Source organism: Mercurialis annua, linkage group LG7, assembly GCF_937616625.2.
Source record: "Mercurialis annua linkage group LG7, ddMerAnnu1.2, whole genome shotgun sequence".
Lineage (NCBI taxonomy): Eukaryota > Viridiplantae > Streptophyta > Magnoliopsida > Malpighiales > Euphorbiaceae > Mercurialis > Mercurialis annua.
The window spans coordinates 33,321,335-33,392,931 of NC_065576.1; the positions used below are offsets into that span (position 1 = coordinate 33,321,335).

Consider the following 71,597-nt stretch of genomic DNA (forward strand, 5'->3'; position numbering starts at 1 on the left):
ATTCCAAATCCTTTAAAATTTATCTTTTTGTGATTTTTGTTCTTTTACGAACTACATGGGTTTTGATTCCGGCCTGACAGATACGTAGGCGTTTCGGCATTCAAACCGAGACTCAAATCCAATTTTTTAAAACATTTATTTTTTTGTTCGAACTATGTGGGTTCTGATTCCAACATGACGGATACGTAGGCATCTATGGATCTAGATACAAGTCCAGTCTATTTTTTTTGTAAAAATATTTAAAATAACATTTTTACATTATTTCCACTAATAATTCATAATAATATGCTATATAATAATTTAAAAAATGTTTTTCTTTTACTTGCTAATTTATTTATGTTTCAGCTATACTAAATACACACACACACACACACACACACACACACACTCAAATATGGATTAGTGTTCAATCCATAACCTTTTTTTATCTTAGAATGAAAATGAGTACCGTTAACTTCTTGGAAAACCGGAAGCTCTGTGAAAATTCTCACTCAAAACTAACTCATATTATATTCGGGTTCGATAAACAGCGAGGGTATATTGGTTTTTGGACCCTTTCTGTAGAAATAGAAGTCGAAAAGTTAACCCGTAATTATTAGAAAAGCAAATGATGGATTAAATAGGATATTATTTCCGAACCTGAATCTCTGAAGAGGTGAAGATAATCATAATTGTTGGACCTTTGTCCTTTCAAACTCCTTTTGTTTTGACTTTGACAATCAACTATGAGTGATCTAATCATGTTTATTAGTGTATAGGAACTCATAGGAACAATCGGAAGTCAATTCGGAGCTCTCTAGCAAAAATCGTGTTTTTGAGTAGAAAGATGTCCAGTAGCATATCTCGCCCGTGATGGATTTCCATCTCGGGGGCGATATATATCACGGGGGCGACGCAAATATCACGGGGGCGATGTTCGAGCTGACAAAACCCTAGTCGACCGTTGGAACGAATCACGGGCGCGACGAACACATCTCGGGCGCGATAAATGAGACCGTTGAAGATCCAACGGATACATTTTTGAAGACCCAATGAAGCATTGACACGTGGCTCTAGCTGTTGAAGGTTTTTGTCTCATTCAAATATCTCGCCCGTGATCCATGCATCACGGGGGCGATATGTGTGCAGAGATCATTTTTTTTGTTTTGTTTGTTAGTGTTTTGTTTGGGGATTGCTTTGGGTATAAATATAAACCCATTTGCAATGTTTCAACTAAAGAATGAAATTCTTGAATTAAAAGATTCACTTTCAAGATTTCAAAAAGGGAAGGCAACTTTGAATTCAATTCTTGTATCTCAAAGATGCCCAACCATAAAATATGGACTTGGCTATAATCAAAATGCCTCTAGTTCCAATGGGACTAAATTTGTGAAGTCCATTTTGCCTCAAACTTCTTCTATTGAAGTTCCTCCTAAATTGGTCAAACCAATTGAGGCAAAGAAGGTGCATGCTCAAGCTCCTAGGCCTAAGCCATTCTTGGCTCAAAAGGCTAAGAGCAACAAGGGTACAAGACCCTTGAGACATGGCTATGCTTCTCAATATAGTCAAAAATGGAACAAGAAGACTAGAAAGAACTCACATGTTCATGCATCTTAAAATGTCAATTCTTGTGTACATGCTTGTGCTTGTTCTTATGAGACCATTAGAACCAAGCCACCTCAAAAGCAATCAAATGTGAACCATAGAACTCAATGTTTTTATTGCATGCAATATGGTCACATTAATGTTCATTGCTATGTGAGAAAAGTTCAATTAAGGCTAATCCCTTTGAACTATTCAAGCATTAACTTTCAAGGACCCAAAGTTGTTTGGGTACCTAAGTGATTTGATTTGTAGGTACAATTGATGTCCACTAAACCAATCTCAAATCATAAGGTGGATGATCAATGAAAGCTTTTGGAAAATGGCAACATAGGTAAAATTTGTATCAATCTATATGCCATGTTTTCCAAAATTGTTGTTTTGAGGGGGAGAATCAATTTTTCAAAACTTAATTCTCCAAAAAGTTTTGATATGCTTTAAAACTTTTTTAATGATTGGACTTGCCTTGGTACAATTCAATTGATGAATTATTACCTATTTTTGATCATTTAAATCAAATTAGTTCAATCAATTGAGTTTTAGGCTTGATATGCATATCAAATTAGTGTCTTGCGCCTCAATTGAATGAGAGACTAAAAATTGTTTTCAAAATCTCCTTCAATTAGCTCCTTTGTCCGTGTTCTAAACATGCTTTGATTCTTTTTGTGCTTGACAAAGGGGGAGAAGTTTCCATGCTAAAATTGCTAAGTTTTTTTTTCAAAATTTCTTGCTTATGCATTATAAATTGCTTATATCTTTTGTGCATAAAGTGAGGGGGAGCCAAAATCAATTTGACTCTTACTTAACTTAGTCATTTTAGCATGTTGATTGTCAAACTCAAAAAGGGGGAGATTGTTGGACCTTTGTCCTTTCAAACTCCTTTTGTTTTGACTTTGACAATCAACTATGAGTGATCTAATCATGTTTATTAGTGTATAGGAACTCATAGGAACAATCGGAAGTCAATTCGGAGCTCTCTAGCAAAAATCGTGTTTTTGAGTAGAAAGCTGTCCAGTAGCATATCTCGCCCGTGATGGATTTCCATCTCGGGGGCGATATATATCACGGGGGCGACGCAAATATCACGGGGGCGATGTTCGAGCTGACAAAACCCTAGTCGACCGTTGGAACGAATCACGGGCGCGACGAACACATCTCGGGCGCGATAAATGAGACCGTTGAAGATCCAACGGATACATTTTTGAAGACCCAATGAAGCATTGACACGTGGCTCTAGCCGTTGAAGGTTTTTGTCTCATTCAAATATCTCGCCCGTGATCCATGCATCACGGGGGCGATATGTGTGCAGAGATCATTTTTTTTGTTTTGTTTGTTAGTGCTTTGTTTGGGGATTGCTTTGGGTATAAATATAAACCCATTTGCAATGTTTCAAGGTTAATGATTTACACACCTTGAAACAACAAACATACATTTTTAAATCACTTAGTTTTGTTGTAGTTTTGGAGTAATCTTGGAAACTCCTAATCATTGTGAGTTAGAGTTTAGCTTTGGAAAAACTCAACCCTTGTAGGTTCTTGATTATCCTTGAAAAATCAATTGTGAGTTTGAGATTATCTCTAAGAAATCTCTTTGTAAAGTTGGTGCTTATCTATAAGGCACAATCCCATTTAGTGGATTCTAAAATCTCAATCTTAGATTGAGTAGTGGAGTAGGATCGTGAGTTGATCCGAACCACTCTAAATCTCTTGTGTCTTTAAATTCTCTTTTTCGCTTTAAAGAATTTAAATTTCCGATTCACAAATCAAAAACCGGTTTTCCTTATAACCCAAAGGGTCTTTCAATTGGTATCAAAGCAAGGTGCTCTTCTTGTTGCTTAATTGCTAGAGCTTTCGATCAAAAATGGCAACCGAAATTTTTTTCATCACTCTCAAACCTTTTCTTGATGGCTCAAATTACAAAGTTTGGAAATATATGATGGAAAATTATCTTGATATGCAAGGGGTTGATCTATGGAGTGTATTTCTAAGGGGATGGACACCTCCATGTGACAAAAATGGAGCTCTTTTGAAGAGACAAGATTGGTCTATAGAGCAAGTCAAGGAGAATGGCATGAATAGAAAAGCCATTACTACTCTCCTCTCCTCAATCTCTAGAGAAGAACAAGGTAGAATTCAACACTTTAATTGTGCCAAGCAAATGTGGGAGACTCTTGAGAGCTACTATAAAGGTACACAACAAGTCAAGGGTAAGAAGCTTGAGTTGCTTCTTGGTGAGTATGAAGGCTTCAAGGGCTTGCCAAATGAAGATGTGGGGATGATGACATCAAGGCTTCTTAAGATTGTTCATAGTCTTGAGCAACTTGGGAAATTCTTCAAGCTAAATGAAATCAATGGTAAAATCCTAAGATCCCTTCCTATTCTTCTATGGCAACCTAAGACTACCGCCATCATTGAAACTCATGATTTATCCACCTTGAGGACGGATGAGTTGATTGGAAAGCTTCTTCTCCATGAGATGTCTTGCATCAAGATTATTCAAGAAGAAATGGCAAGGGAGAAGAACATGGCTTTCAAGGCATCAACAAGTACTCTTTTAGAAGAGAACAAGAAGGAAAGCAATGAGGAAGAACTCTTGAGGCTCACAAAGAGAGTGAATGAGCTCAAGATGAAGGGAAATGGCAATCATGGTAGATCCTCCTCTTCAAGGAAGAGTTCAAAGGGGGGTTCCAAGACTTTTTGGGATGGTGATTCTCAATCGGATGGTGATAGCCACCATGATGCCAACTTGTGCCTCATGTCTTTTGAGGAGGAACCAACACTAGAGCTAAACCCCCAATCTTTTCTATCTTGGGATGGTATGGGTGTTGAATCACATGATGCATGCTTAAATGTTAAAAATGATATTGTTGATGATGTTATTGATGATATTGTTGTTGATGATGCTCATGATGATGATGATGATATGTATAGCATGCTTGATGAACTAGTAATTAAATGTGGTGATTATAAAGCCAAGATGCTATTTTTCAAAAATGAGGCTTCTAAAGCCAAAGATGAAATGATTGTTTTAACAAAAGAATTTCATGAGCTTAAATTGTCAAATAAAGCTCTCAAGTCATCTTTAGAATCTATCCCTAAGCAAGGTTTGAATGTTGATGACTTGCTTAAGGAAAATGATCAACTAAAGAATGAAATTCTTGAATTAAAAGATTCACTTTCAAGATTTCAAAAAGGGAAGGCAAATTTGGATTCAATTCTTGTATCTCAAAGATGCCCAACCATAAAATATGGACTTGGCTATAATCAAAATGCCTCTAGTTCCAATGGGACTAAATTTGTGAAGTCCATTTTGCCTCAAACTTCTTCTATAGAAGTTCCTCCTAAATTGGTCAAACCAATTGAGGCAAAGAAGGTGCATGCTCAAGCTCCTAGGCCTAAGCCATTCTTGGCTCAAAAGGCTAAGAGCAACAAGGGTACAAGACCCTTAAGACATGGCTATGCTTCTCAATATAGTCAAAAATGGAACAAGAAGACTAGAAAGAACTCACATGTTCATGCATCTTAAAATGTCAATTCTTGTGTACATGCTTGTGCTTGTTCTTACGAGACCATTAGAACCAAGCCACCTCAAAAGCAATCAAATGTGAACCATAGAACTCAATGTTTTTATTGCATGCAATATGGTCACATTAATGTTCATTGCTATGTGAGAAAAGTTCAATTAAGGCTAATCCCTTTGAACTATTCAAGCATTAACTTTCAAGGACCCAAAGTTGTTTGGGTACCTAAGTGATTTGCTTTGTAGGTACAATTGATGTCCACTAAACCAATCTCAAATCATAAGGTGGATGATCAATGGAAGCTTTTGGAAAATGGCAACATAGGTAAAATTTGTATCAATCTATATGCCATGTTTTCCAAAATTGTTGTTTTGAGGGGGAGAATCAATTTTTCAAAACTTAATTCTCCAAAAAGTTTTGATATGCTTTAAAACTTTTTTAATGATTGGACTTGCCTTGGTACAATTCAATTGATGAATTATTACCTATTTTTGATCATTTAAATCAAATTAGTTCAATCAATTGAGTTTTAGGCTTGATATGCATATCAAATTAGTGTCTTGCGCCTCAATTGAATGAGAGACTAAAAATTGTTTTCAAAATCTCCTTCAATTAGCTCCTTTGTCCGTGTTCTAAACATGCTTTGATTCTTTTTGTGCTTGACAAAGGGGGAGAAGTTTCCATGAAGTTTCCATGCTCAAATTGCTAAGTTTTTTTTTCAAAATTTCTTGCTTATGCATTATAAATTGCTTATATCTTTTGTGCATAAAGTGAGGGGGAGCCAAAATCAATTTGACTCTTACTTAACTTAGTCATTTTAGCATGTTGATTGTCAAACTCAAAAAGGGGGAGATTGTTGGACCTTTGTCCTTTCAAACTCCTTTTGTTTTGACTTTGACAATCAACTATGAGTGATCTAATCATGTTTATTAGTGTATAGGAACTCATAGGAACAATCGGAAGTCAATTCGGAGCTCTCTAGCAAAAATCGTGTTTTTGAGTAGAAAGCTGTCCAGTAGCATATCTCGCCCGTGATGGATTTCCATCTCGGGGGCGATATATATCACGGGGGCGACGCAAATATCACGGGGGCGATGTTCGAGCTGACAAAACCCTAGTCGACCGTTGGAACGAATCACGGGCGCGACGAACACATCTCGGGCGCGATAAATGAGACCGTTGAAGATCCAACGGATACATTTTTGAAGACCCAATGAAGCATTGACACGTGGCTCTAGCCGTTGAAGGTTTTTGTCTCATTCAAATATCTCGCCCGTGATCCATGCATCACGGGGGCGATATGTGTGCAGAGATCATTTTTTTTGTTTTGTTTGTTAGTGCTTTGTTTGGGGATTGCTTTGGGTATAAATATAAACCCATTTGCAATGTTTCAAGGTTAATGATTTACACACCTTGAAACAACAAACATACATTTTTAAATCACTTAGTTTTGTTGTAGTTTTGGAGTAATCTTGGAAACTCCTAATCATTGTGAGTTAGAGTTTAGCTTTGGAAAAACTCAACCCTTGTAGGTTCTTGATTATCCTTGAAAAATCAATTGTGAGTTTGAGATTATCTCTAAGAAATCTCTTTGTAAAGTTGGTGCTTATCTATAAAGCACAATCCCATTTAGTGGATTCTAAAATCTCAATCTTAGATTGAGTAGTGGAGTAGGATCGTGAGTTGATCCGAACCACTCTAAATCTCTGGTGTCTTTAAATTCTCTTTTCCGCTTTAAAGAATTTAAATTTCCGATTCACAAATCAAAAACCGGTTTTCCTTATAACCCAAAGGGTCTTTCAATTGGTATCAAAGCAAGGTGCTCTTCTTGTTGCTTAATTGCTAGAGCTTTCGATCAAAAATGGCAACCGAAATTTTTTTCATCACTCTCAAACCTTTTCTTGATGGCTCAAATTACAAAGTTTGGAAATATATGATGGAAAATTATCTTGATATGCAAGGGGTTGATCTATGGAGTGTATTTCTAAGGGGATGGACACCTCCATGTGACAAAAATGGAGCTCTTTTGAAGAGACAAGATTGGTCTATAGAGCAAGTCAAGGAGAATGGCATGAATAGAAAAGCCATTACTACTCTCCTCTCCTCAATCTCTAGAGAAGAACAAGGTAGAATTCAACACTTTAATTGTGCCAAGCAAATGTGGGAGACTCTTGAGAGCTACTATAAAGGTACACAACAAGTCAAGGGTAAGAAGCTTGAGTTGCTTCTTGGTGAGTATGAAGGCTTCAAGGGCTTGCCAAATGAAGATGTGGGGATGATGACATCAAGGCTTCTTAAGATTGTTCATAGTCTTGAGCAACTTGGGAAATTCTTCAAGCTAAATGAAATCAATGGTAAAATCCTAAGATCCCTTCCTATTCTTCTATGGCAACCTAAGACTACCGCCATCATTGAAACTCATGATTTATCCACCTTGAGGACGGATGAGTTGATTGGAAAGCTTCTTCTCCATGAGATGTCTTACATCAAGATTATTCAAGAAGAAATGGCAAGGGAGAAGAACATGGCTTTCAAGGCATCAACAAGTACTCTTTTAGAAGAGAACAAGAAGGAAAGCAATGAGGAAGAACTCTTGAGGCTCACAAAGAGAGTGAATGAGCTCAAGATGAAGGGAAATGGCAATCATGGTAGATCCTCCTCTTCAAGGAAGAGTTCAAAGGGGGGTTCCAAGACTTTTTGGGATGGTGATTCTCAATCGGATGGTGATAGCCACCATGATGCCAACTTGTGCCTCATGTCTTTTGAGGAGGAACCAACACTAAAGCTAAACCCCCAATCTTTTCTATCTTGGGATGGTATGGGTGTTGAATCACATGATGCATGCTTAAATGTTAAAAATGATATTGTTGATGATGTTATTGATGATATTGTTGTTGATGATGCTCATGATGATGATGATGATATGTATAGCATGCTTGATGAACTAGTAATTAAATGTGGTGATTATAAAGCCAAGATGCTATTTTTCAAAAATGAGGCTTCTAAAGCCAAAGATGAAATGATTGTTTTAACAAAAGAATTTCATGAGCTTAAATTGTCAAATAAAGCTCTCAAGTCATCTTTAGAATCTATCCCTAAGCAAGGTTTGAATGTTGATGACTTGCTTAAGGAAAATGATCAACTAAAGAATGAAATTCTTGAATTAAAAGATTCACTTTTAAGATTTCAAAAAGGGAAGGCAAATTTGGATTCAATTCTTGTATCTCAAAGATGCCCAACCATAAAATATGGACTTGGCTATAATCAAAATGCCTCTAGTTCCAATGGGACTAAATTTGTGAAGTCCATTTTGCCTCAAACTTCTTCTATAGAAGTTCCTCCTAAATTGGTCAAACCAATTGAGGCAAAGAAGGTGCATGCTCAAGCTCCTAGGCCTAAGCCATTCTTGGCTCAAAAGGCTAAGAGCAACAAGGGTACAAGACCCTTGAGACATGGCTATGCTTCTCAATATAGTCAAAAATGGAACAAGAAGACTAGAAAGAACTCACATGTTCATGCATCTTAAAATGTCAATTCTTGTGTACATGCTTGTGCTTGTTCTTACGAGACCATTAGAACCAAGCCACCTCAAAAGCAATCAAATGTGAACCATAGAACTCAATGTTTTTATTGCATGCAATATGGTCACATTAATGTTCATTGCTATGTGAGAAAAGTTCAATTAAGGCTAATCCCTTTGAACTATTCAAGCATTAACTTTCAAGGACCCAAAGTTGTTTGGGTACCTAAGTGATTTGCTTTGTAGGTACAATTGATGTCCACTAAACCAATCTCAAATCATAAGGTGGATGATCAATGGAAGCTTTTGGAAAATGGCAACATAGGTAAAATTTGTATCAATCTATATGCCATGTTTTCCAAAATTGTTGTTTTGAGGGGGAGAATCAATTTTTCAAAACTTAATTCTCCAAAAAGTTTTGATATGCTTTAAAACTTTTTTAATGATTGGACTTGCCTTGGTACAATTCAATTGATGAATTATTACCTATTTTTGATCATTTAAATCAAATTAGTTCAATCAATTGAGTTTTAGGCTTGATATGCATATCAAATTAGTGTCTTGCGCCTCAATTGAATGAGAGACTAAAAATTGTTTTCAAAATCTCCTTCAATTAGCTCCTTTGTCCGTGTTCTAAACATGCTTTGATTCTTTTTGTGCTTGACAAAGGGGGAGAAGTTTCCATGAAGTTTCCATGTTCAAATTGCTAAGTTTTTTTTTCAAAATTTCTTGCTTATGCATTATAAATTGCTTATATCTTTTGTGCATAAAGTGAGGGGGAGCCAAAATCAATTTGACTCTTACTTAACTTAGTCATTTTAGCATGTTGATTGTCAAACTCAAAAATGGGGAGATTGTTGGACCTTTGTCCTTTCAAACTCCTTTTGTTTTGACTTTGACAATCAACTATGAGTGATCTAATCATGTTTATTAGTGTATAGGAACTCATAGGAACAATCGGAAGTCAATTCGGAGCTCTCTAGCAAAAATCGTGTTTTTGAGTAGAAAGCTGTCCAGTAGCATATCTCGCCCGTGATGGATTTCCATCTCGGGGGCGATATATATCACGGGGGCGACGCAAATATCACGGGGGCGATGTTCGAGCTGACAAAACCCTAGTCGACCGTTGGAACGAATCACGGGCGCGACGAACACATCTCGGGCGCGATAAATGAGACCGTTGAAGATCCAACGGATACATTTTTGAAGACCCAATGAAGCATTGACACGTGGCTCTAGCCGTTGAAGGTTTTTGTCTCATTCAAATATCTCGCCCGTGATCCATGCATCACGGGGGCGATATGTGTGCAAAGATCATTTTTTTGTTTTGTTTGTTAGTGCTTTGTTTGGGGATTGCTTTGGGTATAAATATAAACCCATTTGCAATGTTTCAAGGTTAATGATTTACACACCTTGAAACAACAAACATACATTTTTAAATCACTTAGTTTTGTTGTAGTTTTGGAGTAATCTTGGAAACTCCTAATGATTGTGAGTTAGAGTTTAGCTTTGGAAAAACTCAACCCTTGTAGGTTCTTGATTATCCTTGAAAAATCAATTGTGAGTTTGAGATTATCTCTAAGAAATCTCTTTGTAAAGTTGGTGCTTATCTATAAAGCACAATACCATTTAGTGGATTCTAAAATCTCAATCTTTGATTGAGTAGTGGAGTAGGATCGTGAGTTAATCCGAACCACTCTAAATCTCTTGTGTCTTTAAATTCTCTTTTCCGCTTTAAAGAATTTAAATTTCCGATTCACAAATCAAAAACCGGTTTGCCTTATAACCCAAAGGGTCTTTCAATAATGCTTTAATTATTTTTTCCTTCCCGGTTAACCTCGGATGGCGACTCCATAAATAGTTTTTATAATAAATAAATTAAATTATTCCACTCTCATAAAATGGACGCCTCCAAAACCGTGGGGAGCGAAACCTCGCGGAATCTCCACACCTGTTATCCTGGATACGAGCAGGAGAATCTAAAACTTCTGCATGTGGGCTATTTTCAAGTGGACGTGTTGAAGTTTCCGGAATAAAAGCTTGAACTGATAAATCATGAAGAGAATCACGCAAAATTCCTCCTTTGAATGATCCAATTTATTTTCGATAAATTGATCAACAAGTATCGAAGGCGAGTTTGGAAGTTTAGCTGAATGATTCTTCTCCAAATCAGTTGTAGGAGAAATTCCTCGATTTTCATCATCAGAACATCAAAATTCTTCATCATAATCTGACCCCAAAAAATGTTGATTCCCAAAATACACTGGTTGATCGATTTCAAAGACATGAACTGTAAAATTCAGATCTGCAATTGAAACTGGAAAAGTCTTATTAATCCAGCCATTCACAGTGAATATAAGCACTGAACCAGTATCAATTCGATCCTTCACATAAACTATCGGATGGACTTTCACTGCTTCGCCGAAGCAGTTAGCAATACTGGCAAAAAAATCCGGACACCAAAGTGATAGAGGGATGCCTGAAATTGACGGCCAAGTCATTCGAAGAGTAGGCGTAGTAAATTCAGCTGCTTTGGAAAACGAATAGAAAAAAATCCAACAATTGTTTGGATTTTCCATCTAGAAACAGCATAGCACCCAAAATAGTATCAAAGGTAATGAGAATCAAGCATCCTCCAATTATAGAGATATTATCAAAAATAATATCTTTAGAAACCAGGTAATCCTTTGCATGAAGAATGGATTGAGCTGAGTTTAATTTAGCCACAATAGATCTATCCAACCAATCTGAATTATTCTCCCTTATCAATTGAGGATTTAATGAAAGTTTTAAACTTGTATCCTGAATAGTAAATTCAGAAACAATATCCTTGTGACTATGATTAGAAGAGATCACCTTTGCGAAGGAACTATTATCCCTAAAGGATGGATGAGAAATATTTTTCATTTTCTGCGTAACCTGTTTCGTCGAGGTTTTTAAATCCTTCTGAATTCCATCAGAATAGCGAGAGTGATATGCTCGCTGCCTAAATTGCCCTATATTTATCATATTCAGTTGAGAGAGGATCCAATCAAAATCTGCGTTGACAATAGGTCTGAAAAAACCAAAGTTGCATCCTCGTTCAGTTCATTTCTAAGCAAGGGAAACCTGTCCAAACACCTTGTATTTTGTAAAAGCACCTTCCAAATCAATGTTTTTCCAAATACGTGGGAAGTTTTCAAAGTAAACAACGCGATTGTTGTCCGTATGTTGAGTTCTTGAAAAAGACAATCCTGCAACCATCTATCTCGAATTCTGTTGAGAATCATGCTTGGTGAAGGCTGTCGATAGAGGGTGGAAAGGGTTAGGGCTTATTAGCAGGGGATAATGGTGGTGGAGGGGTTTAGGTTTTTGCATGGATGCGGGTACCAAAATTAAGTTTGCCTGTTTAATCTATCATCTTTTTTATTTTTGCAAAAATATCCACAACTTTATTGAAGTTGATGTGTTAAATAGAAAATAAAGTTAAGAGGTCCAATAGAATACAAAATTAGTTTAGAGGACTCAGAGAATTATAGGGTATAATTTAGGAGTCAAATAATATATTAACCCGTTTAAACATTATAAAAAAGTTAATTAATTTGTATCACCATTGATTAATTATATTATATGCTTTTTAAATATGTATATAACTATTAAAAAAACAAGTTTTTCTTCTATGAAAAAAAATCCAGGAACCTTGTTTATATTAAATAAAGGGTTAATATCATAAAAATTCACCAACTTTACACGTTTTTTCATTTTAATCACGTAGTTTAAATTTTCTCATTTTCATGCACGAACTACCAGTTTTTCTCAAATTCATGCACGATGCTGAAGTGTCACAACTCCATTGGTATAATTTGCTGAGGTGGATGTCATTTTACACCAATAAATGAGTGGCACCTCAGCACCGTGCATGAATTTTGGAAAAAGTGGTAGTTCGTGCATGAAAATGAGAAAATTTAATCTGCGTGATTAAAATGAGAAAACGTGTAAAGTTCATGATTTTTTTTGACATTAACCCTTAAATAAAAGTACAAGGATTTTATTTGTATAAAAATAAAAATGAATAAAAGATCAATTAACCCCATCGACTTGGCACGAAATATCAAATATTCCCAAATTCATCAAATGCGGTAAAAGAAGACAATAGTTTCGAAAATCGGTCAAAAACACCCTTATGACACAAAAAGAGAGTGAGATTAATTTGACCTAATTAACCCTAGCTAATTATAATTAATCTTAATTAACCTTATTTAAAATTATAATTGATCATAATTAATTAAAACTGTAATTAATAAAAAGTTAGGGACTTGTTCTATCCTTTTTCCTCAATTAATCTATTTAAGCCTAATTAAATAACCTAATTCAAACTTAATTCAACTAATTAAACCCTAATTGCAAATCCATTTGCCTCAAAATCAATAAATCAATACCACAAAACACCACTTCCACCGCCATCGGTAATTGGGTTTTAATTCTTCATGCTAGATGTTACAAGCATTTTAACTTGCATTACACTGATCTAACCTAAGTAATCATTCTAAAAAAACGCCCTTCAACCCAACTCACTACCGCTGCCATCATTTTCTCAAAACAAACAAATTCTCAAAATTTACAAAACAAATGGAAAACAAATCTCAAAACTAATAAATAAAGAACAATAAACCAGCAACAATGGCAACATTAGTCTTAGTCTCGTTCCTGCAAAAGTGGTTTGTTCGGTTCGTGGCGACGTTTGGGGCTGCTATGGCTGGTGGGTTCGGTTCATGGCTGCTCGTTGCAATTGTGTGTGGTTGATGCTGCTAGAGAACTTCAGCCGTTTGTGACCAGCAACGAGAGAGAGGATAAGAGATGGGTGTTGCCAGTCGTCCCATGGTGGAGAAGCGGTGTTCTTTGATGCCAAAGATGAGGTGAGGTGGCTGGCGAGGTGAGGTGGGCGGCGGTGATAGATGTAGAAGATGAATAGGTTGGGAAAATTTGATTGAAAGATGAAAAAGGTGTAAAATAACCTTTCAGTTTCTATTTTAAAATTAATATAATTTTTGAAGTTTTAAAATATTAGTATTGTAATTGAAATTGAAAATTCATTAAGTATTATTTGAAGAATGGAATAAAAATTAAGGATTATTTTAAACGTTTTTCCATTTAATTAGGGAGAGTGTATTTCACACACGGAGGTGAGAGTGGGGGAGGGTGCATTTGATCCGGTTTGGCATAATAGTGGACTGAATTGATCCGGTTTTGTGACCTTGGACATATTTGATATTTCGTGCCAAGTTGAGGGGGTTTTTTGATCCTTTGTTCTAATAAAAATATAGAAACTTTATTTTTAAAAAGGATAAAATTACAGAAACTTTAATTTGTAAAAAAAAACTACAGAAACTTAATCGATATATATCAAACCACAAAAGTGAATTTCTATCTTCAATAACGGCAGACGCACTTACTCTAAAGTAAAATAAAAGTGCAGAAATTTGATGTATATGTTTTTTTTAGGAAGGCCAAAGCCAAAGAAATCAACTAGTTCTACACATCATAGGGATGGAAACTCTAGCAATATCTTTCAATAGGTGACATCTGATTCTAGCAGGAGAGACCTCAAAGAGAGAACGCCCTAGAGCGATCAAGAAACCATGATTAGTCATCCAATCTGCGTAACGGTTACCTTTTCTATAAGTATAGCAAATAACCACGTTCCACCTATTAAGAATAGTTCTAATAGCGGTGAAACGATACGTATTTGTGTTGACGTGTTGAACATTCTTCAAAAGGGATTCAACTGCGAGCTTGCTATCCATATCAAGGATAACGTTTCTGTACCCTTTTGTCCAAGCTATCTCGAGACCATAAAGGGCACCCCAAAGTTCAGCTTGGAGCACAGAGCACCTACCAATGTATCTTTTGTATCCAAAAATCCAATCACCATCTTTGTTGCGTGCAAGGCCACCGGAGGATGCATTGTTGTTTGGAGATCGCACTGCTCCATCCGAGTTTATCTTGATCCAATTAAAAGGAGGCGGAGACCAAGCAATGAGACAAGACTTCCTAGGAGCATCAGTTGGCGTCGAAAGGAGAACAGAACGACGGGCCTGAGTCGTATATTTAACCATGGACAGAACCAAGTGAATGATCTCATTAGTGCTTCGATTTTTCCCCTTTGAAAATAAGGTTATTTCGCTGGTTCCATAAACACCAGCAGGTGACTCTGAAAAGAACATTACAATTAAGCTGATGCCGGTCATTATTTGCCTGCGAATTTTCAAAAAACGAGACATTAAAATCGCTATTAAAAAAAGTTGTGAAAGCTTTGGGTTAATCAATTTCTTCCAAACTTCCCTAGCTCGAATGCAATTTCGAAGGATTTGGTCTGTATCCTCTATTTTTGTCATATGCCGTCTTCCTCGCTCGTTGTTTATAAGTAATTTGTTCTTAGCCGCAATCCAAAGAAAAGTTCGGATGCGTTGAGCTTCATGCCACCCCAAATGGCCTTCCACTTGCTGTCCTCCTCGCTCAAATGGTAATTATCCTGCAAATAATAGGCATACCTGACTGAGAAATTTTCGGAGCTGGTCAAACCCTAGTAGCGCCTATCTTCATCATGAGCTACAGTAGGGGGGTTAATGGCAGCCAAATGCAAGAGAACAGTATTCGGTAATAACCCATCCAAAGCTTCCCAATTCCACAAGCCATTAAAACATTATCTCTCACGCTAAAATGAAGAACATGAGCGGGAATTGGAGAAAAATCAAGAAGTTTGAGAGGACCAAGATCACCAATTGTCTTCCCAAAACTTAACAGTAGCGCCATCTCCAACGGCCTAGTGGGTACCGAACAAAACATGATCCCAGATGTGAGCAAGGTTACGCCAGAGTGTGGAACTAGAGCTTCTAGATTTGTAATTATATCCGTTACGAGACCACCTGTATTTATTTCGAAGCAGTTGAACCCAGAGAAGCTCCGGTTCCGTGATAACTAAAAAGGCAATTTTCATAATAAACGCATTATTTTATTTTCTCATGTCTCGAATACCACTTCCATTATTTTCACAGGGAGCGCACATATCCTTCCAATTCACTAAGTTGAGCTTACGAGACTCGTCCGTAGTCCCCCAAACAAAATTGTGAACTGTCCGATTAATCTGTTCGCTATGGCCTTTTGGCAGAGTTGTCGTCTGTTTTGAGTAGCCGGGAATCGACGTCACAACTGATTTTGCCAAAGTAAGGTGGCCAGCAAGAGAAAGCATGCTAGCATTCCAACAAGAGAGTTTGCTTTTAATTTTCTCAACAATATTAGCATATGTGGCCTTAGTAACTCGAGAATTTAATAAGGGCACCCCCAAGGCATTTCCCAAGGTCCGTCGACCTTTGAAAAACCATCAAAGAACTGACGTTAACTGACTGCTGGAATTTGACATTTTTAGAGAAAAAGATCTTAGTCTTGTTCAAGCTAACTTTCAGGCCAGAACTTAAGGAAAAATCGTCAAGAATGGCCTTGACAATTCGACCTTGCTCCTCGCTAGCTCTACTGAATAAAACTAGGTCATCTGAAAAGAATAAATAAGAAAGGTTATGCCCAAATTTGTTCAGTTTAATAGGAAGCCACTCACCATTTTTAACTGAGAGATTAATACGATAAACTAAACGCTCTATGCATAAAACAAAAAGGTAAGGAGAAAGAGAGTCCCCTTGACGGATGCCCCTAAAAGGTTTGAATTCCTGCGAAGGACGCCCATTCCATATAAGACTCATATGTGAAGAAGAAACAGAATGCATTATAACTTTAATAAGATTATTAGTGAAGTATGCGTCAAGAGGAGTATCTGCAATAAATTGCTAGTACAAACGATCATAAGCTTTATCCATATCAACTTTAATAGAAAATTAACCCTCTTTCCCCTTTTTAAACCTCCTGGAGTGGATAACTTCTTGAGCAATAATGATATTATTAGTAATATTACGACCGACAATAAAATTGACTTGCGTGGGACGGACGATGTGCGGAAAAATTGGCTCTAGCTTGCTGGCAATAATTTTAGTAACAATTTTGTAGATTGCCGAAAACAAACTTATGGGTCTAAAGTCCTTGATAGAATCAGGATTGGCACATTTAGAAATCAGGGAGATAATGGTTTTATTAATGAGAGGATCAATAACTCCATCTTTGAAAATATTTAAAATCAGAACGGTATTTAAAAATGTATGTGTTTTATAGTGTAGGGTCCTAAAGTCAAACAAAATGAAAGTGGAAGTATTTAAAAATGTGTTACATCTATAAATTAGGCAAAAGGGCTCAAAAACTACCCACCTTTCATTTTTTTTTCAATAGCACCCTGACCTTGTAATTTTTTCAATAGCACCCTATTTCGTATTTTTGGATTTCAATAGCACCCCGACCTTGTAATTTTGTCAATAGCACCCTATTTCGTATTTTTCGATTTCAATAGCACCCTAAATCATCAAATTAAACTCATTTATCGAGGACTTATTTGAATTTTTTTTAAGTTAAAAGGACTTGTTTAAATGTGTTCAAGTAGAAAAAAGTATAATTTCACCTTTAAATTTAGTTCTTTTGAAAATTTTCATCCTTATAGTAATCAAATCATCTAATTTTCTCAATTAGGGTGCTATTGAAATTGAAAAATACGAAATAGAGTGCTATTGACAAAATTACAAGGTGAGGGTGTTATTGAAAAAAAATTGAAAGCTCGGTAGTTTTTGAGCCCTTTTGCCTATAAATTATGAGGAATTTGCAGAAAAAACTCTAACTTTAAAATTATTTGCACCCAATACTTTAATTTAACAAATTAATATTTTTACTTCTTTATTCTAATGTTTTTAATTGTACTCTAGTTAGATCTTTGTTTAATTGGAAAAATACCTCATTTTGATACCTGCACTCTTTTTTCCTCCTTTTTCTCTTTCTCTTTCTTCTTCCTCTTTGTTTCCTTTTTTCTGCTACCTTTTTCTATATTTTTTTCTTTTTTGTACCATTTTAATGATGTTTCTTAGCAAATTTTATCTAATTTTCTATAATTTATCTAATAATTTCAAAATATAACCCAAACAATAAAAAACACGAAGCAAATAAGAAAGCACAGATGATAAAATCGATCTTATTCGTCTCAAAAAAATTAAAACACCTGAATGTTTTGCAATCACCACCGTCGTAATCTCTTATTCTGGATCTTCTTCTTCCTTTTTCTATCTTTTTATCGGTTAGTTTTCAATTTTTATTGACAATTTTGTGCATATGTTTGAAATTATTGTGAATTGTTTTAAACTTTTTTATTTAAATGTTGGAAATTATATTTTTGAAACTGTTTTAAAATTGTTTGAAACTGATAGGAGTATTTTACTCATATTTAGAGTGTCGTTTCCGCATGCTTTTACTATGTTTTGTCATGTTTTTATGGTATTCCGAAAGTCTTATTGCATGTTTTAGTATTTCAGATACTTGGGAGCATTGCGGAAGTATTTTGGTACAAAAGATGGAAAAGTCGACGAAAGAGAGGCGAAAGCTCATTTGCAATTCTGAAAAGCTGACCCCTCTGCACTATTTGACCAATTTGTATCGGTAGAGGTCTCTAATGATTTTTTGTTCTTCATAAGAGTTAAAGTAAACATCCTAAGCTTTCCAATGGTTCAAGAACCAACTCATTTGGACATTTCTACACCGAGTTATGCAGTTTTGAAGTTTGTGGTCATGAAGTCTGTGAGTTACACGATCCGTGCAAAGCCTTGCTCGATCCGTGCATGAAAGAATGAGAAGCAGAAGTTCCCCAGAAGGTTGTGCATGATTCGTGCACCCATGAGTAAGTTGGGTTGCACGATTCGTGCAAAGGCTTAAAGTTAGAATCGAAAATCTGAAGAAAAGGACAAGGCTTATGCACACTTCCTCTTTTGGCCCAACACTCTTTTATAGGATGTTTTTATTTCCTTTTTTGAGAACACTATAAGTATCACTTTATGTTTCAAATTAGGGTATGGAACATTCATTACTTTTATTCCTTTTGTGTTACCTCTTAAAAATAGTTTAGAATCTCTTTCGAATTGTGTGCTCCATCTTTTCCACCATTGCTGGTGAAGTTGAAGATTTTAAGTTTGATTGAACAAGATCTCTTATTAATTAATGCAAGTTTATTTATTGTGGAATCTTCATTATCTTGTATGAGTTATTGTTCTTCCATTTTACTTAAGGTAACTTTCCCTTACTCCTTAATGTTTAGTGATTTGATTTATTGCTTGTGTTGAGAACTTAGCCATGTGTGGCTAAGCCCCTTGTTAGGGGGTTGGTATGATAACCTAGGGTTGTATGATTGGTTGGTTCATAGTGTTGTATGCTTATGTTTTACTCCTATTGCTTATTGCTTGTTTAGGATTAGCTACCCTAATCATGTTTAGAGTTTGATTAATACACCGAGAGGTGGTTGATTAGATTGACTAATAGGATTAAAAATCTAGGTTTTAGAGCTCCACGAGAGTGGGTTTGAACCTAGGTGGCCCTAGAGTGGATTGACTAATCGCTAGTTAATGATTTGATTTTGCCGTGTAACACGAGAGTGAGCTTGGTATTGATTAGATGATTAGGTAGCGGTTTTTTCATTCTTTGAGGCTCGAGAGAGCGGGAATGATGTTTTAGAACTCGCTCGGTCCTTAGCAACTTCCAATTTGACCAATCATGAAATGCATAACCTAGGTGGGATTACCAATCCCTTGATGTCACGACCCAAATTATTGAGCCGAGACCGGCGCTAGGGAATGGGAGTGGTTGCTCCGAAACCCGTAGCAAGCCTAAAACCGTTATAAATTTTTCGCGATTAAAACATATTACTATATACAATACGTTTTCAGAAATCTTCTTTAAATAATATAATTCAATTATTAAAACATCGGATTTCTTTTCTGAAAACATTCGCGAACAAATTCTTAGAAACCAGGGTCTTACCGAGCGATATCTCATATCCAGCACCGCCCTGTTTCTGACCACAAACATAACCAATTCCTCTTAAGGCAATTGGTACACAATTCAAACGAATAAAACGCCATCTTTATAAACAACTTACTTATATAATTATATCAGAGTTTACTTTTCAAATACCGTTTGAAATTAAATCATACACCTAATACTGACACCTACTGACTACTGCAGCTCTATAAAACTTGTACTTTGTGTAAGCCAAAAGGCTGCCAACACAAAGGAGATGGTCTGTCTGATCCGACTCCGGTCACCTGAAAGGAAACACTGTGAGGGGGTCAGTATTTTGGGAAATACTGAGTGAGCTTGCAAGTTACTAACGGTATTAATATAAAAACATAACATCGCATCTCAAGAAAACAATAGTATAAAACATATAAACATGTATTTGATCCGTACGAAACTAATATCCTAGCATGCGACACATCTTTCGAATAATCATATATCATTCAACCCAATCGTAAATATCAATTGCGAGTCCAACTCGCTGGTGGCCCAGCCACTAGATACGGGGACTTCCAGGCTACACCGTAGCCGAGTTCACTCTGCGTATCGAAATCATAACTCAATCGTAAATATCATATTCATCAACAGCTCCCAGCTGTGTCAAGTCATTTCTCAATGCAAACATACTAGACTGACTCGATACTGGTGATCACACAGCCTATTGACACCCAATAGGTAGCTAGTTTCTTCGGATCGCATACTAGTCTTTTATATATAAACTTGATAAAACATATAACATCTCAATCAATCATATATAATGCGATGCGTATAAACAATATACGTATATATATGAAATTAACTTTTATATTAATAATACGCGAAAGTAAATTTGCCACTCACAGTGACCGCTATTCCTTATATCCAAACGTAAGCTCCTGGAGACTGGTCCGTCAATCCTCGTCGAGCTTCTTGGTTCGTTATACTCGTAGTCCGTTACATCTATCATAGGATTCTATCGTTAAAACATATACTTAGAGAATCCTATTCTTAAAAACTGCACTAGATACCTAACACGACAAAAGCACGAAACATAACCGTCGTGCTCTAAACATATCTTTCTCTGCAGATATCTATTCATATCTTGATTACTTATCATGCTAATGTTCATTGCTATAATTTCTTTGTTAATATTCATTTTAAGACATTAGTCAGAGTTCTACACCCGTATCATGCCATCGGAAGCCAGTTTTCGCTCCCGGAAGTCCCAGGGAGGTCACAATCAAAGTAGGGCACGTCGTGCCAGCTTGGCACATCGTGCCCTTCACTGGTGCACGTCGTGCACCCTTGTGGTGCACGTCGTGCACCCCTGTGGTGCACGTCGCGCACCAGCACGACGTGCTGAAGTGCAGCACGTCGTGCGCACTTTGGAAGCAGCGGTTTTGAGGCTCCTAGACCTTTTTCAAAGCCCCAAATTACTCCAAATTCATTCCAACACATACCTAGATCATTTAAACACATTATTAACACTTTTATCACTTCGAAATAAACCGTAAACGTCTCAATTCCGACGTACGCGATTCGAGCGTAACATTTTCGTTGAGACAGCCTATAACCTCAACTTTTAACATCCAAATCAGCAATATTACCTTGATATGATGCTTAGGATTGATAGACAATCCTTTCCTCTTTCCAACGCAACGAGAATCGCTCAATTCCGAGTCCGAACGAAGAAATTATGCCAATCGCAAGTCCGCTCGCGTCGCGAGGTTATGTCGCACGTCGTGAGACCTTGTCGCACGTCGTGCGACACCATAGAACAGCCCCAAATATCATCCCGACATCCCTAACTCATTCCGACATGTTTCTACATCAATATAACACAATATTCAACTCAATAATCATCAAAAACGTCAAAAATAACGTGACTACAGTTGATACGATTCGATCTCGACATGGCAGCCCTATATTCTTCAATTTCAGCAACTAAAACGTCAAGCTTACCTCGATTTGAAGCTTAACAATGATAGAGAATTGAATTCTGGACGAATCGATATAAAGAACTCGCGATTTGGACGAGAAACGGCGAAACCGCGACGGATCGCATTTGATCGTCGAAACCTTCTGTAGGTTTCTTGTTTCTCTGATCACTTTTCCCCTTTTCCTTATTCATAAGGAAAGAAACATATATATCTTGGTTAACTAGCCACTTTGGTCCTTCATTTCTTTAATTTAAACCATTTCTCTTTTAAACTTTCTAATTTAACTAAATGGTTTAATTATCCTTTTAATTCGATTATTTACGTATTATTTATATCCGATAAATAATACTAACTCAATATTTTATTTTTCCGTCATTAATCTTCAAATTGCTATTCTCTAAGCTTAATTGGCTAATTTACACTTTAGCCCTTGAAACTTTTCAAAAGTTACAATTTAGCCCAAACGCATCCGCGTCCAAATTTTTAAAAGGTCTCCGATTGACCCGAAACTTTTACCACATATATTATAAAACATTTCGCGGACCTTGGCGAAATAATTTCCATTTTTATCTCAAAGTGGCTAAATTACCACTTTGGTCCCTATACTTTATTTTGGGCTTTTCTTAACACTTTTCCTTTTAATTCCAATTTACAACTATCATATGATATTAATAACTTCGTCGTTAACTTTCCGAAACCGACCTACTAACATTATGCATTTTAATCTTTATCAGAAATCTTTCTGATATCGCCACTCCGGCGAATCCAAACTGTACACGTGGTCCAATTAGTTAATTAATTATTTTGGGGTATTACATTCTTCCCCCCTTATAAAAATTCGTCCTCGAATTTTCATATACTTTTCTTGACTTATCTTAAACTCTTAACATCTTGAATTCCCTTCATGATAGGTACACCGTGTTCATTTCACGACGCCTATTGGTGCGTGAAGTTATCATTTCAGTTATGTACTTCCTGTACAATAGCGTCATTCATCATTGACGATCTTCATGTTACCACCTTCTTCTATCGTGATGTCAGGTGTATTTTGATGCCTCGTGATCCCTTATCTTTAATCTCTTCGTTTCGATCTTATATACATGACACTTTCATCTGTTCCTTGTTGAGTGATGTAAACACTCAAATGATCCGTACTTCGCTACTTGCGTAGTCTCTTTCGTACTGCTGTTGTCACCATCTGATTACTATCCGTCGTGGTGTTGGGAACTTAATCCCATCATCCGCTATCCTTGTATATCTTATATACTTATCTTATGCAACTTCATCCTATACTATTGTCGTTTATCAACTGTCGTATATGAGATATTTCTCATGATGCATCCGTATAATGTCTTTGCTTTCCCTGCAAGGACTTACTTGATCTTCTTCTTTTTATGTTCTTGTACCTTACGTACTACTTCCTTTGTCGTATCCTCGTTGACTTACTTCCTTTTCCCTAAATGCAATGCACTAAACATTGAAATTTCTTACCTCTTTTTACTTCTCATCATTCTGTTTCATCTTTCATTCGTTACATTCTTGGATAACTGTCTTTATTATCCCGTCCTCTATTCTACTTTACGATTATTGCTAACATCTTTTAAAGATTGTTAGTCTTACGTGATGTTTCTTTATACCACAGACACTTGCACATTACTGCTTGATATCCCATAAAAAGAGATGTTTAATCTTTGTGTGAACCTTCTTGGTTCAAGCGTAGCTGTTATGCATACGATCTTTGTACTATGGGGACAACAATTGTCGTCATATTGGAGCTCCACTCTTGATCTATTTGGTGTATCTCGTTTACTCACTTCTAATGAAAATCATTAATTCTTTCAACTCTCGTCGTTGTGTGTTGCTTTTGACAGTGTCATTACTGTCGTCATCCCTACTTATCGCATATATGTTTCACCAATCTTCAATTCGTCAATCTACTCTCTTACTTATCCAATTTCTCTCTGCACTTTTTGCGAAGTTCTTTGCTTATACGTATTATGAACGTAAACATTGTTTACGATGTTCATACCATACTGATCCTTATGATCATTTCGATATTCAAATCCTTATTGCCGTATTTGGCACGTACAATCTCTTCATATCAATCTCCTCTTGATATCAATTTCTCCTTTACTTTTTCGTTTTATCTTATCTATGTTCTTCCTTCTTTCGTCGTCTTCTTAACGTTGATCGTATTACGACCTTTAAGGATGCTTTTAGCATTTATCATTATATTTCACTATTCTTTTTCCGTTCTTCCTTTCAACATTGTATCTTAGTTTGACCTTTCTTATGTTCCATATTCATGTTCTTATCACAAGCCTCGTTTGTCTTCTATTGCATTCTTATTATTCTTCTTCATTATACTTTGTATCTCTTATATTTCTTATTTTAACATCTTTAACCTCGACTATCAATAGAGGTTTGCAATCTATTTCCTTCGAATTACTCGATATGTTACGCTCTCGACTACGCACATATACACTTATTGTACTCTTACTGACAGTTTAACTGTCAGTGGATCCAATCCTATGTCTCTATCCTCTTTATTCTTCTTTGTTTCTATATATCCGCGACTACATAGAATTCCATTTCTCTAATCTACTTGTCAACTCTCCACGTGACTTTTCTCTTTTCTTTTCCTCGATCACTCTTATCGAGTTCCTTGCGACATACGCAGGTTATTCGTACTTTATTAATACTTATTACCTTAACTGATCTCTTACTATCCATGACTTACTTTTGAATCCTTATATCTTATTATGCATACCTCATTCCTCCTTCCACATGGTTACTCTCCTGTAGATATCTTACTTCTACCTCTTGTCTTATATTTCGATCTATCTGGCGTTACTTTCTTTAGTATAGCCCAGTTCTGACATTAAGTCTCTTCTTTACATCCTTTCACGCATTTCAATACTTGAAGTTTCAATCACATACAAAACAGGTTATATAATGTATTTTAATCCTTCATATAGTGTTTACGTCTTTACTAAAGGATTACTATTAATTCTCCAAATCGATCGCACTATGCATTTCACCTTTTAATCATTCGAGCTTAAAGCTTGAGACTCTACACTTCACATACGTTCGTTACGTTTATACCTTTCTTGGTTTACTAATCCGCTTCATAGTTACAATCTTGTAATGAAAGTTCCAACTCCTAATTCACTTATTGCAGCACTTATCGTTTATCTCCCTTTCCATTTGCTTTCATGTGGGATTAATGTTGGCAATACTTAGCTGATCAACTCTCATACTTTATACCATTCAATTCCACACTCCGTACTTTATATTCTTGTCACATGTCTTCTTAGCTCGTCGCTTTTATCGACATATAACCATTATCGATATTCTTATGAAATCTACTTCACGTTCTCGGTTTGTCGATCGTAATGGTTAACACTTAGGTTACCGTCTTAGGGACATCGTGTCCCAGTGTCAACTTGATCCACCGGTTTGATAAAGAGTTGTCACGATCTTATTAAACCTGACGACTTTCTAACATTACGTACTATTCATATTATCCTTTCATAAGGGTAATCTTCTAGCTTCAGGGTGTAAACTGTGAGTCTATTTCTATGCTCGACTATCCTCTTTCTTACTTCTATGGTGTGGTAGTATGATGCTCTAATCACTTCGTTTAAAGATAGGAATATCCCAGTTCATCGTTCGATTAGTTACATTTTGCTACTCACATACATCTTACCATTCGCTTCTCGTATATAAACTTCTTTCTTATTATATACTTCTTCCCTTATATCGTAGTTTAATATCTTTGACGTCCTGTCAAAGAGATACTTACTTTCTAGCTTACCACTAATCTGGTACGCGTCACTTTCCAATACATCTGCAATTTTTAGCTATATTCTAGCTCGTTAACTCGAAACTAAGTTCATATCCTAAAGGCATAACTCCTATGTTCTCGCAACTATACGTATTCAATCTTCTCGTGGCCTTGATCGTAGCTTGCTCGCGAGTACTTCACTTCCTTCACAGAGTTATGGTCTAGGTATACTTACATAAAAACAAAACTCTTTGGAAACTTTCTCAAATAAAACATCTCATTTCGAGATTTAAATCAAAATTCCATTGAAACTTTAGCAAAATTGTGCACTAGGGTGATGACGTCTCTCATCCCCAAAGAGTTGCCACAGCTCACCTTTTGGTCTGAGCGTAATGCATATGATGCATGTACTATTAATGCATGTCTTCATTGATTATTCTTTCATTAATAATGTATGTAGTGATGCACTTCTATCAATGTCGTGGCAATCATACATTTCTATATCGGGTCTAGGCACAATTATGCTTTCAAAATTGTTAAACAAATAACTTTTTTTTTTTTTTTTTTTTTTAAAAAAAAAAATTATAAACATCGAGTTTTGTAAGTTCTCTAGACCTTCAAACTCTGTATCCAGAAAGTTCTTCAACTTCTGCCACTTTACATTCCTTCTTCATACTCTTCCCAAAGTTTCGATTGATCGAATTCAATAGCATCTCTTACGTTATAAGATGCTAAACACACATACATACATATCATCAAATCACATTCACAACAATTATACTTTAGTCATAGGAGGCAACACCTCTCCTAGAAACTTCATTTCAAAAAGCATATCTTATATGCATGTCTCATCAAAACAACATATGCGTATATATCTCGTATATACGTGTCACAAAAACACATAAGTATTTCACAAATCAATCAATTATACTTATCGTAAAACAACAATGCAAACTACTTGGATCAGACAGAGCTCAACTCTATAGCTGCAGTAGTTCCTAGGTCACTTAACTGACAAAACTTATATTAGCAGAGGTAACTGGACCAACTGCTCTGATACCACAATTGTCACGACCCAAATTATTGAGCCGAGACCGGCGCTAGGGAATGGGAGTGGTTGCTCCGAAACCCGTAGCAAGCCTAAAACCGTTATAAATTTTTCGCGATTAAAACATATTACTATATACAATACGTTTTCAGAAATCTTCTTTAAATAATATAATTCAATTATTAAAACATCAGATTTCTTTTCTGAAAACATTCGCGAACAAATTCTTAGAAACCAGGGTCTTACCGAGCGATATCTCATATCCAGCACCGCCCTGTTTCTGACCACAAACATAACCAATTCCTCTTAAGGCAATTGGTACACAATTCAAACGAATAAAACGCCATCTTTATAAACAACTTACTTATATAATTATATCAGAGTTTACTTTTCAAATACCGTTTGAAATTAAATCATACACCTAATACTGACACCTACTGACTACTGCAGCTCTATAAAACTTGTACTTTGTGTAAGCCAAAAGGCTGCCAACACAAAGGAGATGGTCTGTCTGATCCGACTCCGGTCACCTGAAAGGAAACACTGTGAGGGGGTCAGTATTTTGGGAAATACTGAGTGAGCTTGCAAGTTACTAACGGTATTAATATAAAAACATAACATCGCATCTCAAGAAAACAATAGTATAAAACATATAAACATGTATTTGATCCGTACGAAACTAATATCCTAGCATGCGACACATCTTTCGAATAATCATATATCATTCAACCCAATCGTAAATATCAATTGCGAGTCCAACTCGCTGGTGGCCCAGCCACTAGATACGGGGACTTCCAGGCTACACCGTAGCCGAGTTCACTCTGCGTATCGAAATCATAACTCAATCGTAAATATCATATTCATCAACAGCTCCCAGCTGTGTCAAGTCATTTCTCAATGCAAACATACTAGACTGACTCGATACTGGTGATCACACAGCCTATTGACACCCAATAGGTAGCTAGTTTCTTCGGATCGCATACTAGTCTTTTATATATAAACTTGATAAAACATATAACATCTCAATCAATCATATATAATGCGATGCGTATAAACAATATACGTATATATATGAAATTAACTTTTATATTAATAATACGCGAAAGTAAATTTGCCACTCACAGTGACCGCTATTCCTTATATCCAAACGTAAGCTCCTGGAGACTGGTCCGTCAATCCTCGTCGAGCTTCTTGGTTCGTTATACTCGTAGTCCGTTACATCTATCATAGGATTCTATCGTTAAAACATATACTTAGAGAATCCTATTCTTAAAAACTGCACTAGATACCTAACACGACAAAAGCACGAAACATAACCGTCGTGCTCTAAACATATCTTTCTCTGCAGATATCTATTCATATCTTGATTACTTATCATGCTAATGTTCATTGCTATAATTTCTTTGTTAATATTCATTTTAAGACATTAGTCAGAGTTCTACACCCGTATCATGCCATCGGAAGCCAGTTTTCGCTCCCGGAAGTCCCAGGGAGGTCACAATCAAAGTAGGGCACGTCGTGCCAGCTTGGCACATCGTGCCCTTCACTGGTGCACGTCGTGCACCCTTGTGGTGCACGTCGTGCACCCCTGTGGTGCACGTCGCGCACCAGCACGACGTGCTGAAGTGCAGCACGTCGTGCGCACTTTGGAAGCAGCGGTTTTGAGGCTCCTAGACCTTTTTCAAAGCCCCAAATTACTCCAAATTCATTCCAACACATACCTAGATCATTTAAACACATTATTAACACTTTTATCACTTCGAAATCAACCGTAAACGTCTCAATTCCGACGTACGCGATTCGAGCGTAACATTTTCGTTGAGACAGCCTATAACCTCAACTTTTAACATCCAAATCAGCAATATTACCTTGATATGATGCTTAGGATTGATAGACAATCCTTTCCTCTTTCCAACGCAACGAGAATCGCTCAATTCCGAGTCCGAACGAAGAAATTATGCCAATCGCAAGTCCGCTCGCGTCGCGAGGTTATGTCGCACGTCGTGAGACCTTGTCGCACGTCGTGCGACACCATAGAACAGCCCCAAATATCATCCCGACATCCCTAACTCATTCCGACATGTTTCTACATCAATATAACACAATATTCAACTCAATAATCATCAAAAACGTCAAAAATAACGTGACTACAGTTGATACGATTCGATCTCGACATGGCAGCCCTATATTCTTCAATTTCAGCAACTAAAACGTCAAGCTTACCTCGATTTGAAGCTTAACGATGATAGAGAATTGAATTCTGGACGAATCGATATAAAGAACTCGCGATTTGGACGAGAAACGGCGAAACCGCGACGGATCGCATTTGATCGTCGAAACCTTCTGTAGGTTTCTTATTTCTCTGATCACTTTTCCCCTTTTCCTTATTCATAAGGAAAGAAACATATATATCTTGGTTAACTAGCCACTTTGGTCCTTCATTTCTTTAATTTAAACCATTTCTCTTTTAAACTTTCTAATTTAACTAAATGGTTTAATTATCCTTTTAATTCGATTATTTACGTATTATTTATATCCGATAAATAATACTAACTCAATATTTTATTTTTCCGTCATTAATCTTCAAATTGCTATTCTCTAAGCTTAATTGGCTAATTTACACTTTAGCCCTTGAAACTTTTCAAAAGTTACAATTTAGCCCAAACGCATCCGCGTCCAAATTTTTAAAAGGTCTCCGATTGACCCGAAACTTTTACCACATATATTATAAAACATTTCGCGGACCTTGGCGAAATAATTTCCATTTTTATCTCAAAGTGGCTAAATTACCACTTTGGTCCCTATACTTTATTTTGGGCTTTTCTTAACACTTTTCCTTTTAATTCCAATTTACAACTATCATATGATATTAATAACTTCGTCGTTAACTTCCCGAAACCGACCTACTAACATTATGCATTTTAATCTTTATCAGAAATCTTTCTGATATCGCCACTCCGGCGAATCCAAACTGTACACGTGGTCCAATTAGTTAATTAATTATTTTGGGGTATTACACTTGACCTTTTCCTATATTGATTTTAAATCGTTGATAATTAGTGCTAATTGAGTTATTGTATTTTAGCGTTTAGTTGATTCTTAGTTGTTAGAATTGTTACCTAAAACCAATCTTTAATTGTTGCTTTCCGAATTGAATTTCACAATCGATTTCACTCACTTTAAACCTCTAGTCCTTGTGGGTTCGACCTCGACTTGTCGAGTACTACGAGTTGGCTTTTTGCTAACAAGTTTTTGGCGCCGTAGCCGGGGATGAGGTTGTGTTTAATTGATTGAAAGTATTTTGAAATTCGGTCGATTTAGCCTTATTTTCTGTTTTTTTATTGTTCATTTTTGCGTTTTTCGTGGGTTACGCTTGGTGTTCTTGTTTGTGGTTGTGCAGGAAATTTGTATGTTTGTTGGTTTATCTTCAAATATTAGTTTTATGGTGAATCTATTTGGGTGAAAGTAATGGCATGGGATCCAAATTGTGAGATTTGTGGGGATTTTAGTCATATCGGAGCTGAGTGTCCTACACTCTATTCAAATTGGAATGAACATGTCAATCATGTGGGTGATCAATGGCAAGCTAATGACCCTTATTCCGACATGTATGATCCGGGGTGGCACAACCCTCCGAACTACGGTTGGAACAATAATTGGGAGAACTTCAATGAAAACTTGAATTTCAACTCAAGTTATCACCCATATCAAAACCAATGGGACTTCAACTCCAATTTTGGCAATGAACCACAACAATCACATAATTTTCAGCAAAATGAAATTTGTTTATGAGGATAGCATGCTTGAAAAGATCTTGGAGTCCCTAGATAGATTTGAAGCGGAGGCGAGACGAAGAGAGGAAAATCATTCTGCCACTATTCATCGTCTTGCGGTGCAATTTGCTGAATTAAAAAGCTTGGTTCAAGGTAGAACCCAAGGCGGTTTACCTATTACAACCGAGACTATTTTGAGAGAGCAACTCACGACAATTGAACTTAGAAGCGAAAAAGCTCTTGATGACCCTCATGGCAAGAGACTTATGGTGGTTGAGGATGAGCCAAGTTATAGTGAGCTAAGTGCTAGTGAGGAAGTGGTAATTAAGGTTGAAGCTCCATATGTCAGACCTCCACCCCCACCTCCTTATGTACCAAAAGTGCCTTTTCCGAGTCGACTCAAGAAGGCGCCAGACAACCTAAGAGGATTACTAGACGAAATTGAAGCTACTCCAACACAACATGCTATGGCCATAGATTTGAAAGATGACGGTGCTTTAGTAGAACATCCTCCCACAAAGGTTCACATAAAGATTGAAAGAGAAAAGTGTGAGGATGTTGAACTTGAAGCTCCAATTTCCAAGCCACTTACTTGTTCCAAGAGCGTAAATGACGAAAGTGAAGAGAAATTTGGTATTACGGTACTCTACGAGGAATTTAACAAATCCTTTGATTATAAAGATCCATTCTTAGAGGGGTTTGATTCCGAGTATGACGGAAATAATACCAAGTATACGAAGATGCTTCATACTCCTCATGTTCATTATTTTAGAGTACAAGCATACTTCATATCACATGAGCTTTATTTGAAGGAGCCAACAAGGAAAAAGAGGGAAAAGATGCTACCAAGACGACTTCCGCATGTTAGGTTGTATTTTTAACAATCTTACGCGAAGAGTCTAGCTTTGGACTCCAACTAAAGCGCGCTCGGGAGGCAATCCCGAGAGGTTTGATTTCTTAGCTTTAGTCTTATGTTGTTAGCTTTTAATTTCATGTTTTTATGTGTTTAATTTCTATGTTTTTTGTTCAAGATAACGCTGGTGTGTTTTGGTTGTGGTATGTAGGAGAGTTACGAAAAAGAAGAAATTCAGAAACCCCAATCTGTGCATTGCACGATCCGTGCAAGTCCTTTAAGTTCACTTGCACAGATCGTGCACCACTGAAATAGGAAGCAGAATGCTTTTCAGCTTTGAGCACGGATCGAGCAACACAAAGACCAAGCATGTCTCGATCCGTGCAATTCAACTTAAAAAGGGGGAATTGAAAGTTTCCTATTGGTCCATCATTAAGGCACTTGGATGGTAATGGTGGCATGATCTAAGCCCATTAAAAAGAAACACATTTCACTTGGAGAGATGAGGTGGCTCCATCTCAAGCCTTCAAATTCAAGCCATCTCTACACTTCTTCTTCTTCAAGTCAAATTCCGGCCACCACCCCACACCATCTGCGGAACCTCCGGCATTCGACTAAACAAGATTTGCATTTCTCTAACTCAACTCATACAATTTTGTTTTTATATTTCTTACTTAGGGACTAAGTTAGAAATAGTGTGAGGAGGGTTAGTCAATTGTATGTCGTTTAGTTGAAATTTATCTTGTTTTATGCTTTAGTTTGTTTGTTTGTTGTTTTAGTGGTTTAGTTGTCGAGTCGCCTCCGCTAAATCTTTGTTTTAAGCTTGTTAGTGAATAAAATGGATGTTTGTGTTTGTTGGCGAATTTTGGAAATTTATCAACTCTTGACATCTCCCAGTCAATAATGGCATGAATGCGTTTTCTAGATTAGACAACTTCTAGTGATGCTTGCCTAATGAAATGCAATTCATATGACATATTTTAATAGAAATTGGGTGAAAATGTTCTTTGGTGAAAAAACATTTGTGAGCATGATAGTTGTTTTGAGATATGGATGAATGATGTGCGATTTTTGAAAATTTTGAGTCATTTGTGAACAAAAGTGGGCATGATTGGCATGAGAACACAGGAACCAAGCAATTGCATAACACCACATTCTTTTCTAAAAGTGATTGAGCCATAAATGCATTTCTTGTGTGTTGTGTAGCTACATTCCTAGAACTTGCTCGGTGTCCATTTAAGACTATATAGTTGAGTGTCGATTGCTAAATGAGTATGGCATTAGGATCAACATTTTTCTTAAGACTACTTAAAAAGCCTACCCTTACCACTAGATCACCCCTTTGAGCCTTAGACCAATTTCTTTGAATTTCCAACACATTTTGACACACCATCTTTTCAACAATCTACCTCTTTAAAATACCCCAAAAATATGACTTGAATGACTCATAATAATTAAGAAGTTTGTCCAAATTTGAAGAATAGAAAAGACATGAACAAAAGAAGTAAACTTGTGCCTTAAAGAAAGAAAGAAAAGCAAAAGAAAGAAAGAATAATGAAAGATTAAGAAAAATAGAAAAAAAAACAAAGAAAAAGAGTACAAAGAAAAGTTGAATAAAAGGCATGAATATGAAGGTGAAGTTCAATTGTGCAAGAAAGTCCCAAGTTAGGCAAATAATGTGATCAATGATTTAGTTGTCAAGTCAATTTTTTATAGCCAAATTATCCCTCTTTACCTACCCCCTTAAAACCTAGCCAAGTTACAACCCGAATAAAAGCCCATATGATAGTGATTGATTGCCGAACTAAGTAGTGGAGAATCGGACTAAGAGCAAGCCTATGGTGAATCAGCGTATTCTTGAGCCTAAATTTGTACACCCCAAACACTTGTGTGTTAGAGTGAATCTTGTGAGAATTAATATGCTTTTATTGATGCCTATGTTTGCTATGCCATAATTGCCCTCACTTGACCAAGTCATGCATGTTCCATAGATGATTTTAGTGACTTGATTTGTTCAATAAGAACCTTAAGCCAATGCAAGTTTAGTCTAATTGTCATTGAAGTATGTCATTGTAATTGCATTCATCATTTGTTCGCATCATTGGCGGTTGTTGATATTAGACGATTGCATTTGAGTCATTGTTGATTAGGAGTTCGTTTGTTGATGCTTGTTCAAGATCGCCATGATTAGTTAACATCGTATTTTACTTTAGTTCATTTCTTGCTTGGGGACAAGCAAAGATTTAGTGTGAGGAGGTTTGATAGGAGTATTTTACTCCTATTTAGAGTGTCGTTTCCGCATGCTTTTATTATGTTTTGTCATGTTTTTATGGTATTCCGAATGCCTTATTACATGTTTTAGTATTTCAGATACTTGGGAGCATTGCGGAAGCATTTTGGTGCAAAAGATGGAAAAGTCGACGAAAGAGAGGCGAAAGCTTATTTGCAATTCTGAAAAGCTGACCCCTCTGTACTATTTGACCAATTTGGATCGGTTAGAGGTCTCTAATGAGTTCATGTTCTTCATAAGAGTTACAGTAGACATCCTAAGCTTTCCAAAGGTTCAAGAACCAACTCATTTGGAGACCTCTAACCGATCCAAATTGGTCAAATAGTGCAGAGGGGTCAGCTTTTCAGAATTGCAAATGAGCTTTCGCCTCTCTTTCGTCGACTTTTCCATCTTTTGCACCAAAATGCTTCCGCAATGCTCCCAAGTATCTGAAATACTAAAACATGCAATAAGGCATTCGGAATACCATAAAAACATGACAAAACATAATAAAAGCATGCGGAAACGACACTCTAAATAGGAGTAAAATACTCCTATCAGAAACCTTTGTAAAGTGTTTGCAATTGTCTTTTAGACTTTGTTTTATAGTCTGTCTTTATTTTTTTAAGACCTTTACAAACTGTTTGAAACCTTTGAAAATAATTTGAAATCTTTGTATTCGGTTTTGAATAAGCTGTTTGAAACTGTTTTTTTTTTTAAATTGTTGGAAACCTTTGTACATTTTTATAAACTATCTTTGAAAAATGGATGTCTTTAAATTATGTTTTTGAAACCGTTTCAAACCCTTTTAGAAATTGTCTTTGAAAAATGGCTATCAAAGTATGTTTTGAAACCGTTTTAAACCCTTTTATAAACTATTTTTGAAAAATGGCTGCCAAAGTATATTTTTGAAACTGTTTGAAACCCTTTTAAAAATTGTCTTTGAAAAATGGTGTCAAAGTATGTTTGTGAAACCGTGTGGAATCCTTTTATAAACTGTCTTTGAAAGATGGTTGTCAAACTATATTTTTAAAACCGTTTTAAACTTTTTTATAAACTATTTTTGAAAAATGGCTATCAAAATATGATTTGAAACCGTTTTTTAAATTTTTTTATAAACTGTCTTTGAAAAATGGCTGTCAAAGTATATTTTTGAAACCATTTTAAACCGTTTTATAAACTGTTTGTGAAAAATGGGCTGTTAAAGTATGTTTTTGAAACCGTTTGAAACCCTTTTATATATTGTCTTTGAAAAATGGTTGTCAAATTATTTTTTTTAAACTGTATGAAATCCTTTTATAAACTGTCTTTGACAAATGACTGCCAAACTATGTTTTTGAAACTGTATGAAACCCTTTTATAAAGTGTTTTTGAAAAATGACTGCCAAACTATGTTTTTAAAACCGTATGAAACCCTTTTATAAACTGTCTTTGAAAATGACTGCCAAACTATGTTTTTTAAATTGTTTTAAACCCTATTATATTTTTTTTAAATGGTTGTCAAAATATATTTTCAAACCGTTTTAAACCTTTTTATAAAATGTCTTTGAAAAATGGCTATCAAAGTAAGTTTTCAAAACCGTTTTATAAACTGTTTGTGGAAATGGCTGTCAAAATATGTTTTCTAAATCGTTCTAAAACTCTTTTAAATCCTTTTTTTTTCTTCAAAAACACGCTGATGGAGTAAAATTTAAAAGCGCAAGAATACAAAAGCTATTGACAAGACGGTAGAGTATAAATATCAAGTTTTGATTTAAGGGTTATATTTGATAAATATTCTTGTTTTTGAGATATTCTCCCAGAATGCCCATAAATTATTCCAACATGAATTTCATATTTTAACCACTATTAGCTTTACCATTTCTTTTCACCGAAATTGAAGAAAAAAAATTTAATATGACTTGTTCATTTTAAATTTATGAAACACTAAATTATCATTTAAAAATATTTATCGTAATATGCATATCTAAAGTGAGTAGTTTGTTTGTTGTTTGTACGAAAGATGCTTTGTAAGCGTTTGATTTATGTTAATAATTATTGATGAAAAATATTTCATGATACCAATAACTACCAAGTAACAAACAAATGAAGTTAAATGGCAAGCTTGTACGTGTAGCTGCGTAACCTGCGTGTAATCTCAAGCTCACCATCATCACGTTCAAGGCAACACGTAGTCTCCATGCAAACCCTATAGCCACACTATAAATAACCCTCATAATCTCTAACTCATAACTCACTCATCAACCCTAAATACCTCTCAATACCAACTCAGCAATGGCAAAGCTCACCATCCTCTTCGCCACCTTCATTGCTCTTCTCTTCATTGTCGATGCTTCCGTCATCCGAACAACCTCCGTGACGGTCGACGACGAGGACGACGCAAACCAGAGCTTTCAGAGCTGTCGCGACCAGCTTCGGATGCAGCAAAATCTCAGCCCTTGCCAGGACTATATCAAGGGACGAGTCACCGGACTCGCTCCAGTCCGGGGCTTCAACCCACGCCTACGTGAATGCTGCAACCGTATTCAAAGAATGCAGACACAGTGCCGGTGCCAGGCTCTGAGGATGGCCATTGATCAGCAACAGGGAGGGCTTCGAGGACAGGATACTCGCCAGGCTTACAGAATTGGCGAGGACTTGCCTTATACTTGCGGTGTTTCACCAATGAAATGCAATTTCGGATCGCGATTTTTGTTCTAAACAACAGAAGTTTGCGCATAGTTTATGTAATTGTGTGTAGTAGTTAATAAAGAAAATCTCTAGCTCTGCAACTTTAGAATGGAGCTTTAGAGTATAAAAATGACAGAGTTGTCATTTCAGAATAAACACATTGTTGTGTGTACGTATCAGTTCAATATATGAATGAAGTGGTCTGAGTAAAATAATTGTGAAAGTTTTGATTAGCGAAATAAAGTTCCTGCCTTTTGTTCATGTTTTTGTTTTAAAAATATAGTTTCAATTGGAAAATACCTTTTCAGTGTATTAAAATTTTACATACTGGACTATTTTCTAAAATAATATAACTTTTTTATTTATATTGAATATCAAACATACATTATAAAAAATTAATTTTATAATATTAATAAAAATAATAATAATAATAAATATTATTATGCAAATATTCATATAATTTTAAGGCAAAATAAACTTAGTGTTTTTGGCAAATAGATAATGATTTTTAGATCTTGCCAGTTTAATCTATCTTCTTTTCGATCTTCACTAAATATACTTATAACTCATTTTGAGGTGATGTAGCACAATTTTTTTTGATGAATCTGTAAGTATATTAAAACCATAAAAAGTGGCAAAGACTAACGCTCCAAAACTTTCGCACAAAAATGGCTCACATTAGGTGGCACACTATAGGTTACAATTTGGAGAGATGCCAAAGTGTCAAAAGTCTGAGAATAATCTTACGTGGTGAATTATCTTACGTGGTGAATACAACCTTGCATTATGTCAGCTCCAAAAAAAGTTACGGGTATATTTGACAAAAATTCAAAAGATGACGGATCAAACTGACAAGATTTAAAAGATCATAGTATATTTGGCAAAAACGTTAATATATAAGCCTTTTTGAGTGGGCCACTTCTTATGCGAAAATTTAAAGCGCTTGGTTTTGCCACTTCTTATGACTTTTAATATCAATCTCATTCATAAAAAAATATATTGTAAGAATCATGTGTAATTAAGAATTGATAGATATCAAATCCTATAGACATCAGAATTATGCTCGCTTCCTTACAAATAAATGAAAATATATCATAAATAGGGAGAGATTTTTAGGTAGATTCAGTCTACCACGTCATTCGTGTAATAGCCTATCACATTATGACACGTCATTAATATAGTGGCACTATTGTAATTTTGTTTATTTTTTTATACTTTTAAATAATAATATTATGATAATGTCATTATTTTAATGACGTGTCATAATGTGATAGGTTTAGTCCATGGATGTCGTGGTATACTGAGTCTACCTAAGAATTTCTCCATAAATAGAATTTATATGTTGAGAAATTTTTAGATAGACTCAGTCCACCACATCATCTGTGTTAAACCTATCACATTATGACACATCATTAAAATAGTGACAAAAATGTAATATTACTATTAAAATGTGTAAAAAAGTAATAAATAAAATTACGAATGTGCCACTATTTTACTGACGTGTCATAATGTGATAGGCTAGTCCACGAATAACGTGATAGACTGAGTCTACCTAAAAATCTCTCTTAGATGTTATGACATTTCGATTAATTAGCTTATATGGCTATTTTTTTATATTGTTATCGATATTTTGTTACAGTAGAGGTAACCACAGGCCTCGAATCGCGAGCTAGTTCGAAAGTCCATACAAACCAAGCCAAGAACTGGTTAAATTCTTAATCGGGTCTAGTTTCTTAATTGGGTCTAGGGGTGATCAGAAAACAAACCAGACAGAAAAAACAAATCGAATTGAACTAAAATTTGTTGTTTGGTTCGGTTGTTCGGTAGGTACGGTTTGATTCGATGGGTAATTTGGAAAAATTTGGAGTTTTGTTTACTGTTCGGTTTGAGGATTTATAAAACTGAAATAACCGAAAAACCGCTGAAACTGAATCAAAATTATAAAGGAATGTTTTTGATTTTGCATCTAAATTTTGGGGCTTTTTGTTATTTAACCTAAAAATTTAAGGTTTTTATTTGATTTTAAAAATAAATTAAAACCGAATTTTAAAACCAAAACCAAACCGAACTGACCAAAAAGAAGTTTTTTTTTGTTTGGTTAAAAAACTTACGGTTCGGTCGGCCATTCTGAAAATTTTGGCTCTATTGGTTTCGGTCAATTCAAAACCGAACAAAACTAACCGATGCTCAACACTAAGCGGGTCCTAAATAGCCCATGAGCAGAAGGAGATCAGTTCCAGACCGGTTTGGTTCCAGTTCAACAATAGTTGGAATCGGAGTACCGGCAATTCCGTTTCAACATGTTTTTGAACTTGAAATACCGGCGATTTCAATCCCGAACCAGATACTTTTTAGATAATATATTTTAAATTATGTACTACTTTATATATCATACTATATTTGTTTATAATATATAAAACTATAAAACTATAAGATATTATTTATTTATTTTTAATATATCTTATTCTATTATTCCTTTAAAATACTAGATGATAATGTAGTGAATTTGCCCCTATATTATGTTATCACTAGTCATTAATTTTGTTTTGTTTTTATAACAATGTATAACTATGTTTAAGAAAAATAAATGAATTTTTTAATTGATTTTTCAAAATATTTTTCTAATCTTTTGAACCGTCTGATTCTGAACCCCCCAAGGGGCGGTTTAGCAAACCAATAATTCTAAACTGAAACCGTAGGTTTGTGAACCGTGACAACCCCTATGTTTGGGTATGATTTTACCTTTTCTCTCTATAAAAAAGGCATGAAATATGCAGATTAAACTCAAGTAATATCATTTCTCAAGCAAGCTCATAAACTATCAGTCATTAGTGTTTATCAAGCCACCGCGAGCAATCTTTTAAGGTCGGAAGTCAGGTTCCATCAAGAATCATGATACAATTTTTACAAAGCAACATTAGTATAGAATTAGCACAACTAGAAAGGAAATAAAGAATATGTTAGACAAATAGAATCAACAAGGAGAAATGTTAAATTCCGAGAAGTAACTCGGATAATGATGTACAAATTGATATTTTTTATAATAGATTTCTAGAATCAAATAATATAATTCAAGAATTGACAAGAAACTGAACTCAAAAATTGATATCTTCACATAGATAAAGATAAACCTTACCTTATTTCTCAACGACGAGCGAAATAATCCAGATCTTCGAGGTGTTCCTGTTCTATCTTTATTCAAATATTATTCAATAAAACAGAGAAGAAGATGTAAAGAATTTCTACATTGTATTTAATGGCAAGATTACATGTTGAATTAGAGACACTCAGCTCCATTAGTAAATACATTTCTATATGCTTTATAAGATGAATGCTAAACTGTACAACAGATGTTTCAACAGAAACTCAGCCTCGCCTCCGAGTCAATTCGCGTACTTTCTACCGTCAAAATGTCATATTAACAGCTGCAGACAGCACCTAATTATGTATGCAGTTGCTTTCCTTGTCATAGTATCTACAATCTAGTCATCAAGGCTCCAAGAATTCAAGCCACCTGAAACACACAAGTTGTCAAAAACATGTTCAAAGATAAATGGCAGGTTCTGAGGACTTCAATTCTGTAACCACAATAAAATAATGTCTAGAAATGTTGTCATACCTATAGAATACAAGCTAAGGGGATGCGCTCTCATCATCTGAACTTGAAGAATCAATGCGTCTTCCTGCGATGGCAGGGAACAATTGATGCCGCCGATGGTCTGAGTTTTGGCGGTTAGGATCCGGAGCCTCCTTCTTAGATGCCCTCGTAGGCCTTGCTGCTCTGTCATCTCTAACATCTCTGCATGCCCTATCTACCATTATCAAGAAATCACGTACAATTGTGAACAACCGTAAGCCTTCATTCTTTCCGGCATTCCCATGAAAATAGTCTGCTGTACTCTGTACCATAATCATTATCCGCTTTTCTTCTGCTTGAATAAATGCGATTTCAGATTCTGCACGATCCACAAAACTAGCCAGTGTACGAAAAAATTTACTGTCATCGTCCGGACTGTTCATGTCAGAGTCCAGGAAAGCTTTAATTTTAATTAGTGACTGTGTAAGTTTGGACACTGATGCTGCTATCACATCAGCATCTATTGCAGCTGCCTTTCTCACATCTTCTAGTTCGGTGCTTAAGCCTGAGATCACCTTAAGACCGAGGTTGCGATAGTGCTCTACAGCCTCCTGACTACAATCATCATTTGAATCTACAGACCTCACACTACAATCACTCTGGCTTGCTCTTGCTGCACGGACAGCACGTATACCTTCAGAGCGGATGATCTCTTGAACTACAAAGTGCAAAAGAGTAGTCTTGCTATCCGTACCCTTAACATCGGAGAGTTTTAAGAGCGTGTCAAGCTTGAAAGCCTGTGCACCACCACGGTATGTACCATCATTCATGCGGTTACCAGTTTTCAGAACTGCTTCTAATAGTTTTAAGAATAGCCTACTGTTCCTGAGCTTGTCACTTGCAATCTGTCACTCAAAATGGAGATTAATTCTATTAGCCACATATTTCAGAAGATTAATAAATTGGCAGGAATTCCGTATTAGAATTCAGTTACAGCTCCATAACAAGTATCGATGTCTCACCTCAAGAGTTATAAGAGACTCTTTAAGTATTGATACTTCTTCCTGAAGAGAACCCATAAACAGCAATGACTCCATTCGTTTGAAAGCAAATGGTATTTCAACCAGGATTTTAAGGAAACGCTCTGCCGGACCCAGCTGAGAAAGATCACCCGTGAATAACCTAAGCTTCAATTCTTCTTCTGATGTCGGTGCCATCTTCAGCAATGTTTGCAGGAGCTCCATTGGAAGTTCAGTACCTAATTGAATTGGTAAAAGGTATAAGCTATTGAATTAATGCCCTTCACTATGTTGTGACTTGTAAGGTTATTAGTATCATGACCAACAAACGAAAAGATAGAAGAAACTAAATTCTATCGAGTTAATAAATCCCTTTTTGCGAAGGTTCAGTAACCTCATCTTACACTCGGAGAAAAATAGGAAACAGAGGTGCAATTTAAAAAGGATCAAAGTTTATATACTATCACTTGCATGACTATAGTACATGGGGTGGATACTAATAAGAGAGATGTTAATTCACCTTCTCGTAGGGCATCAAGAACTTCTTCTGAAGTCACGTTCAATGCCCGTAGAAGAATTGATAAGTTTTGTGCTTTCCTGTTATCAATGATTTGTATGTAGTGGACTGAAGGTTCTGCTAAATCTCTTCTGCGCTCATTTTTTGCATTAGCAGAAGTACTATAACCAAATAATGTCTCTATCATCTCCTCGTTGAACCTGCAAAGTTGAATTGTTGAATACAAAATGTATGATCAAGTGTTGGAAATCGAATTTAATGAGTAGATTATGCATCTTACTGGAATGATCCAGCACTAATCTCATGCCAGACCATAGAATGATCAGCGCTAGCCATGACCTTATCCCAGAAGAATGGCTTCAACTTAGCCTTGGTAGAAGCATCACCATCATCATCTTTATTGGCAGGATCACTGGGTTTTCGTTGATGTGTCTCAAGAGGTGAAGTCTTTAACTTGGCCTTTGATGGAGGAGCAGGTGGTGCACGAACAACTTTTGGTGGTGGGGGTGGTGGGGGACGAGGAGCAGGAGGAGGAGGGGGAGGAGGAGGAGGAGGGGGAGGAGGTGGAGGTGGTTCAGGAGGTGGAGGAGCTGATCTTCCGGGTGGAAGTTTAAGCGGAGGAACTCCTTCTCCATTGACTTTCGACAATGCAGCCTCAGCTCCGACAGAACCGTGATTTCCAGTCTTCATGGACAAATTGCTCTTGAAAGACATAGTCTTTGCACTGCTAGAACTATACTCTTTGTAGAAGGATTTTCCAAAACTAGATGAATTTTGTGAGGAACCTGAAATGGTCAAAGGAATGTTAATATGCTTGAGAATTTGATGCTTTAAATGAACCAATCATAAAATCAACAACTCCAAGAAAACAAAAGATAAATTAAAAGAAAACGCATACTAGCAGAGAAATCGCTCAAGTGGAGAAGAGGCCTGTCATCTCTTATTCTATGATCTTCCGGTCCAATTTTCTTGTTTTTACCCCTAAAACAAAGCCAGCAGCAAAAGACAGTGGCAACAAAACAAAATGTCGCTGATGCAGTTACAACAATGGCAACCAAAATTTCATTTTGAACATCAGGAGATTGTGGCTTTTTATGTGGCTTTGGTGGAGAATGTTGACGACTTGTATGAGGCGGAGGTGGAGGATGCTGCAGATGTTCTTGTAGCTTCTTCCGAGAGAATCGATGAGTTGGAGGGAACAGTGGAGGATACCGGGTGGATGCTGGATCATAATCCGGGATTGCTGCTGTAGATTCTGAAGCTAAAGATGGATCAAGAACTGAATTTAGATGTTGGTGAGACGTACTAGTCGGATATCTTCTAGGAGTATTTGACCAATGAAAAGGCAACTCAAAACACTTGATGAACCATTCTGTTGAACTAGCCCTCTGGACTAAAGAACCAAAACTTAAAATGTTCTTCCTTAGACAATGCACAAGTTGTAGTCTCAGCTGGATTGGCACAACGCTGATAACTTCACATACGTATGTGGATTCCGACTTCGCAGGTGACTCCTGAAGCAAACCAAAGATAAAAGCTTGAAAACAATCTTTCTTGTCTATCAATTCTTTCCTGCAATACATCCATGCCAACTCTTCCTGTAGTTAAAACTTCTTATCAAACTTCGGAACTAAAAAATTTGATCCTATTTCGGATATCATACAAATGTACTATATTGAATAGAAAAATCATAATAAATAAATATTCTTGAGCTCACCTTGAAACGAAAAATTATGCTTGCCTATTATGCAATGCATCTTCATAAAAACCCATTTTATACCCAATAACAGAAGGGTTTAAGGGAGGGTCAAATTGCTAAAATACTATTATCATTCTTCCCTTACAAAATCAATATAAGTTGAGCTAATCCTTATAAGGTTAATGTCAAATCAGAAACATTACTAACAACCTGAAAACTATGTTGCAGGCAAACTTGTTGACTCCTACGTTTCGGCATTTCATTTCCATTTCTATAAGGCTTTCAAAACTTCAATTTTATAACATATAAACATAAAATATTATTATTTTCCATTTCAGCATTTCTTTTTTTTGTGACGAGGACTCACTCCTCCAAGCCGAAGCCTAGCTACTGTCAAACACCGGAATGTGGACCTCCCGCAAGCCTAGCCTATATACCTGGCAATTCTGGGCTATAATGGCCTGTAGCCCAGTCTCAAACACTCCATTTAATAGAAAGGGCGTAGCCAGAGTTTGAACCCGCGACCTATTAGACGACTAGACCAAACCCGTGCGGGCTCATTTCAACATTTCTTGTGTCATTATTGTGCAACATTATTGAAAAAAGATCACAATCTTACTCTAAACATCATTATTCCAATTAGAAAAACGAAAAAATAAACTACTACTACTTTAAACATCCCATGTACAAAAATAAAATACAATCAAACAAACCAAACAACCATAGGAAATTCCTGAAAAACAGAGCAAAATTCTCTAAAAACTGCATAAAATGCCATAGAAAAATGGGTTCATCGTAACGAAATAAAATAAAACTTAAAAAAACAAATAAGAATGAAACATACAAGTTGTTGATTGATACGAGCACAGCAATTGCCAAAAAACATATCCTGTCTCGTCGTCATCATGATGCCTCGTGTTCTCCCCATGAGCAATGCGCAAAGAAAAACTATGATCAACACAAAAGAATAGCCAGGTTTTCTCAATTCCATTGCCTCTCAAATAATTACCCCATTCGCCAAATTTCCTGCTCATTATCTAATCAAAATTCCTTAATACACTAAATTTTAATGCAACTGAAACATTCTTGATCGTCGGAGAGAGCCCTTGTAAACGTCCGTTCTAGGCAATTGCATGTCATTTCAAGCTACGATGGGTATACAAAGGTGGCAAGAAATGACATGAATGCATGCAGAACACGAATTCAAACAATCAAAAAAGATAAATTTGGTGGAAATAACGATAATCAGCAACAGTAAAAGAAGAAGAAAATGATAAAATTTAAGAAAATGTTTGTGGAATGAAGATTTGTTGTTGGGATTTTTGGCTCCTTACAAAAGTTTCTTGTTTTTCGGGGGAGGGGAAGCTAGAGAGAGAGAGGTTTGACGCGTAAACAGACGTGGGAAGAGCAATGTGAGACATTCATTCAGATTCTCATCTTCTTCTCTTTATGTCTTTTTTTAATTTTTCTTGTTACCAAATATTTAACACCCCCTAAATGGTTCATCTTTAAAATAATTATGCTTTAATTTTTTATTGTCTTTAATAATTATTTCTATATTTCATATCAATATTCAAATGTGAAATTAATCGTAGCACAATAACAAAAGAGTTAATTCTATATAAAATCACCACCTTTATATATTTTTTTATTTTAATCACGTCTTAAAAAATGTCAAATAAAATCATCATCTTTCATTTTTTTGCAAATCTATCACGAATGTGAAAATTCGGTGTATCTTTATTGACTCGATAACCGGAATCAATAAAAAAAGAGTAAGAGAAATATATTTTATGTGTTGATAGTTCAGATTAAAACATTTATTTAAGAAGAAAAAGACATCAAATTTTACTCATCGATGATAGATCTGTAAAAAAATGAAAGGTGGTGATTTTATTTGACATTTTTTAAAAGACGTGATTAAAATAAAAAAACGCGTAAAGGTGGTGATTTTATATGAAATTAACCCATAACAAAAAGTTAATTATGAAATCAAGTTTATAATAAAATATAAAATTGAAATAAAACAAACACAAAATTTACGTGGTTCGTCAACGATTACTTCACATACGAAGGAATGAGCTTTTATTCACTAATAGATTAACATTATAATAGAACGGTAGAAATTTCTTTAATACTCAGATCTAACTATATATTCAAATAATGCTTGGTGTAAATTCTATAAGCCATGAAACTTGTTTATTTATAAGTTAAAAATAAGTTAAAGAAATAAAAATTGTTAATCATAATAGAATTAGACTTCCTTTTTTTCACAAAACCAAAGATATAATTAATATTCATTATATATTAGGATAAATTACATTCCTAAACTAAATAGAATTGTAAGAATAATCTTAACAATCTTCACTTAACTAGAATTCTCATACATCTTCAATAAATTAAAATAACAACTAAAATTCATCTTTTCCACTATAATCGGTTACTGCAATTGAAAAATTTCAAACAAACCAAAAAACGTCTTGAACTTGTCAATACAAATGACATAAAAGATAAATTAATTAACCTATCAACTAATTGGTACGCAACTGCAAATTTGTTGTCTTTGATCTTGGCTATGTCATCTGTAGAATCGAAAGAGATGAAGTCGTAATGATCCATCAATCATCTCATACAAACCACCAACTTTATAAGCTTTCAATAATACCATATCACCTTTCACCATATCAGAACTCCATTCCTGCCATAAAATTCATGTCCAAATATTTCTAAAGTAGATAGTGAGATGAGATTTTTACGCATTTCAGGAACATGTCGATGAATGTTCTAACTTCTTTGTACGACCGAAAACTGTGGACTGTGACCTGTCGCTAGGTAATGGGAGTGATTGCTACAAAAACTCGTAGTAAGCCTAATTTCCAAACAACAATCCAAAATAAATTTATTTTAATCTAATGCTCGGGGACAACCGGAACTCCAACAACAATATATCTTAAACAATTTTTTTTGTTTGACCATAAGATCTCTTGAACGGGTTCCAACTATGAAACAACACCTTTAATCTTTCCACATTCAGACTAATTCCCACTCGAGCCGGGTAGGTTTCTTGCACGAGACAAAGCTCTGACCCCAAATTCTAAACGGCTACATACATTATTACGGTTCGAACCCGCGACCTCACTTAAGTTAGGAGAGCGCTTTACCAACTCAACTGAGCCTTGAGATTCTGTAAGCAAAAATATTAATAATGATAATACGTCTATGAGCGGAGCGGAGTTCGGGGGCCGCTCGCGCAAGGCTTATGGCTGACTTCTCAATCAGGAAATGATTTGAAAAATGGAGTCACCACCTAGTTCAACTAGGAAATGCCTTTTAACCGACTAGATTACCTTACTCGCCTCTGGTAAGACTATCATGCATCAGACAAAATACTAGAGTTCGTGGACCTCCCCGAGACTCTTGTGCTTGGCTTATCTATTAACGGCATTATTTACTGAACATGTTCGTTTTATTCTCATCTCAACAGTATATGCAGTTCACGGGATATAAAAGCTATAAATAAACAGGGATGAAAGCGTGTAAACAGGTTTGACCCGCATATGACTCAATCTGGACTAGCATTTTAGGCAAGTAGCATGTACTCCTAAACATACATCTAATCTTAGAGGTTTCTAGCAAGTAGCAAAGTCGGGCTGGTCTCGATTGATTACATACACAAATCCTAAACCGGATGTAAACGTTTGATTGATTGATTTTACTATGTGAGTCTTGAAAAACCTGTGCAATTGTTACTACATTTTTATGGTAGTCCTACGATGTCTAAGTGCTGGGCTGGAATTGCATTAATGGGCCAATATTAGGTGATTAGTCCTTTAACCGGTTACTATTTAATTTGGAGTGTTTCTGAAAAGTGGTAAACAATGCTGGCAATCCTCAGGGGCAGTTTGATATATATACAAGGATAGAAATACTTTTTAACCTCGTAAACGTTTTGAGTGCCAGGCACTCGCACGGGTTTTGACCATCAGTCTAGTCGGAATTGGCTCTCGATCATATCATGAGAGTTGTGCGTCTCATTAATTTGGTTGTACTGGTATGATCCGGAGTCAATTCTTGGTTCGGGTAGCCCAGAATCGGCTCTGGAAGTTACTGGTTTGCTGGGCTCGGGCTCGTGGGCTCGTTTTATACACTATGTTATATATTTGGACTTTTGAGTCTGTTTTACATTGGTTCTTTCCCATTACATTACAAAATATTAAAGCCTATGAAAAGTTTCTACGCCTGGGGTCAAACCGGACCTAATTCAGAGTCCGGAGGAGCCCGAAAACGCGTTTGGAAGTTCATATCGAAGTTTGGAAGATCTGGAAGGTGTTCTGGTAAGGATGACGAACGATGAACACGATGCCGGTATGACTTCCGGCACTGGCAGGATGGAGTGGGGGCGACGCCATCTTGTTCAGACGGCAGTGGCGGCAAATGGACGAGCAGCAGCAGTAGTTTCCAGAATTCGTTTTTTTAGCATTTTTAGCTCGTTAAACAAAAGGAATAAAAAAAGAATCAAACGTTCTAATTATGACATATATGGACTATTTACAACATCACAAAGATCAAATTGCAGCAGTTATTGAATTACATACTATGTCAAATAGGTTTGTAATTAACCTAAACATGCATTCTAAGCAATTCTAGTGTCTGGATTTTTGGATTTAAATATACAAAACATATTAATTCAACTATTAACATGCTTCTTAGTCAATTTTCATGGCAATCATAACAAAAACATTATTTAAGCAATTTACAGCAAAACAGTCTGAACATGCAGTCTAAAAACATGAAATCTAACAATTCTCAATAAACATGGAATAAAGTGACGGAAACAAGATTAGAGTCCTCAGAGGTACCAGTCTGACTCCTTGGCTCATTTACCGGTGAAGTGGATGCGGAATCCAACTTCGAATATGTACATTGCGTTCTTGGAGAATTAAAGCGTATTTAGGTGTTTTTCTGGTCTAGAATTGAGTGATTTTGTGTGTGATATGGTGAAACATTCGGCTATGCTATTTTAGGGGGGAGGCAGAATTTTTTGTGTATTTTCTAGGGTTTGTGTGCCACCTTTAGTCAGGCTGATTAATGGTTCTATTTATAGTGGTTAGAGGTGATCTATGGTTAGCTAGAGGTTAAATTGATTTTAAATTCTCTTAGTTAGATTTTTATATATACAACAATAGTCAAAGAGTGTTAAGTGATACATTATTAAGATTAGGATTAGATTTAAATTATGGACCTTAGGTTTTTACTTTTTAAATTCGTATTAATTAATTAATTAAGTGATAACTACATCTAAAAGTGTTATTTGGTGTTCGAAAGTATTAAAAACAACTCTTCGGACCCTATTGGTTTGGGTATGGTCAATTTCAGTCCATAAAATTTGTAAATTGGCCCATAAACTTCTAAGACATTACAATTAGTCCAATTTCTGGATTTAGACTATAATTTCTTTGGATTTTTATGGAATATTTATGCCTAATTGCATTTTAATCCTCCAAATTTGCAGCTGTGCACATATTACGCCTGCTTGGATTCCAGCAAACAAATCGAAATCTCGTCACCCGGACAGATTTCTCTGGAAATCATCATCTGACGCTTCAGTACCTTATCACTTTTTACCTGTCCGAAAAATAGGTGTTTACAACGTCCACAAAGAAAAAAATACAAATACAAAACCAATATAGCCTCAGACATACCTGAGTACACATATATAACACTAATGACTACTACGGTCTCGAGTTTAAAAATATTCATGTAAACATGAATAAATTAAATAACCTACAAAAAGAAAAGTTCGGAAAATGTATATTCACAGTACATACATTATCTCATATACCTAAAGGCCTTGATCTCGACAGTTAAACTTCACCGAGTTACTGTTGACTGCTTACCGCAAGTGACAGTATCGCACAAGTAATATAATCCGGAAGTACGGATATCGATCCCACAGAGACAATGGATTTAACGACCAATTTTGAGAATTCTTTTGACCGGTTAGCTATGAAAATGGTTTGAGAGTTTTGTGACCAAGATAATCAAAAGTAAACCAAGTAATAAATAAATTAAGTAATTAAAATCAATAAAGTAAAAATAATTTAAAAGATGATTTTTATAAATAATAAGAGTAAAGGTTCAGGGGTTGATAATTCCGAATAAGAATATAAAATCATGAACAATGAATATTTTGGTGATTATCTAGAATCGAGCTATTCTAAAATATCTAATCCTGCTCTCTCGAAACTCAAAGACCGAAATGATCACACTTAGTTGTATTTCCAAAATTATAGTTCATGCTAGTTTAAAGCATTCATAGCTCTCTCTCGAGTTACCACGGATAAAAATAAACAAATAACCAAACTATAGGCAAATTACTTACTCTCGTGTTATAATGAACCTAATCAAATGATTAAATGATATTTATTAAGCAAACCCTTAAGAACACGTATTCATTAACTCACTCTCGTATTATTAATTCATACGTTGTTGATTAACTGATCTATTTTAACTAAGCTCTCTCGAGTCAATAATTAAAATATGAAACAATGAATGAATTGATCAAAAAATATTCATGCATGAAGAATATTAATCAACACCAAATTTCAACACCTATTAATTAATCGATAATTAACTCACTTTCGTGTTATTAAAATCAATTAACCAACTAAATTGTGATTATGAAGCAAACTCAAGATTACTTAAATTCCAACTCACTCTCGTGGCGTTGTCCTTTAAGTTTCTGATTATTTAAATCTATTTAATTAACAATTTCTCAATTAGTTAACTAAACATGTATCACGAATCAATTTTTCAATTTAATCCAAGCATTAAGTTCAATAATCGAAACACGATAAATCACCAAAATATCCAAGGCCAATCAATTATATAAATAAATGTTCCTATCAACCCTCGAACTAAAGGTTTAGTTACCCATTGTCATATGAATTATAACAATGGATAAGTTATACCCTGAGTACATGAGAAAATAAAAGATAGAAATAATCTATACTAAAGAGTATTTGTAGTGGCTAATCCTAAGTCTACACTAAGTTATGATCTATATGTATATGTAGTGGTGGTATATTTTCTCTACACAAATGGGGTCTATTTATAGAGTCACTTAGAGTGGAGTTCAAGTCAAAGATAGTATCCTTCCATATAAAACTTGAGTGATGATCAAGTTGGGCATCTTTTCCTTCCATAGAGAGTGGAGTAATGATCAAGTCCTTCCATAATTGCCTTGAGTGAATCAATCTTGACTTATCTTGTTTCCAAAAGAGAATATATATCTTCATCACTAAATGAGCTTTTGTTGTAGTCAAAGCCCATTTCTTTAGGTGCAAGTCAAGGAAGATCACTTTTTGAGTGTGAATCAGCTTGTATAGCTTATGGAAGATCTATGAATGCTCACCAAGGCCCTGCACTTTCCAAAGATGTCAGAAGTGGAATTTTCAGGTCCTCAGCCATCCTTTGGCCGGCTTGAGATTGTGGGCCGGCTCCGGGCCGGCCGAAGGGCTGTTCCACCCAAATCCACTGACTTTTGCCGATTCGCTTCTTGGTTCGCAAGTGTTCTGTTTTGGAGGCCGAGTTTGAGCCGGTTCAAGTCCGAATTGGACTCGGTTTCTTCATGAAAGTTGCAGATCTATCTCTTATCTTTCCATGACATGTTTAATCACATGAGTTGGATATTTATAGCTCCAAATATGATCCGAAACTTTCAGCGACTGATTTAGCGGCTATTTTGCTTGCACTTAGACTTGATTTTTCATTCTTCTTCTTCATGAAACTGATAGAATCACTCCTTCTTGGATTTCACTTAATTTAAGATCTATTTCAATCATAAATACCCAAAAAGTGATAAGATTTAATATTTATTCATAAAAACTACAAAACACGAAAACTAACTATATAAGCTCTTATTTTACGCATGAAGTGCTAAAAACTAGCGAATAAATACTATAAAAACTACGTAAAATAATAGCTTATTAGTTACCATCGACCATACTTAATCTATAAATGAGAGTCTTAAGAATTAGATTACAACGAGTTATTCAAACCACAATATAATCATATATCTTACCAAATCATATCGATGCACACACATTTCTATTTCCACTCAATAGGTAAGCATGTTCCAACAAGTTCATAATTTTTTTTAAAATGGTTTATGAAAACATTTTATTGAAATAAAATATATTGCATTTAAAATCAATAATGGTTTGGTTAATAAATCAAAAGTAATAAATACACTCATAACACTGCATCATTAATCTCGAACTCCACCATGATCCATAAGCCATGCCTATGATCCAATTCTACCATTCGAGTTGTAGACGGGTCTACCAAACAAATAGAAATAATATATTAACATATACTCAACCAATAAACTCATCGATACAAAATCAATTAAAACATGACCAATCAACCAATAAACTCATCGATACAAAATCAATTAAAACATGACCAATCAACCAATAGCATTTGGACTTAATATTGCTCCAAGGTTTAAAAGTCAATTTGGAGAAAATTCCTTTTCAAAACACAAACGGTTGAAATTAAATAACCATAAAATCATAAATTTATCATACTATTATCATAACTTTATCATATTATTATTGTAAACCTTATCATGCTATCATCGTACTATTATCATAATTTTATCTATTATTATCATAACCGTGTCATACTATTATCATAACCTTATTATACTATATCATAATCTTATTATACTATTATCATAATATTGTCATAAATGTATGATGTTATGATACTAATAATAATAATAACGTTAATGATACTACGATGTGATAATCAAGCCCTTTTTTGACAGAAAATTATTTTTCTTTGCAGTGTTATAATATCGATATGATAATTCAGTGATACCATCATATAATCGTTTTTAAGCAAATTTTTAAATTTAAAAATCAAAAAAATTTAAAAGTATTTTTTAGATCCGAGAGTTAAAATAAATCTTCATAATAACTACGAGTTAAGAAAAAAATCGCTAAAATTAAATATGGAAGTACGATGAAGCGGCAACGGAGCAATGGCAGAATGAGGCATATCGATGAAGAAGCGACGACGGGGCGACGAAAAAGAGAGAGAAAAATGGGAAAGAACAGAAAAATGTAGAAGAAAGAGAGGGAGAGAAAGAAAAAAGACAGAAACACAAAAAAAGAAACAAATGGTAGAGTTACAAAAAAATACTTAGCAAAAAATAATTAAAAATTAGCTATTATGATAAAGCTAATAGACTAAAAAATTACTCACCTATATTTTTTTCAACAGCACTCTCAACTTGGAAAACCGTCAATAACACCCTATTATGGATTTTTACGTTTCAATAGCATTTTGAAGCATCAAATTGAATTTTTTTCATTTGGATAAAATTCAAAACAAATCCTTCATTTATACTATATATTCTAAATAACACATTTGATGTTATTAATACAACAAATAAACCCTCTTTTCTACAAATTAAACTAAAAAAATAATTTAAAATATATTCAACCATTTCGCCATCTCACTCAGACCGCCATAATCTCCCTTGTATCCACACCCATCTGTCCGCCCTCGAATCCGCTGTTGTCCTCCTGAGGGCGACTCGAGAGAGGTGGGTGGTGCCTGGCCAGAAAAGATGCGGCTTGAGCGCATCTTTTCTGGAGAAGAAGACTTATTTAAATATATTATAAGTTGAAGGACTTGTTAATATGACATAGCCTTTAAGTTTAATTGTTTTAAATACTTTCATTCTTGTAGTAATAAAATTGTTTAATTTTTTCAACTTTGTGTGCTATTAAAACATAAAAATCCAAAACAGGGTGCAATCGACGGTTTTATACGGTGAGAGTACTATTTAAAAAACTTTAAAGATGGGTAGTTTTTGAGCCTATTAGTCTTATTATAATAAAAACATATTTTAGAATAAAAAAAATAACATTGCTAAAAAGATGAGGTATTTTTCTAGTGGTAATTTCCTACGATATCTTTTTATAAAATTTTACAAATATTTTGTTTTACTTTTTAATGAATATTTTCTTTTTTTATAGATTTTTTTTAATTTTTTTGTATCCTATTTTTAGTTTAACTATGGTATATTATAATATATCTATTGCGTTTTTAGTGTAATTATGATGTTATTATAGTGTAACAACAGGTATATATAGTGTATTTATGGTGTTTTTATAGTGTAATAATAGTGTATATATAGTATATTTATGATATTTTTGTAGTATTTTTATGGTATTACCATAAAAACACTGCAAATACACCATAAACACTGCAAATATACTATAAACACTACAAATACACCATAAACACTGAAAATGCACCATAGATATACTGAATAAAAGGCAGAAACCAAAAAACATAGATATACCGAAAAACACCAGAAGTACACTATAAATACACAATAAATACACCATAACGCAAATATATTATTAAATCACTACAAATACACCATAGATCAATTTGTTTCTTATAAAATCAGTAGCAATAAACAAATTGTTGGACCTTTGTCCTTTCAAACTCCTTTTGTTTTGACTTTGACAATCAACTATGAGTGATCTAATCATGTTTATTAGTGTATAGGAACTCATAGGAACAATCGGAAGTCAATTCGGAGCTCTCTAGCAAAAATCGTGTTTTTGAGTAGAAAGCTGTCCAGTAGCATATCTCGCCCGTGATGGATTTCCATCTCGGGGGCGATATATATCACGGGGGCGACACAAATATCACGGGGGCGATATTCGAGCTGACAAAACCCTAGTCGACCGTTGGAACGAATCACGGGCGCGACGAACACATCTCGGGCGCGATAAATGAGACTGTTGAAGATCCAACGGATACATTTTTAAAGACCCAATGAAGCATTGACACGTGGCTCTAGACGTTGAAGGTTTTTGTCTCATTCAAATATCTCGCCCGTGATCCATGCATCACGGGTGCGATATGTGTGCAGAGATCATTTTTTTGTTTTGTTTGTTAGTGCTTTGTTTGGGGATTGCTTTGGGTATAAATATAAACCCATTTGCAATGTTTCAAGGTTAATGATTTACACACCTTGAAACAACAAACATACATTTTTAAATCACTTAGTTTTGTTGTAGTTTTGGAGTAATCTTGGAAACTCCTAATCATTGTGAGTTAGAGTTTAGCTTTGGAAAAACTCAACCCTTGTAGGTTCTTGATTATCCTTGAAAAATCAATTGTGAGTTTGAGATTATCTCTAAGAAATCTCTTTGTAAAGTTGGTGCTTATCTATAAAGCACAATCCCATTTAGTGGATTCTAAAATCTCAATCTTAGATTGAGTAGTGGAGTAGGATCGTGAGTTGATCCGAACCACTCTAAATCTCTTGTGTCTTTAAATTCTCTTTTCCGCTTTAAAGAATTTAAATTTCCGATTCACAAATCAAAAACCGGTTTGCCTTATAACCCATATAGTATTTCAATTGGTATCAAAGCAAGGTGCTCTTCTTTTCGCTTAATTGCTAGAGCTTTCGATAAAAAATGGCAACCGAAAATTTTTTCATCACACTCAAACCTTTTCTTGATGGCTCAAATTACAAAGTTTGGAAATATATGATGGAAAATTATATTGATATGCAAGGGGTTGATCTATGGAGTGTATTTCTAAGGGGATGGACACCTCCATGTGACAAAAATGGAGCTCTTTTGAAGAGACAAGATTGGTCTATAGAGCAAGTCAAGGAGAATGGCATGAATAGAAAAGCCATTACTACTCTTCTCTCCTCAATCTCTAGAGAAGAACAAGGTAGAATTCAACACTTGAATTGTGCCAAGCAAATGTGGGAGACTCTTGAGAGCTACTATGAAGGTACACAACAAGTCAAGGGTAAGAAGCTTGAGTTGCTTCTTGGTGAGTATGAAGGCTTCAAGGGCTTGCCAAATGAAGATGTGGGGATGATGACATCAAGGCTTCTTAAGATTGTTCATAGTCTTGAGCAACTTGGGAAATTCTTCAAGCTAAATGAAATCAATGGTAAAATCCTAAGATCCCTTCCTATTCTTCTATGGCAACCTAAGACTACCGCCATCATTGAAACTCATGATTTATCCACCTTGAGGACGGATGCGTTGATTGGGAAGCTTCTTCTTCATGAGATGTCCTACATCAAACTCATTCAAGCCAAAATGGCAAAGGAGAAAGGCATTGCTTTCAAGGCTTCAACAAGTGCCATTGTAGAAGATAACAAGGAGGAAAGCAATGAGGAAGAAATCTTGAGGCTCACAAAGAGAGTAAATGAGCTCAAGATGAAGGAAAATGGCAATTATGGTAGACCCTCCTCTTCAAGGAAGAGTTCAAAAGGAGGCCCCAAGACTTTTTGGGATGGCGATTCTCAATGCGATGGAGATAGCCACCATGATGCCAACTTGTGCCTCATGTCTTTTGAGGAGGAACCAACACTAGAGGTAAACCCCCAATCTTTTCTATCTTGGGATGGTATTGGTGTTGAATCATATGATGCATGCTTAAATGTTAAAAATGATGTTGTTGATAATGTTATTGATGATATTGTTGATGATGATGCTCATGATGATGATGATGATATGTATAGCATGCTTGATGAACTAGTAATTAAATGTGGTGATTATAAAGCCAAGATGCTATTTTTTAAAAATGAGGCTTCTAAAGCCAAAGATGAAATGATTGTTTTAACAAAAGAATTTCATGAGCTTAAATTGTCTAACGAAGCTCTCAAGTCATCTTTAGAATCTATCCCTAAGCAAGGTTTGAATATTGATAACTTGCTTAAGGAAAATGATCAACTAAAGAATGAAATTCTTGAATTAAAAGATTCACTTTCAAGATTTCAAAAAGGGAAGGCAACTTTGGATTCAATTCTTGTATCTCAAAGATGCCCAACCATAAAATTTGGACTTGGCTACAATCAAAATGCTTCTAGTTCCAATAGGACTAAATTTGTGAAGTCCACTTTGCCTCAAACTTCTTCTATAGAAGTACCTCCTAAATTGGTCAAACCAATTGAGGCAAAGAAGGTGCATGCCCAAGCTCCTAGGCCTAAGCCATTTTTGACTCAAAAGGCTAAGAGCAACAAGGGTACAAAACCCTTGAGACATGGTTATGCTTCTCAATATAGCCATAAATGGAACAAGAAGACTAGAAAGAACTCATATGTTCATGCATCTTCTCATGTTCAAACTTGTTCCCATGCTTGTGCTTGTTCTTATGAGACCTTTAGAGTCAAGCCACCTCAAATGCAATCAAATGTGAACCATAGTACTCAATGTTTTTATTGCATGAAATATGGTCACACTAATACTAATTGCTATGTGAGAAAAGTTCAATTAAGGTTAATTCCTTTGAACTATTCTAGCATTAACTTTCAAGGACCCAAAGTTGTTTGGGTACCTAAGTGATTTGCTTTGTAGGTACAAGTGATGTCCACTAAACCAATCTCAAATCATAAGGTGGATAATCAATGGAAGTTTTTGGAAAAAGGCAAGATAGGTAAAATTTGTATCAATTCATATGCCATGTTTTCCAAAATTGTTGTTTTAAGGGGGAGAATCAATTTTTCAAATCTTATTCTCCTAAAAAGTTTTGATATGCTTTAACACTTTTTCTAATGATTGGACTTTGCCTTGGTATAATTCAATTAAGGAATTATTGCCTATTTTTGATCATTTAAATCAAATTAGTTTAATCAATTGAGTCTTTAGACTTGATGCATATAAAATTAGTGTCTAAGCGCCTCAATTGAAGGAGAAACTTAGATTTATCTCTATTTAGTTTCAAAACCTCTTTCAATTAGCTCCTTTGTCCGTGTTCTAAACATGCTTTGATTCTTTTTGTGCTTGACAAAGGGGGAGAAGTTTCCATGCTCAAATTGCTAAGTTTTTTTTTTTTTCAAAATTTCTTGCTTATGCATTATAAATTGCTTATATCTTTTGTGCATAAAGTAAGGGGGAGCCAAAATCAATTTGACTCTTACTTAACTTAGTCATTTTAGCATGTTGATTGTCAAACTCAAAAAGGGGGAGATTGTTGGACCTTTGTCCTTTCAAACTCCTTTTGTTTTGACTTTGACAATCAACTATGAGTGATCTAATCATGTTTATTAGTGTATAGGAACTCATAGGAACAATCGGAAGTCAATTCGGAGCTCTCTAGCAAAAATCGTGTTTTTGAGTAGAAAGCTGTCCAGTAGCATATCTCGCCCGTGATGGATTTCCATCTCGGGGGCGATATATATCACGGGGGCGACGCAAATATCACGGGGGCGATATTCGAGCTGACAAAACCCTAGTCGACCGTTGGAACGAATCACGGGCGCGACGAACACATCTCGGGCGCGATAAATGAGACCGTTGAAGATCCAACGGATACATTTTTGAAGACCCAATAAAGTATTGACACGTGGCTCTAGCCGTTGAAGGTTTTTGTCTCATTCAAATATCTCGCCCGTGATCCATGCATCATGGGGGCGATATGTGTGCAGAGATCATTTTTTTGTTTTGTTTGTTAGTGCTTTGTTTGGGGATTGCTTTGGGTATAAATATAAACCCATTTGCAATGTTTCAAGGTTAATGATTTACACACCTTGAAACAACAAACATACATTTTTAAATCACTTAGTTTTGTTGTAGTTTTGGAGTAATCTTGGAAACTCCTAATCATTGTGAGTTAGAGTTTAGCTTTGGAAAAACTCAACCCTTGTAGGTTCTTGATTATCCTTGAAAAATCAATTGTGAGTTTGAGATTATCTCTAAGAAATCTCTTTGTAAAGTTGGTGCTTATCTATAAAGCACAATCCCATTTAGTGGATTCTAAAATCTCAATCTTAGATTGAGTAGTGGAGTAGGATCGTGAGTTGATCCGAACCACTCTAAATCTCTTGTGTCTTTAAATTCTCTTTTCCGCTTTAAAGAATTTAAATTTCCGATTCACAAATCAAAAACCGGTTTGCCTTATAACCCATATAGTATTTCACAAATATATAAATAAGAGAAAGACAAAATAATTATATGAATAATAGAACAATTTTATAAACAAAAACATTATAGATATACAATAATTTAATTACAAAATGTCCAAATCATCACAAAAAAATCTAAAAAATTATACAAATCTAAAAACGATGTCGAGAAATCCATAGCGCAAACAGAAGCGACGAACCACTACTAAAATGCTGGCTTTTAGCGACGGATTTTTCCGTCGCTACAGATTTGCCGACGGATTCAATCCGTCGGTAAAATCCTCATCGCTAATATTTTGGCGACGGACCAAAAAATTTGGCGACGGATTTTTCAGAAATTGCCGACGGATTTTAGCGACGGATTTATATCCGTCGCTAATTGAAAAAAATAAAAAAAATTAAATCGTAAAAATAAATTATTATTATTATTTAATCGGTCACACACCTGTCACCCTCCGTCTCCCACCCGTCGCCCGACGCCCTCCGTTACCCATCCGTTGCCTCCATCACCCACTCGCAATTTTTACAAACTTCCCAGTAGGTCACCCATCATTTCCATTGCTCCCACTCATTGCTCTTTAACTTTGAAGTTCTCCCGCGCGTAGTTCCACCTGAACCAATTCAGCTTCTTGTTACATATATGTATATATTTATATTTAAATGTAACTAAAAAATAACAAATACTTCCTCCCACATTTTAAGATAATTATTTTTTATAATTAATAGTTAGCTTAAATAATTATTAATGAATAAATAAATAACAATGTTTTTAATATATTTTATAAATAATTATGTTATATATAAATAATATTATATTTAATTAAAAAATAATTATTATTTTTTCTTTAATAATTATTTTCCTAAATAATTTTTTGAGAAAAAATTTATTTTTACAATTTATTTTTTTTATTTTTTTAAATTAGCGACAGATTTAAATCCGTCATTAAAATCCGTCGGCAATTAGCGACAGATTTAAATCCGTCGCTAAAATCCGTCGCTAAAACGGATTTAGCGACGGATATAAAGTCCGTCGCTAAATCCATTAAAAATAATTGGCGGGAGTGTTCCCGCCAACTTTAGCGACGGATTTTCCGTCGCTAAAGTTGGCGGGAACACTCCCGGCAATTTAAATGACAATTTAGCGACGAATTTCATATCCGTCGGTAAAAAAAATTTAGCGACGGACTAAAATCCGTCAGTAAAACACAGTTTTTTAGTAGTGAACGGACTAGCACGAATAGAAGAGACGAACGGAAAACCGACCGGAAACTACGAGAAATCCATCGGAAGTAGACGAACGGAAAAGCAAACAAAAAAGACTTACAGAAAAGCAACCGGAAGAGATAAAATGAAAATCAAATGAAAAAAAAAAGAGAGAGAATTTTGATAGAAAAAAGAGCGGCTATGTAAAAGTTTAACCTAAAATGTGATAGATTATAAATATTGGGTTTTTTTGTAAATAAGTTATTAAAATAGGTAGCGACAGAAATTAAGGAATGATAGACAAAATTGGTGTAAATAAGTTTCAAAAATAGGGTATTTTGTAAATAATCATATTTCTCTATCTTTTTCTTATTTAGGTAAAAAATTACGATTATTTTAAAAAAAATGAAGTGTTTTTCTTACTTTTTTTTCAAAGGTAAAAGATGGTTACAAATTGATGAAAGTCACATAATAAGGATTTAAACATATGATCTTTCAAATGCAAACCAACCAAAAAACATTCAAAACATACATATGAAGTTATAGAATACAAGTAAAAAATTAATCGAAAGAGAGTAGGTTAGGCCGAAATTCCGCTAAAAGGTTGCAAAGCGGCGTTTTTTTTTCAAGAAAAGCGGGGCTAGATCCATTAGACTCGTCTGATTATGCCTTGAAACTGCTCGCTCTTTAAACTTCATCCGCATCTTCGATATGAATCCACAAAGATATACAGTCAACTCTCTAATAATTAATATACATGATGGACTAAAAATTTATTAAATATTAGAATTATTAATCTATTGAATATTATATAGGACGTAATATTGAAGTTGGTTCCCTAAATTTTATTAATTATTAAAATTATTAATTTATTAAATATTAATTATTAGAAGGTTTATTGTATTTAGAAAACACTAATAAGCAACAACACATACTTTTAAAGAGAAGAGAAGAAAGTAGCCAATTCTCTTTGTAGCTAGTCTTCCTTTACTTTGGAGATTCTAGGAGCTCTGTACGATAGGCGATGATTTAGAGAACAATTAGATTAATAGGAAGAACATACTTTTTTTCATATAGATGCGTAGAATCAAAGCTATCGCTATTTTTTTATAAATATAATTGTTTTATATTTCAATTTATTGAGATTTGATGATTTTAAAAAATATATAAAGTATGCGTTTTGCGATTAAAAAGTTAAAACCATTTCCTCAAAATAAAGGTTTTTAGGTGTGATTTTCATTTAGAAATGAGAGAATTATACTATAGAGAAAGGAGGTTCGTTAGCTTCTTTTCCTAAATAGCCAGTAGTTTGTTTTTTCTTAATTTTCTCTTAAATATATAGAGGCAAAATTTATAAGGAGACCTTTCTATTTTACCTTTTTTTTTCTTCAGGCAACCCCTGTATTTTTTTTTTGTTCGTAAAGTCCCTCTACTTATTTTATTTGTTGTTCAAGTCTTTCAAATTATAAATTATATAGTATAATATTTTAAGTCATTTTTTGTGTACCGAAAAATCACAAATTGTAAGTAGAGGACTGAAAAAAACATAAAAAGGGATATCAAAGTGTGATTTTGCAAAGTACAAGAACCCGAACATGACGAATTTTAGTGTAGGAATTTCTCGAACAAAAATGGTAAAATAGAGGGGCCTCCGAATGAGCTTTTGCCATATATAAACTTTTCATTTCAAATCAGTCCAAATCCAAACCCCATGAATTTACTTGTGAGCAATGAGGTGGCCGTGGCCGGTGACCGTACTAACAATTAAAATCTCATTTTTGAAAAAAATACTAAGAACCGCCATTTTTACTTGATCAAAATCTAAAACAAAAAGGAACCCAGCAATCAATTTGTCCTTCGTTTTCCTAACCTTAATGAGTAGCTTTCCTACTCATAAACTCAAACAATTACCATACACCACCATTAACACCCATTTCACCAACAATTCCCTCACACAACCCCTCACTTCTCTTCAATGCGGAGCCATTTTACAGAGCCTCACCAACACCAAATCTCTCACAACAGGCCAACACCTCCATGCCTACATCATTACCTCCGGCAATCTCGTGTCCAACACTTATCTCAGCACAAAACTCGCTGCTTTTTACGCAAACTGTGGTCAAATGGCTAATGCCCGCATAATCTTTGATGGGATTGTTTTCAAAAGCTCATTCTTGTGGAATTCCATGATTAGAGGCTATGCCTGTAATGGGTATTCAGAAAAAGCTCTTGCTTTGTATCAAGAAATGAAATTTTTTGGGCAGAGGGCTGATAAGTTTACGTACCCCTTCGTGATTAAGGCGTGTGGTGATCTGTTTGGGGTAGAAATTGGCAGGAGGGTTCATGGTAGAGCTGTGATTAATGGGTTTGATTTGGATATGTATGTGAGTAATTCTCTTCTTGCAATGTATTTGAAGTTTATGGACATGAGTTTGGCGCGAATGGTGTTTGATAGAATGCCTAAGAGAGATTCGACGTCTTGGAATACCATGATTTCAGGTTATGTAAAGAATGGGAAACCAGAAGAGGGTTTGGCTATTTTTGATTTAGCGAAGCGAACGGGGTTGGTTGCTGATGATGCGACTCTGATCGGTCTTCTTAGTATATGTGCAGAACTAGTTGCAGTGAAGCTGGGGAAAGCAGTACATGGTTATGTTTTTCGAAATAGGTATGCGGTTGTATGTAATAATTTTTTGATGAATTCTCTTATTGAGATGTATTGTAAATGTAATTCTATGGTAGATGCAAGAAGATTATTCGAGAAAATGGAATTGAAAGATACTGTATCATGGAATTCGTTGATTTCTGGCTATGCACGAAATGCAGAGGCTTTTGAAAGCTTAAGGCTTTTTTGTCGACTGGTTTTGGAAGGAACCAAGCCTGATCAAATAACCTTTATTATTGTGCTTGGAGCATGCCATCAAGTCACAGCATTTCAGTTTGGCATGTCTGTTCACTCCTGCCTTGCTAAGAAAGGATTTGGTGCAACCATTGTTGTGGGAACAGCCCTTATCGATATGTATGTTAAATGTGGAGCTTTAGCTTGTGCACATCATGTTTTTGAAGAGATTCCTAGAAAAAATTTGGTATGTTGGAGCGCTATGATTTCTGGATATGGCATTCATGGAATGGGAAGAGATGCTATCTCACTTTTTCATGAAATGCTTGAGAACAATATCTGTCCAGATGAGGGTGTTCTTACGTCAGTTTTGTCAGCTTGTAGCCATACAGGTTTGGTTTCTGAAGGTAAAAAAATCTTCCATAGAATGACAACAAATTATAATGTGAGTCCTGTACTTGCTCACTATTCATGTTTGGTGGATCTTCTAGGTCGAGCAGGGTATTTAGATGAAGCATTTGAGCTTATTGATAGCATGATAGTTAATCCCTCCTGTGATATATGGGCTGCACTCCTTAATGCTTGCCGATTACATCGAAATATTGATTTAGCAGAAATCTCTGCAGAAAAACTTTTTGAGTTGAATCCAAGACAGGTAGGTGGTTACATTTGCCTATCCAATATGTATGCTGCTGAGAAAAGATGGGATGATGTGGAAAGGATTAGAGCATTGATGAGACAGAAGGGGCTAACGAAATCGGCAGGCTGCAGCTTTGTTGAGTTAAACAAGACAGTTCATCGGTTCCTAGTTGGAGATAAATCACATCCGCAAATGGAAAATATAAACTCAAAGTTAAAGCACTTGAATCAGCTACTCAAGGAGGCTGGATACAAGCCTGATACAAGCTCAGTGTTCTATAATGTTGACGAAGAAACAAAAGAGAAGATGCTTTGGGATCACAGTGAAAGATTGGCTATTGCCTTCGCTCTTATTAATACAGGTTCCAAGACCACTATAAGAATCACAAAGAACCTTCGTGTTTGTGGAGATTGTCACATTGTAATAAAATTGATCTCTAAGCTCTTGCATCGAGAAATCATCATGCGAGATATCCGCAGGTTCCACCATTTCAAAGATGGTTTATGTTCCTGTGGTGATTACTGGTAACTGATTATTAATCAAAAGGCTATTCTCATTTCAAAGCAGGTATGGATAAGGAAAATTCTTTTATTCAAACATAATATTGTAGAAATTTGTAATACAGCTTTCAAAAGGCATTTTTAGGATTTGAAAGTTCCTTTCCACAATTCCTATTTTTATTTGAAGAATAGGGATTTGATCTTTTGCAGCAAACCACCAAGTAGACCAACACTACCATCAACTGGCAAATCTGTTTTTGAATTCCATGGGAAGGGTGCTAATCCTTCGGTCGCTTTTAGGAGATCTTCAATTGAAATCTTTGGTTTTGATCGTTCAAGTGGAGCTAGTTCGTGGTTGAACTTCTGGGCATTTGGACAGTAATCCTGAAAACAAATACAAATGTTAGGTAAGGTTTAATAGATGAACATTCAGATTCTATCATCCATTTACTTGTGGCTACTTACCTGGTCAGCATGCATTTTCTTCACAAATATCTTAAATAGATCAAAGTTGGTTTCTTGTAGTAGATCATCCGATAAACGTAGGTATGTCATCCCATACATCATATACTTTGGTGGCCCATTCTTATTGACACCAATAGGCCTAACATTTAGAAGGATTTGATTATAAGCTGTGGCGTCGTATCTTGCAAGTGCATTCTCGCCAGCAACCTCAATGTTTTCTCTCCAACCTCCACTCAAAACCTGCACTTGGTTGAGCAAGGCATTAACTAATCACATATCAATAATGAATTATTTATATTTAAGTTTCCTTATAGTTCGTATATTAGGTTTTCTCATATTTCTTGCATTATCTAATTTGGATGAATTCTAAGATTTATCAGCTAAAATTGAATTTAATTTGTTTTCTACCTGTTTTACAAGTTCTTGAGGTGCACTCAAAGCATTAGCTGGTTGCTCTGTGTTTCTCATCTCGAGACATGTAAAGTTCAAAATACCGTAATGCCTTGATAGCATCCTTGCAATAGGTCGGTACCCATCTCTTCCATACAAGTTATAGTATCCTGCAGTAAGCTCTGCTGCGTGGCTAGAATCATTGTACCACCAATGTATTCCGGATACCTGTATCGACATTAGATATAATATTATGAGGTATTACTGATTGATGAGGAAAGAAATAAAGTTCCTTGATTTACTTTTGCTGCTAATTTGACTTTACAGCCGAGAAACGCTTGATTGGCTTCATCAAGGATCTCATCCCCATGGATCAGCAACTTGTTTGAGTACCAAGTCAAAAAGAACTGTCCCTCTTCAGTACGGTATGTCCCATTTTTCCCAAAGAAGCCTGTATCTTTTGGTGTATCATTCAATGTCCCTGCATCTTTAGGAAATTCGTATTCAGGATGTCCTGCATTTGCTGCTGCTTCTTTGAAGTCCGCTTCGAGATACTTGTCATAACACTACAGACAAATGTGAGGTAATGTTTGTTGAGAAAAAAACACATAAGAGTTAAAAGTTTTACACTGAAAGTTGATGGCTAAATCTTACAATAAATTCTCCAATGCCTGGAAAAACCCAGCCCAGAGTTTGTGGATAAGACGGGTATCTTAGCTCTCCTGCCGGGCCTAGCCCTACTTCGATATCTATTATCACCCCGGCTTCTAAGAAATCCGACATGTTCTCCCTGAAACTCTTCATGTAGTCACTATACAACTAGATAGGATCAACAAAAGTTATTAGATGTTTGATCTTTAGCTATTTAAATCTGAAAATATGTATTAACCATACCGAGCCTAGAAATGCATGTTAATGAAGCTTACTTGAATGGCAGTTCGTCCAGCAAAGAGAGGCTGGTGATCTACACCAATACTGAGATACTCTTTGTTTCTTTTACCTTCCTTGTTAGTGTAAAAAATATCCGGGTCTGTTTCTCCAACATCGCGTACCCATTGAGGAATCGGAATGTTAACAACATCTCCTACATTCCCTCCACATTGGTGGAATGACATTATAGCTTGAATTTTCAAGCCAATGTGTTGAACAAGTTCAAACAAGCTCCTGTAAGCGCTCCAATCATACTGCTTAGGGCCTTTAGCCTCTATGACCCCCCACCATACGTCTACCATTATTCCGTCGATACCACCATCTTTGAGCTTCGTGAGCTGCTTCTCCATCTCATCTTTACCTTGGAACACATTCTCAGCTGTAACAACTCCTAACTATAACAGAGCAGGAAATGATTATAAAATGGAAAAAAGTGAATCAGTTTTTGCATTACATTTCATTTCATGTCATCATAATAAGTATAAGTTGTGCATTAAATGTGGAAATGACTTACTGGGAGCATTACGTAAATGGGCACATAGTTGAGCAGCATCTTATCATCAGAAGACTGCATTTTGTTGAAGTAAGGTGATGAAGTTTGGGGTTTATAGGAGGAAAAATAAATTGCTATAATGAAATTGGAGATACAGTGAAGCTTTCCTTTTATAGCAAACTTTAAGGTAAAATTTAAGCTAAACTTATTTTGAGGTCCTTGTAATTTTATCTTTTTATTCATTCGATATTTTTTTTTAAAGTTTTGTTTTTGCTAAATCTATTTTGGGTCCCTAAATTATACGGTTTTCGTTCATTAGGTCTCTCAATTTCTATTTGGCTTCCTCATGTCCCTAAACTTTCGTTTTTTTGTTTCACCAGGTCCCTCAATTTTTATATGTTCTTCAGGTCCCTAACTTTCATTTTTGGTTCATTGGGCGTCTAAACTTTCGTTTTTTTAGTTCATTAAGTCCTTAAATGCCATTTAAGGACTTAATAAACTAAAAAATAAAAGTTAAAAGGTCTGGAAAATCAAATAGAAGTTGAGGGACCTGATGAATCAGAAAATTAAAATTTAGGGACTTGAGGAAGTCAAATAGAAGTTGAGGAAGCTGATAAACCAAAATAGTATAGTTTAGCAACCCCATAATGGGTTTAGTCTTTTTGTTTTTATCTAGTAGTTGTACTTTATTTATTTTAAATTTTTAAGTCTATTTTTGGATGAAAAAAACAGTGTACACTACAATCGCCGTGAAACACGTTTGATGTTGAATTTGAAAAGGGACCAGATAAATAAAAGTTAAAAATATAAGGATCAGATAAACAAAAATTTGAAAGTATGTGGATTTATTGAAAAGAAAATCATAATTCATTAATCAAAATCCGTTTTATTATTTTCCACGTGGTAATAATAACGGAACTGAACACACCGCACAGTAATTCGGTCCACAAAAAGAACCATTAGATAAAATCTGCTAAATACATGGACTTGATAAATATAAAATTTTAAAAAAGAATTAGATAAATAAAAAGATAAAAATGTAAAAGGCTTTATATAAATTTAGTTTAAAATTATTTGCATTAAATAGTGTGCACATGCTGTCTTATTTTTTTGCTGAGATAGGATTTAGAAGTGTCATTATCTTATTACTGCATTATATCTGCTGCTCTGATGCCACACACGTTGCTTTCTCTCCTTTTCTTATAGGAATGAGCACCCTTCTGCTCAAAATATTTTAAACGTTTTGAAAAGAGCACATCAATTTTTTAAATCGTCCGAATTGATAGGTCTGTTGAAATAAATTTGTATTTTTCATTAATTGTTTTAATTTCTATCATTTTGACAGAGTATATTTTTGATAAATATTTTAAAATTAATTGAATCTCGATTAAGGTTATTCTAACCCAAAAAAAATTTAATCGATGATCTATTGAGATTAAGTGAGCTGTTTTACCATTTGAACTAATTCATATAAAGTTGAGATTTTTTTTCTTCTTTTAAATGGAATTAACATTGATTTTTTATTAAAACATTATGACTCATAGATTCTATCTGATTTTTAAACATTGCAAATTTCATTTTTGTATATGAAAAACAATTTTTTTTTAATTGTAAAAATAAATTTCTAATTGTAAAAATACCTTGGTAGAGGTCTTGTTTACCAGCCTTTCTGGCAAATTGACTAGGTCCGAACCAAGCGGCGACAACGGAGAATGCAGAGGCAATATTGCCAGGATCTACGAGACAGTAGGAGTCTGCTGGGAGTTCGCCAGTTGCGAAGAGAAGGACCTTTGAACCTAGTTGTTTTCATCGCCAGTTTGGTCATTGCCCGTTTGTGTATCGCCCCTTGAGGATGAATGAGCGCTTTGCGAAGGCATGGGGGCAGATTCCACTTCGGGCGGGTTTGATCGAACATATGTGATCCCCTTGGTTCTACCCGAGCTTTTTGGACTTCGATTCCTTCTTGGAAGGTTTCTTAGTCGCTTGACGTTTTTGCTTCGCCTGTTTTGCCTCAGATCTTTTTCGCCCTCGCTGTCGAAGTTATCATTTTTTGCCATGATGGCACGCCCACTGTAAGAAAACCAAAGCATTAATAGGACGATATAAGAAAAAAGAGTGTTCTTTTTACCTGGTATCCTACTATAGCCAACTCGAACTAGTTCGGTTATGGCTTCGACATCGGAGGGACATCTGATGCCAGTGTATGATACACTCTCGTTGTCTATGTTCGGCTCCGATTTTTTTAAGTTTTTTCTTACTTTTTTTAATTGGGTTGACCGAAGACATATTACAACTAGTGACTGGTGGTTTTTTATACTTAAACGTAGGGCGAATGTTTGACACATAATACTCGTATGGGAAGGTATCTTATATCTATCTTCCCAGACCCTTTTCATTTTTTTTACTATAGTTGACCGAGCTATTCGCGTATGTTCTTGCATTTTATGGTTCATATCAGGCCGATCAAGGGGGTCATACTTAAATTTATAGAAATGTTCAAATTTTGCTATCTCAAAAAGAAGAGTGAGGTTACCTGCGAATTTGGAACGTTTTGGGACCTGCAAAACAAACAAATCAGCGTGAGTAGGATTTCTTGACAAGTGGGGTAAAGAAAAATCATGAAAAGTGATAATTTCTTTGGGCAATAAGTCGAAATATGACTCGATGATTGAAGCCCACCAGCTTTCATTTTCAAGAGTACAACCAGGAGACTCATAAGGGCGAGAAAGATCAGGAATATGAGTTAGATAGGCTTTATTGAGGCGAATAAAGAACTCAAGGTCTGGGTAATTTTCGAGAAAAGGTCTATGGGTCCCGCGGTTATTGACGTAGAACAATAAAGGATAGATGAGCGAGCATAAATTCTCCTAGGTTGCATCGTCGACGTTCGGCAAGTGCAGCGGCGAGTGTAAAGCAGTCTTGGGTAACCCTGAAGGATGCATAGCACAAATTTCGCCACAAAGACGGCGAGGAAGGCAACATGTTCTTTTTTATCGGGCTTGGTGAAGTTTTCGCCCATAAACAATTTGATGAATGGACCGTAGCTCCTTTGTGCCTTGGTCAGATCAAATATCAGAGTATCGGCGTCCATGTTTGGGGAGAAACGCTCGCGAACAACAAGGATGTTGAGAATGGCCGCTAAATCCAATAGAGTGACTGTCATACCGCCAAATTTGAAACAAAAACAATTGATCGTGCTAGACCAGAAGCGTGACGATCCCATAATATAGTTCTTAGCAATGGGCCGACTCGCCTTGCATAAATTGATCATGTTGTATATCCCGATATCGGCCCACAGCTTGCCGAAATAAAGTTTAAGTGTATTTACCCAGCTTTGATACCCGTGGTGTTCGATCGGCCAGTTCCTGAAGGTAGTGTTCACCCAGATTGAAGAGTGGTGAGGTAGAGAAAAGCGTGGTGGGCCTTCATCATGGAAAGGATAGGCTAGCTCGCACAGCTGACTACGCGAAGTAAGAATGGGATCGACACATAAATGGTTTTCGCAAGCATCGACATTTACTTTGAAGTCAGTGTTCGGAGCTGCAACACGGGTCTCGGCGATCTTGGCAGTAACCTGAGCGGCGAGTTGATCATTGGGAGGAGCCATGATAGCTTCAGAAATTGTATCGGCCAATTAGTAAAGGAAAATGAGAAAAGTCAAGAAGAAAAATGGGTGATTACTTACCAAGAGTTTTTGAAATGTCAGAGAGCTGGAAGAGAGATAAAAGCTTTGAAAATCAAGAGAGTTTCGTAATGAGAAACTGATTTAGGAATTTTCTAATAAGGGGCAAAACCAAGATAACCGAAAAGTCATGGGGTTAATGCGTGACACCGTGGGGTGACAGCTCGTGCTGACATGGCACTGAGGGGCACCAAACCGTTTGATACGCTCAGGAGAGGCCGGGTTTCAGAAGGAAATGGGCTTCTATGGACCGAATAGAACAAGCCCAAAATTATTATTTCAGTTTTGTTGGGGGCATTGTTTACACCTGCCCAAAAAAGGATACGAGTCAGAGCATCGCGGGGGCTTATTTAGGATTCTAGGCCTAATGAAAGCTTCTAGATTAGTTTTCTGATTTTTAGAAAAGAGTTTGGAACTCATTAGGATAGTTTCTCTTTGAGAATATTAGTTAGACTTAAATTAGGAGTCCTGGTTTTAGTAGAGCTATAAATAACTCAGAGCATTCATTATTATGTATCATCAATCAATTAATCAAAAACCAAACCCAATACTTTTTATCCCGCAATCCCCAAATTGTTTTAATTTAGGAGTATTTTTGATATTAATCTCGCCTGAGTTTTTTAACTCCCAGATTAATCCTGTTAGTTTATTTGGTTGAGTTTTTTAACCGATAAAGTCCCATGAATATCGTTTTGCAAGTGTGTTAAAAGCATTAGATCTCAGACCGATCCTATTAACAAATTTAAAAACTCGAAATAAGAATACTTCAGGGCAAATAATTAGTTTAAGGTAAAATTATATTATAGTTAATATTTGTCAATTACATTTAATAAACGATAAGTAAAAAAAACATGGAATAAAATATAGGATAAAAGAATGGGAAGTTGATAATATAATTATTAGTATTATTATTGAAAATTCAGAAATATATGCATACTATGACAAAAGGCAGAAAATTATAGGCCTAATTATTTAAAAAAAACCCACCTTATAACATTTTTTCGTTTATATTCTGATTTAGGAAAAAGTTCATTTATACCCTACTTTTAATTTTTCGTTTTCAACTCTACCCTAAAGTATTAAATTGAACTTTTTTTATTTAAAAAAAAGTTTAAAATAGTGCTTCATTTTTTAAACCTATATTCTAATTAGACTTTAATGTTATTAATAATAAAAAAATACACTATTCTTTATAAAATTAAATTTATAATAATTATTAAATTTATATTAATTATCAATATTTTTTAAATGTAAAACCGTAAAAATATATAATTTTTTTCTAATTTTTTTTTCGATTCTCCATTCGAAGGAGGAGCCCGCTGCTCCTCCTCCATGGAGGAGCACCACGTATCTGCCCCGTCTTCACATGGAAGGAGGAGCAGATCTGTGCTACTCCTTCACATAAGGAGCACTAATCTGCTCCTCCTTTAAAGGAGGAGCAAATCTGTGCTTCTCCTTCATAGAGGAGCAGGTCTGCTCCTTCTTTTGAGGGAGACGAAAAAAATTTAGCTTTTTTGTATAACAATTTGTAGTGGTGTATAAATTGAAAAAATGCATTTTTCGGAAGTATTTTTTAATTTATTTTAGTTTTTTAATAAAAAAAATTTAAATATAATTAATTTTTTGGATTTATTTAAATATTTTTAAAGTTGAAGGACTTATTAGTATTTTTTCAAACAGAAAAAAGATGACATTTATTTAATTATTTTTAATGTTTATATCCTTTAATTAATTAAATTGTCAAAAAATAAAATTTTAGGTACAATTGAAAATGAAAAATCAAAAATAGGGAGTAAATGAATTTTTTCCTAGTTCAGGGTATAAACGAAAAAAATGTTATAAAATGAGGGTTTTTTTTAAGTAATTAGGCTAAAATTATATGAGAGGCTAGTAGAATTTTGTCACCATTGAAGATAAGAAATTGGTTTGTGTTGTTATTATTTGGGTTTTGTCATATTTGAAGGATGTGATATGCAATGCAAAAATTATGGAAGATCAAGATATATATATACCTGTAATTTGGTGGTGGAAAATATAGATGGCATAGCTTGAGGTTTTGTTGATATGGTACGTCCACGTGTTTGCAGCTTTACAGCGTGGCTTGGCCATCTTCCACCTTCAACCCCATTAACTGATACAATATGCCTTACCTTCTCTGCCAATGCAATTGCTGTTGACTGTATAATGCTCGCCATGCAAGCATGCATCTGTATCGTTTTTAATAAATGTTAAGTAGATTAGCTCAAGCACGAAGCAGTGGAAAGCAAAAAAATATCAAACATAAAAGAGCATCTAAAAATTATTACAGAAAAAATTCACACAACGGAAAATATCATTTCCAATATGAGAAACCGTGATTTCTTATTCTATTGAACTCTACTGCTTTTGCAAATGTAAATAAAAACCAAAGAATGAATATCCACTGACTCGTCTTCAAAAACACGTATTTTCTTTTATTTTTTGTTTGCTGAAATGATTAAAACCTTATATGGTCTGATTTCTGAAGTTTAAATGGAGTTCTGGTACAATATATATAATCGTAATGGTGCATGTTTTAAGTTGTGGTGCTTCTTGCTTTGCAAATTCCAATTCCTTCGGGTCAATTTCTTTATGTTTGTACTCATGCATGCCATTTGCTATCTTTCACTATAAGTGGGTAGTACCCATCTAAAATTTACACGACTTAAAATTAAAAGTGTATTAAGTTTTTTTAACTTCTATCTAAAATTTTACTACGCTAAAAACTATCACCTACTTTTTTTTCGCACCAGCA

The 71,597-nt window shown here is 35.3% G+C and overlaps 7 protein-coding genes across 11 annotated transcripts; 5 read left to right on the top strand and 2 right to left on the bottom strand.

Annotated features, from left to right (window-relative positions):
- Positions 1-3,441: 3,441 nt before the first annotated feature.
- On the top strand, positions 3,442-5,106 carry LOC126657056 (uncharacterized). The gene is made up of 2 exons (XM_050351680.1): positions 3,442-4,396; positions 4,553-5,106. The coding sequence occupies exons 1-2, from the start codon at positions 3,442-3,444 to the stop codon at positions 5,104-5,106; spliced, it is 1,509 nt and encodes a 502-aa protein (XP_050207637.1).
- Positions 5,107-6,962: 1,856 nt separating this feature from the next.
- Positions 6,963-10,665, top strand: LOC126657057 (uncharacterized). Its single transcript, XM_050351681.1, has 4 exons — positions 6,963-7,917; positions 8,074-8,612; positions 8,868-8,946; positions 10,595-10,665. Exons 1-4 carry the CDS (start codon positions 6,963-6,965, stop codon positions 10,663-10,665), a joined length of 1,644 nt encoding a protein of 547 aa, XP_050207638.1.
- Positions 10,666-35,477: 24,812 nt separating this feature from the next.
- LOC126657357 (2S seed storage albumin protein-like) lies at positions 35,478-36,166 on the top strand. The gene has a single exon (XM_050352030.2). The coding sequence runs from the start codon at positions 35,510-35,512 to the stop codon at positions 35,933-35,935; it is 426 nt and encodes a 141-aa protein (XP_050207987.1). The 5' UTR covers positions 35,478-35,509; the 3' UTR covers positions 35,936-36,166.
- Positions 36,167-39,131: 2,965 nt separating this feature from the next.
- LOC126656476 (formin-like protein 3) lies at positions 39,132-44,157 on the bottom strand. 2 transcript variants are annotated; one of them, XM_050351054.2, is made up of 7 exons: positions 43,562-44,157; positions 41,917-42,532; positions 41,299-41,803; positions 41,022-41,218; positions 40,505-40,740; positions 39,525-40,387; positions 39,132-39,419 (listed from the first exon to the last, which is right to left on the bottom strand). In XM_050351054.2, the coding sequence occupies exons 1-6, from the start codon at positions 43,706-43,708 to the stop codon at positions 39,539-39,541; spliced, it is 2,550 nt and encodes an 849-aa protein (XP_050207011.1). In that variant the 5' UTR covers positions 43,709-44,157; the 3' UTR covers positions 39,132-39,419; positions 39,525-39,538. The 2 variants fall into 2 exon arrangements, with proteins under 2 accessions (XP_050207011.1, XP_050207010.1); XM_050351053.2 differs by having other exon boundaries at positions 41,917-42,616.
- Positions 44,158-54,230: 10,073 nt separating this feature from the next.
- On the top strand, positions 54,231-56,123 carry LOC126657058 (uncharacterized). Its single transcript, XM_050351682.1, has one exon. The coding sequence runs from the start codon at positions 54,231-54,233 to the stop codon at positions 56,121-56,123; it is 1,893 nt and encodes a 630-aa protein (XP_050207639.1).
- A 4,483-nt stretch (positions 56,124-60,606) lies between these two features.
- On the top strand, positions 60,607-64,285 carry LOC126655580 (pentatricopeptide repeat-containing protein At3g12770-like). Of its 2 annotated transcripts, XM_050349813.1 has the most exons (3): positions 60,607-62,131; positions 62,216-62,931; positions 63,075-64,285. In XM_050349813.1, exons 1-2 carry the CDS (start codon positions 60,760-60,762, stop codon positions 62,890-62,892), a joined length of 2,049 nt encoding a protein of 682 aa, XP_050205770.1. In that variant the 5' UTR covers positions 60,607-60,759; the 3' UTR covers positions 62,893-62,931; positions 63,075-64,285. The 2 variants fall into 2 exon arrangements, with proteins under 2 accessions (XP_050205770.1, XP_050205769.1); XM_050349812.1 differs by having other exon boundaries at positions 60,607-62,931.
- On the bottom strand, positions 62,935-71,283 carry LOC126655581 (beta-amylase). Of its 3 annotated transcripts, XM_056106521.1 has the most exons (10): positions 71,131-71,283; positions 70,837-71,031; positions 66,783-67,212; positions 65,164-65,217; positions 64,646-65,044; positions 64,374-64,538; positions 64,022-64,285; positions 63,738-63,947; positions 63,330-63,569; positions 62,935-63,248 (listed from the first exon to the last, which is right to left on the bottom strand). In XM_056106521.1, exons 4-10 carry the CDS (start codon positions 65,200-65,202, stop codon positions 63,042-63,044), a joined length of 1,524 nt encoding a protein of 507 aa, XP_055962496.1. In that variant the 5' UTR covers positions 65,203-65,217; positions 66,783-67,212; positions 70,837-71,031; positions 71,131-71,283; the 3' UTR covers positions 62,935-63,041. The 3 variants fall into 3 exon arrangements, with proteins under 3 accessions (XP_055962496.1, XP_050205772.1, XP_050205771.1); XM_050349815.2 differs by lacking the exon at positions 66,783-67,212; XM_050349814.2 differs by lacking the exon at positions 66,783-67,212 and having other exon boundaries at positions 70,837-71,283.
- Positions 71,284-71,597: the final 314 nt, after the last annotated feature.

Bases quoted from the DNA above. Each gene is read 5' to 3' on its own strand.
- LOC126655581 (XM_050349815.2), bottom strand. From the start codon at position 71,031: ATGCATGCTTGCATGGCGAGCATTATACAGTCAACAGCAATTGCATTG. The intron at 65,045-65,163 runs GTAAGTCATTTC...GCTCTGTTATAG, and splicing joins CCATTTACGTAATGCTCCCA to TTAGGAGTTGTTACAGCTGA. The intron at 63,948-64,021 runs GTAAATCAAGGA...ATGTCGATACAG, and splicing joins AAGTCAAATTAGCAGCAAAA to GTATCCGGAATACATTGGTG.
- LOC126655580 (XM_050349812.1), top strand. From the start codon at position 60,760: ATGAGTAGCTTTCCTACTCATAAACTCAAACAATTACCATACACCACC.
- LOC126657056 (XM_050351680.1), top strand. From the start codon at position 3,442: ATGGCAACCGAAATTTTTTTCATCACTCTCAAACCTTTTCTTGATGGC. The intron at 4,397-4,552 runs GTATGGGTGTTG...GTGATTATAAAG, and splicing joins ATCTTTTCTATCTTGGGATG to CCAAGATGCTATTTTTCAAA.
- LOC126657357 (XM_050352030.2), top strand. From the start codon at position 35,510: ATGGCAAAGCTCACCATCCTCTTCGCCACCTTCATTGCTCTTCTCTTC.
- LOC126657058 (XM_050351682.1), top strand. From the start codon at position 54,231: ATGGCAACCGAAAATTTTTTCATCACACTCAAACCTTTTCTTGATGGC.
- LOC126656476 (XM_050351053.2), bottom strand. From the start codon at position 43,708: ATGGAATTGAGAAAACCTGGCTATTCTTTTGTGTTGATCATAGTTTTT. The intron at 40,741-41,021 runs GTGAATTAACAT...CAATTCAATTAG, and splicing joins TCTTGATGCCCTACGAGAAG to GTACTGAACTTCCAATGGAG. The intron at 40,388-40,504 runs GTGAGACATCGA...TTTGAGTGACAG, and splicing joins AGTCTCTTATAACTCTTGAG to ATTGCAAGTGACAAGCTCAG.
- LOC126657057 (XM_050351681.1), top strand. From the start codon at position 6,963: ATGGCAACCGAAATTTTTTTCATCACTCTCAAACCTTTTCTTGATGGC. The intron at 8,613-8,867 runs GTTCATGCATCT...TTTGCTTTGTAG, and splicing joins AGACTAGAAAGAACTCACAT to GTACAATTGATGTCCACTAA. The intron at 8,947-10,594 runs GTAAAATTTGTA...GGATACGAGCAG, and splicing joins TTTGGAAAATGGCAACATAG to GAGAATCTAAAACTTCTGCA.